The sequence below is a fragment of the Anopheles gambiae genome, chromosome 3 (genome assembly GCF_943734735.2).
Source record: "Anopheles gambiae chromosome 3, idAnoGambNW_F1_1, whole genome shotgun sequence".
Taxonomy (NCBI): domain Eukaryota; kingdom Metazoa; phylum Arthropoda; class Insecta; order Diptera; family Culicidae; genus Anopheles; species Anopheles gambiae.
In genome coordinates, this window is record NC_064602.1 from 87158141 (window position 1) to 87230229 (window position 72089).

The window sequence follows — 72089 nt, forward strand, 5'->3', positions numbered from 1 at the left end:
CGGAACGAGCTGACGGTACAGTTCAAAGCGGTGGCACGAAGGAAACATAAATAGCGAGAAAAAAAAAAAATAGATACATATAATGAAGTGCAAACGCTGGGGAGGAAGCTATAGAATGAACACTAATTAAAAGTGTTGCAAAATCTATGCCGCTATGATTCTTGTCGGCGAAATGAGGAATCTACGAACGTATCCGTTCGGGTGATATTAGCATACTAACACTATTTTACAACATACGCAATACAATGTGACGCACAAAATTATTCTGAAGTTGTTTTCCATCTGTTGTTAGTTGTCTTTCAAAAACATTTATGAATTCAATAATTTTTATTTACATTATAATCAAAATAAACTTTCACAAGCAATTTATGTTGACTATAGGAATAATTAATCTAATCGGATTAAACAGAATTTCCAAATCGTTTTTAAACGAATCACATATCATGATATCTTGTTTATATTGCTTTATGTGAAAAATAGCTCTAGGGAGCTCTAGCGAGTTATACCCAACACTTGTCTTTGCGATTTGCACTACATTTCCTTTCACGAAGCAATGTTGCATCCTACCCCAGCACTCGTTCCGTGCTTTGATGTGCATCCTATTCGAGCGGAAGCACTTCGGCAACATTGCCATGAAAGAAAAGGAAAGAAGGAAGAAAAAAGAAACCAAAATTTACCACTTCAAACACAAAATACGAAAAGAAAAATCGCTAGCGCAAAGCAAGCAACCAATTGATTCAAAAATATCTCACCAACGTGCATTATAAAAAAAAACAAACACACAAAAAGCTGCTCTGCACTAAGAACATTTCATTGATGCTTATGAGAAAAGCAGAATAAGACTGCAGTGGAATGGCGGAAGCATTACAACTATTGGTTGGAGCGTTTAAAAAATATCTACTTCCACCAAAGAGCTCTTACAAAATTTCTGCCAAATACTCCTTACCTGATTGTGCATGTTAATGGGGTTTTGAGCAGTTCCCTCCACCACGAAATCTCCTTTGATGCAGTTTACGCGAGTTTTGATGGTGTGTATGTGTGTGTTTTGCAAAAAGCTCGCCTATTTCATCAGTCACTTTAGATTGGATTCCTATAGAGGAGTTTTTATCACTCTTTATGCTAATAGGCGATAGGCTGGGCACGTTTTATGGGAAATTTGTTCGCCTCTTCTGTGGTCGCTCAGCAAGATACATTTTCATTTCGCACAACAAAAAAAGACTTCATAAACGACATGCTTTTGATCTTTAGAAAACCAAAGTTTCTAAAAATAAATCCAATAAACGTGCAAGGAAACATTTAACGTCTTTTTTTTTTGCTCTCTAGTCAACCCATCGCTTATGCTGAGAACACATTCTCAAAACTCAAACCCTCACAGCCTCCCTGTGGACCTCCGCCGCGGCTGGTACGCGCTCGGCCAAAAAGTGTGAAACGACGGTGACGATGTTGATGTTGAAACTGTCACCCGAGTCATAATTTAATGTGACACGACTTTTTGATTAACATCTAGAGCGAACGATTAGCCTCCGGCAGCTGCTCCGGCGCGCGTAGGTGTGCGATCCGATCCCGGCCCTCGTGGGTGGGGTAACAGGACAAGTCGGTTAACGGGAAGGATGGAGATGGGGCCGAGTGTGTGTGTGTGTTGTTGATTTAGTGAAATAACCTCTCATGGTGCCGCTTCTAAGCAAAAAGCAACATCGCACACGCATCGTGTGAAGTGAATTAGAGACCAGCGGCTGCATCTCGTGCGTCCCGGGTGTGTGTGTGTGTTACGGATATCACACTTGTGCCGCTACTCGCAATCTAATAACTCTCACACCGCGTGCTCCACATCAGCGAGAGGGCAGGATATTTATTAATAAGAAGTGTCTCCACACCCCGCCCCAACTCAGCGAGTTTAACCTGCCGAGGGACGTGCCACGAAAAGTGCCCCATTAAAAGGGGTACTCATGATGGAGCCGTCCACCCCATGGTGTGGGTTTGGGGAGAAAATTAACGTGATGGAGTGGTACTGCTGCTGCTGTTTGGAGTTTGGAACAGGTTGAGCAAATGTATTAGCCTCCTCGTGTGACACAGTTTGTTCTGGCGCGGGTATGGGAAATATGAGAATCCCCAGAACGTGATGTAAAGAAGCAACGGATGCGTCGGAAGGGTTGGAGGGTTTTTACACCACAGATTACGCAAAAGTTTCGTTTAAAGATTGTGAATTTATCTGGAATCCGTGGCCGGGAGGAATGGAGTTTCCATGTTCCGGGGAGGGCGCTGCAGGAGCGAAAAGTGTGTCAAATACAACGGGTGAGTTGTAAGTCAACGATGTTTGAATTTTTTAGCAATTAGTTTGACAGCTACGTTCACGTTAAGGTATAATAAAACATTCGGACAAGAGTCCATGCAAGTCACGATAGTTAGGAAAAGTATTTTTTTGAGAAATAAAACAAAAAAGAGTACTAAGGAACAACAAAACCTCCGAGCACCTAAAACAAAAATAAATATTACAAAATTAGGAAGATAACGTGAGTGACTTTTTCTTACAAGACAAAAAAAAGGTGAAAGATACAATGACTACATTGACAAGGCAGCTATAAACTATATGAAAATAAAAAAAAAAAAGAAAAAATTACATTTAAATATTTCTGCTTTTATATTCCTTGAAATCCAAAAAAGTTATATGTATGTTATGCCTAATTTAAAGCGATATTATGACAAGATTGGATAGTTTTTTGGCATGTCATTAGCTACAATCTATTGTAACAACTTATCAAAAATACTTTATAGAGGGCATCAAGAAAGTTCGTTGCGTTCTTCAATAAATGCCTCTGATCTAGGTTCAACTTGTAAAGCTTTTGAATTGACCTTAATATCCTTCTGCAGCTGTCTGTTCTGAAAATATTGAAATTAAGTTAAGTAGTGAATAATTTCAAACAAAGAATGGATCAATATTATGCTAATTTTTGAAGTTTTGGTAGCACTAACCGTTCGATTTTGTTTGATTTCCGTAAGATAATGCGTTTGTGATCATCGGTGAGCTTCGATTGACGGCCTCTTCCGGGAGTAGCGACTATGGATTTGGCCTTATGGAAGGTCGCAATCATTTTTTTCATCGGAAATTTTAAGAAAGTTTTTGCCTTTATTTGTGAGATCAATAATCAGTTTTTGAATTTCAACTAGGATTTTTGGGAGTGAATTGTCCATTTTTGTGAACAAGAACACTTAAAACACTGAAAAATAAGCTTTATAAGACAGGACATCGTTTCGTTGCCTTTGTTGATATTTAAAAAAACTATTGCTTAGTATCTTGAGATGATCTTCTTGTGTCACTTTTAGACTATTTTACAAGTGATCCAACTAATAAAGGATCATATACCCATTGAATATCTGAAACAACTTTTTTTTGCTTTTGGCTAAGTTTGATAAATTATTTAAAACTAGTAACACTTGGTTTAGTCAAAATATTAGATAAATTTTATGCCATTACAAGCGAATACTTAAATAAAGACCAGTTACAGTATTTAATGCACGAGATGAGGGCAAGTATCTTTTTAGTTTTAAGCTGATAAGAAGCTATTTTAAGAAAGCATGAAAAAAATCCTATATTTTTACCTTTTTTTTGGTATGATAAATAAATAAATTAATGAATACAATGATACTAATTCGCACATAACAACATTTATTGGAAGACTCAACACTATATAATTCCAGTTAAATTTGGATCAGAAATGTTTAACCATGAAATTACTTTTCTTTTTATATTGATAATGTTAGTACGTTGAACCATGAAAAAAACGATTAAAGCTAAAAATAAAACACCATTAAGAGTAAAATCCTTCAAATGAGTTTTTTTGTTTTTTTACTTGCTCGTCTTTTCTGCTCTGCTGCCCACCTACGACTTTTACTTTTACCGACCGCTTTCGTTTTCATCAAAGATGCGCCCTGCTCGAACGTTGCCTACACGCTATCTGCGTATCGAACGCTAATCCATATTTGCTTTATCTAGATCGCTTCCGTTTGCTGCGCACCAACGCACCAAATTATATGCGCACCCGCGCGATACGCATGGACGATCCAGCTGGTGAAAAACGCAAGCCGAAGGAAAAGCCCCACAAGATTAACACCTTTCTCCACATGAAATGTGGCTTGTGATTTGCTACGCGATGCGCTACAAAAAAAACCACAGAGGCAACAAAAAAAACCACACACAGCTACTAATTTACCTCCCCAATCCGAGGAGGAGGAGGGAGTGAAAGCGTTAAATTAGCAGCCGAACAAATTAATAACCAAACGAGATTAATTGGTTTAATTTTCACCGCAATGCGATAGCGGCAGAATCATCACCGTTGCTCGTGCAGCCTAATGCCAACCGAAGGAAGGAAGCATCTCCAAAAAGGAGAGAGAGAGAGAGAGAGAGAGAGAGAGAGAGAGAGAGAGAGAGAGAGAAAAAACGAGGCCAAGTGCTTATGGGAGACCCCATCCGACGCCACATATTCCTCCAATCGGAAGTGATGCCCTCTATTCGAAACGAGAAACGGACAGCTACGAAAAACTATTAGCCACCCAACGATACGCCCCAAAACCATCTTCACCGTTCGTGGATGTTACCCGCTTCGCTTCGGGAAAATAAGCACCCTTAAACCGCGGAAGTTACCGATTCGGTGCCATATTTGAGAATGACTGAAAATTGATAATTTGCCATTTCACCGTACGACCGTAAGCGCAAACAAACCCACCAAAGTCCGAGCAGAGCAGCGCTTATACGGGTTTCTCTCCCAAGAGTTCAAACATTCATCAAACGCTCCAAACAACGCTTCCCAATTTATTTTTACACGTTTGCTTAGCTTCGGAATCGATTTTTGGGGCGAACAGTGTCTCAAGAAATCTAGCGCGCATCATCGTGTGTTGTTTTATTGGAAAATTGGCACTGCCGTGTGTTTGAAGTCAGGTGCATCATCGCCACCAATCATGATTCGACGAATCGTCCCGAAAGAGGATCGTCCCTAGGGAAGGTGGACCGTTTGCGTGCCCGGTCGGTGGTTCGCTAGGATTTCCTAGATTCGCCTTCCGCCACGCTGCCTTCGAAAGGACCGCTACCGAAAACGTGACTGAACCGCATAATTTTGGAAGCAAATATTTGAGCACGTTCCTGCCTCTTCGAAGCGGTTCGATCTCCCACTGGGAGTGGGGTGTGTTCGGTGCTTCGGAAGTAAAGGCAGTAAAGCAGGGCAGTACGAGAAGGGTACGACGATGTGACGATTTCGGAAGCGGAAGAAACACTTCGAAGCACATCAAAGTTTACGGGGTTTTTGGTGGAAAAGTGAATGCAAAAGTGGGTTAGTTAAATTTTACACCAACTCTATTAGATGTGCAGCGGAATGTGCGATGCCTTATTATTGGGTGTACCCATCCGTACGTATTCGATCGATCCCTTTCGTTTGAAGTTGAAGCCACACTGGACGGGGGAATGGGCGACTCCTCACCGACGGGATTCCGTTAAGTGCCGCACAATGGGAAGAGCGCTGGATGAGTCCGCTGTTCGTGACTGGGGGATGAAATCTTGCGCCCCTGAGGGCAGCATATGTGAGCATGAAGCCATCCACTCGGCACCTAACTAACGGGTACCGCCCGTGCCCATTCGTACGTGTGTGTGTGTGTGTGTGTGCGTCGAAATTATCCGAAAAGAAGAGCCCTCGGTAACGGCGCTTCTTGGCACGCTGCGATCGGAATCGTCGAAATGGCAGTTAAATAAAATTGTGCACAGTGCAACACGCAGCAGGATGGTGTGATGTGATGAATGCAACTGAGGGAAAGGGGAGGGTAGGGTGGATACTTTCCCTTCCACTCATGGTGGTGGTGCATTGAGCGAGTGTGGTGCCCATCGCGATGCTGTTCCATTCAATGCCGATAAACCGTTACGCAGCAGGGTATTCGGGTAACAGGCGTTGTTGTCGGATGGCATGAAAGGTGGCCCTCGTTGCTTTATTATTATTTTTATTGCACCGACGAGTGATTTACAAATTATGCGTTCCGGTGTGGGGAGACACACATTGAGGGTTAGAAATTAGAAATTATAGAGAGGTTTAGAATTATGTGTTCAAGTATGATTCATGTACCATTAGCTTCTTGATTATTGAGAAGATCCTTTTTCATGCCAAAAAGTGGATAAATTAATCTTTAGAGCGAAACTAAGGAACTCAGAGGATTAAATTGGAGTTGAATCCCTCGAAACAATATAAGAGTATGACAAAAATCTTTCAAATAAGAAACATGTTGGCAAAGGGACCATATTGACAGGTAATGGAAAAATTATAAGATAAATACAAAGGACAGTATCAAAGCTAGGTGAAACACAACTATATGACCCATCAAAACTGCAAACGTTTATATGACTAATTCGAAAATATTACCGACAATCAATAGCAAATAACAAATCACCCTAAATAATAAAAAAGAGATAATGAAACAAACAAGTAAAATTTGTTAAACTTTAGAATGAAGAAAGAAAAAAACATAAAAGAAACAAAGAATAAAGAGACAACGTTAAATTACGATTAAAAATTAAACAAAAAATACAGATAAGCTCGAAATGAATAAGAAATGGAAACTAGAGTATGACCACTCAAAGCACACAAAAATAGCATTGTGATGCATCACAATATTTCTCTTGTTTAATTTATTAAGAATAAATCATCAATAAGATTGAAGAATTTTCCCCAATATACTTTTATCTATATGAACTCATATAAAATATAAAAATATTCAACAAAAAAATCAATATGAAAAACGGAAAAAAAAACTTTACAAGAATCTTTCTGGTATAAGCGAAATGTTACTAGAAAACAGAAAACTCATCGAATGTGACATCGCTTTATGTTTCCTTGTTGGCATGTCTGTACTTGTCGCGTCAATTTATCATCCATGAGCGAAAACAATCTACAACACCCAAAAAAAAATCTCGTTTCTTATTTTACACCTTTCAAAAACACAAAGCATCAAGAGAAAACGGCAGCAATTGCATTGAAAGCTAAATAAGAAACTAGAGCCAATGTCTTCCGACAGTCGTACGCTGGTAAAAGGTGTGCATAATTCATCGCACTGAAAACAAGCACACAACACCAGAAGCAAGAATGCACACACCAAATAAAAAAAAAACAACGCTGTCACATGATTGACTGCACCAAGTTGCACCCAGCGCACTTCCTGCCATACATTTGGCAGCGTTCGCGCTGTGCAAGGAACAAAGAAAGGTGGGCTTCCTTTCTAACACCTTTTGCCAGGGACCCAGCACGAGCGTACCCGAGCATCGACACATAAATTATGCATGCAATGATGATGATATTGTGCACGGTTACACCACCAACCTGCCAAAGGAAGGAGCTTACGGAACTTTCGGTACTTCCACTGTGTGCCGTACTGTAACTCTGTTAGCGGCACGGTTATGATGTGCCTTGCGAAACTTCAAACGTTTATCTCGCGCTCGGGGCTTGAGAGTGAAGAAATCTTTAAGGGCTTGAACTTTATTTTCCACCAAGAAGTTCCTGCGTACTTCCCGCAGAAGCTTTGCTCAATCCTTTCCCGCTACAAATCTTCGCGCAAAATGGTGTTTGAAGAGCGTTTGTGTGTGTGTGTGGTGAGTATGTGCCGGTAATGCCCGCAGAAAGGAAGAAAATTCATTAGGAAGTTGAAAATTGCCGCACCGAAAGGCGGGAACTGCTCTTTGCCAAAGCTTAATGTCTAATGTTGTTGCTAAAATTATGACTCTCAGCCCAAATCCACACTCTGCGCGAACGCACGCAAGATGAATGCTCCGATGCCCATCCGGTTCCTGCGGACCTACGAAAGTGGGACGAGTTGATGACCCTGTGCAGGCCACAGTACTGCTACGGGACGCCGGTAAAAGGCTGGCTGTCCGTGAGGCAGGTCGTCAACACACGATGCCCTTTTTTCCCATCGTCCAATATGCTTCAACATGGGCTTACAAAGGGTCTGCGCGAGTCGCTCCGGACGAGGGCGGAAATCGGGCAAGCATCGGACGGGGAAATTCATTCGCACATTGTGTTCGGCCCGAAATGGGCACACGGAACGAACTTCGAGAGAGAGAGGAAAAGGCTATGGCTATCGATGGTTAGGCATCATCGGGTGCGGTGTCTAACGTTCCGCATTGCCCCCTAGTCCGCTTACGAGGTCGGCGTCCTAACGAAATATGGTCAACCGGGCGAAGATAGGGGTACATATGTTCAATCATAAACCTTCACCATACGGTGGGAGCCTCACGGATGACCCGCACCGAGCCGCCCGAAGATGGTGTGCGCACAATTTTCCGCCCCATCGAGAAGCGGCCAGGCGTTCCCCCGATGGCACCAGCAAGGGAAGAAATAATTGAAAATGAAATAAAATACAATAACGAAAGTTATCGCCGTAACTACGAACCCGAGATGATGCGTCCAATAAGTCGAAGTCTTGGGAGTTTGGGGGACAGGCAGAGCGACACAGATTTAGATATGCCAAATGGTTTAGGTGGTCGGAGGGTGGTGGTGGTGAGCATTATGCTGTATGTTGGCCATTTCTTTCTCCAGCACGCTGCGTGCAACCGAGGCCAAGGGCTGAAGCGTATGGTTTATGGTCGATTCTTTCCGCATGCTGACCTCCTTTTCTTCGGCGTTGGAAGCATTTGCAAGATGCGAGTGATGAGAGTGAACACGCGGAAAAGGCTTTCACAAAGGCGAAGCCACCTTCACTTCCCATAAGGCGCGTAGCGTCGTCGTTGTCGTTGCCATCGTGCGGGTAACGTTTGGGTCACGTCGGTGATAATGTTTGTCTGTTTCGGGGGCAGGCGGTAGAGGAACGAGCACTAGTGTAGGGGTGGTGTAAGGGCTAGATTGCATCCACACACATGTGCGTGGTGGGGTACTGTAGCCGTTTTGCCCGGTGACCTCCATTAGCAGCGGAGAAGAATCCATACAAAAGAACGGTGGCTCTGACCTCGGTGCACAGTGGGGAATGAAGTAACTAGTATTCTTGAGCAAAGATCCGAAATTGAAAATAAAACAACTATATGTTAGCTGATGCATGACATAAAAAAGAAAGAAACAGTTACTAGCCTTTCTAATGGATTCTTTGGTTCTATCTTCGGTTTTTCAACCCGTAGATGGTAAACAAAAAATCAAGCTAAACATTTTTACACCATATGTTGTTCAAGTTGAATATATGATTCAAACCGTTTCTTCAATAAGGCTTTTTAACATGAGCATCTTATATCTATTTGCTGTACAGTTAGATTGGAATTTTCAATCGAAATATTGAGAGCTAACTGAAAAACTGGTTATCATTTAAAAAATGATCCAAAATACATTAAAACACTGTGAACAACACAAGTAGAGCCTCAATTCTTCAGATACTAGCTAGCTTTTTCTCCAATACTAGATAGCTAGCTAGATATTCCATATGAGTGGAGTTTTCATGCACGCTTGTCGACTGAAATCATATCACAAATCAACTCCATACAAAACTACACACCAAACTCAGATCTTCCAATGTACCAAATGCTTCAACCTCTATATTACATGCACCTTGCAGTCATGGACTTCGATCTTGTGACTTTCTTGCGGCTCCCAGTCATTTGTAAAAAGCATACGAATGGAATGGTTTTTCTTGTTATTTGTTTGAGGATTGACTTATTGATTTGCCTAAATTAAATTTTCTGTGAATCATTATTTAAATCAAAACTCAATTCACTTATTTGTCCACATCGAACCCATAGTGCCCATAGCACTGGGACACGTGCAAAAGGCTACAATTTCTCCCGTATTACCCTATCGCACCCGTTTCCGCACAATACCACCCGTAAAGTCCCCGATCCGTTAAAGGGGTAAAAACAAACGTAAAGTTTCAGGTAAATTGGACAATTTCACACCGACAGTTCCTAGTCGAGGAAGCGGGGGGAAGGTGACTTCGAAAAATCCTCCCTGAACCCTGAAACCACTTACTGCTAACGAACGTTGGTTTTGAAGCCTTCCGAGTCCTGCCAGCCGGCACCCTTTGCTTTGGGGGGAAACGCTAGCTACCATGCGATGAAGCCATTAGGCTTAATTAGTAGTTCCCGGGTCTGCCTGTTTGGGGTGGGTAGGTGGTTGTTGGTGGTGACGTGTTTCAGAACCTTCTTCTTCAGCTAACCTGACCTCATTTTGCACACATAGACACGTACACACACACACACACATGCTCCAAGACTCAGTGAAGGAATCAGTGAGGCACGTCAGATTTTTATCGGTGACTAATTTTTGAACAATATTGATGATATGTGCACAGGCATGTGAGTAATGTTCGTTGCATGTTCGGTGCATATTTCTGACGGCATTCCAAGCTATTCATGTCGCCCTGTTCACCGCCCACCAGCGGCCTGTAGTTTCCATTGTGGCAAAGGTGATTTGTTCTGCCATTTGCGATGCCTAAAAGTCGATGAAATTGAACCGGAATGATGCACTGACACGAAGAAATGTGTTTTGTGGTGCAAGGACATAGTTCGAACCGATGTAATAAAGTCATATGCGAGGGGCAGGTAAGCAGGAGCATTATTGTGCAACGAATGTAGTCCATAGTATCAAAAGAGGGTTGGAATGTTAATCTTGATTTTCCAGCTTCTACCCGTAGCACAGGCACATTGACATCGGCACGTTCGGTTTCGCAACATTTTAGTCCTGACACACAAAGAAGCCTCATTTCGACGTACTTTGCACAATTCTGTACCCAAATTTCGAACCAAAGTTCAAGTTCAAAGCCGTTGTACGTTATGGCGCAATGAATGCCTCAATAATTCACCAAGTACGTGCGTTCGTTACAGAGAATATTTTGCTTCTTCGCCTAATGTCGTTCTTCCCATGGCAAGTTCTTCCAATCTCAAGTCTGCCCCATGCGCATGGCTCACACTGCTGGCACTGGTTGAAGACCTCTAAAAACAGACTTTGAAGTGCTCGTAAATCTTTCACTGGACGCATATTTCCATCATCGACAAGTTTGTGGGAAAATTGGAATCAATTTTACGGCCATATTAGTACGGCTAATGTATTTTGTAGCAGCCAGACGTCGACAAATTTGTTGAAACAACACACACACGCGTACACACGATCGCTTCAAACGCATCTCGCGTGGAAAAACTCACGCCCAATATTTATCATCACAAGCACCCGGCAGTAGATGTCGCGGTCGCTGCGATTCGGTCGCAAACATCTTCACCCGCTAGTGGAGTTTTATTTTTAATTCAATCCAATGCTCGAACACCACTGGAAGCTGGTCCGCGGAGTAGTGTGTGCTGGCTGGTTTTGTGGTCTACATATCCCACCACACCACACACGAAGCACGCCTGTTGCACTCACGCACACACATAGTGATCGCACGTTTGCGTTTCTTCAACGCCGGGGCCTCGGTTCGGCGGCTTGACCCGCGAACGCCCGTCCACAGGCGGCGGGGCGGACAAATGAGCTCGCGAGATAAAATTAATGAACATAATCCGTTTAACATAACTGTTTTCCATCGGGGGCAGTTTGTGCGGTTTTGCCAGGGGAGTTGCGAGCGATTACCGAATCGGCTCGGTGGACCAGCTCGTCGCAAATGGGCGGCAGATGAATTGGATTTTTATGCTGCATCCTTTTCTAGCTGCCAAGTTTCGAGTGGGTCTGGATTGAAGCTCAAGCCAGCCGCTTGGGATGCGTGGTGGAGTAGTTCCAGATCGCACTGTGACCAGTGGAGCATCTCAATTGGGTGAGTGCAAAAGTTTTGTAGATGAAAAGGTATTACCTTGTAGTTCGAAGCAGGAGAAATGGGAATTATGTGTTATGTTTCAAAGCAAAAATAGCTATTCGCAACCATGTCTGAAGTTATATCAAATTTGAATTACTGCGAAAGAGGGAACTCTTCAGAATGTAGGCTTTACGTTTTATTTAAAATTACTTAGATTTTTGGTTTAAGAAGGATTTTACATGCCTCTGATATTAAATTAAGCACTTATAACGTTCCGTAAGTTTGATGGTTTCATTCTTCTAATTTATTTTCCTTTAGATCTTCACTATAAAGCTATGTTGGGATTCATTTGAAATCCTTTAAATGTTTTTCATAATTATTTGCAACTATTTCTCTCTGTCATGGCTTTTTTCATCTATTTCCTATTAAATGTTTGTAGGAATGTAAAATCTAAACAATGAGCAACAGGTAAAACGGGCTTTGTATAGCATATATTTAATGAAGAAATTGTGGTTTTAGTTGTAGGGTTGGCTTTATCTTGCATAAACTGTGAATTTGATTCTGTTTTACTGGGTTTACAGTGTATGTGTTAAGTTTGTTGGAGTTATTTCTCTGATATTCAAACATCTATCTTCTTTTCTCAGAAAATTTCCAACAGGTAAACAGAAAACCACAAAAAACGCTTCGATAGTTTCACAAAATTGTGTTCAATTCTTCAACTCCATGATTTCAAATATTGTCTATATGAACAGTTTGAGGCATTACTGATCCTTTTGCTTGGTCAAAAGTGATGCTATATGTAGCATTATCAACTGCTCTCCAACAAAACAACTTTTCTTCGCACCTTATCCATGCACATCTCTCCAACGCGCAGTGCGGGACGCGCAACGCGCCGAGGTAATATGCGTTCATAAATAATAATAATAGCGATAAAGTAGCCCCCATCATAATCATAATCATCATCAAGCGGATCGAGTGCCCGCTCGCACACAGTTAAGGAGGTTTGTGCGGTTGTTCGGATTGTTGCGCTAACCTTCGTCAAAAACCGCCCGGGAATAGTACGCAGCGGGTAACGTTTGTCTACGATCCGTAGCGATCGTGGGCCAACGCCGTCGAAGATTATAGACGCACTAAATTGAAGAGAAGTAAGGTGTGTGTGAGTGTGGTGAGTAGAAAAGGCAATTTGTACGAAAAAAAAAACAAATCGAGCCCAAAAAACACGTGCGCCGTCTCGTTACGGGAAGTAAAGAAGCTGAAGTGTCAAATTAGGGTAGGTAAACCTAGCGCGGAAAAAAACTATGATTAGCCGCCACTTAAGCGGAGCTTTCACTTAACGCAAACTGATGCGCTGCTCACTTCAATTTCAATTTCTTATTCATCTCAGTTCACTGCTCTCTGGCTTGTAGTTTCGCTTGTTCATCAATTTTGAGTTAATTTCACAGCACCAATTGCCAAAGGACGATGCCAATTGCCAAAGGTCTTTCAATTTTTATTGGAATAGTTCGGCAAAGCCCTTCCACATGAAACTGTCAACTCATTTGCTGACACGCTGTTTGTTTCCTGTTCGCTCAAGACACCACAATCCCCCGCGCACGCTGTGTCCCCAAGGCAAACAGTGAGAAGCTTCTTCTACTGCGGAAATGTTTATCTGATCAAGTGTCTTCCTCTCGAAAAGGAACGGCCACCAGGAGCCAGCCACGAACACACGAACGGTCCTTACGAAATGGATCACTTCCGACTCTGCTTGCTGTGTAACCGCGCCGTAAGTGCAGGTGATAAGAAGCGCCCGGACCGATGTGCCGGAAGTGCAACTGTCCTTGCTCGGGCTAAATCCTCGCCGTGCGCCCTCCAGCAACTTCTTGGAAGGCGAAGGCGAAAATAAATAATCACACCAGAAAGATGCCAGAAACGAACTGTCGAGTCACTCTGTCCGGCCTGTCGAAAAATGGAAAACTGTACCAGTGATAAACGCTCCCACCTCCCACAACCCAAAGTGACAGTGGAAGCTCGTGGTGGTGGGGTTTTGATGGACATAAATTCGGTTGATAATTTTGCCCTTCCCTGGGAGCGGCCAGAGCTGGGTTCCGTTTTCCGACGTCGTAAAGATAAAGAAAGCGCCTCCAAGAAGAGTCGTCAGCAGTGTGCAAAAGCGCCAAGACAGCAAGAAAATGAAAAAAAGAAAAATTGAAAGCAAAAATAAGACATTTTAATTTATTTATTCATTACACTCTCTCGCTGGTATAAGTGTCTTTGCACGCTGGCTTGTATTTACGACGGTAGGGATGGGGCTGAAGAGTGCACAGGGGATGAAAAGCTGATAAGCGACCTAGCTTACAGCGACAGAACACTCCAAGCTTCGAGCTGAACCTTAAAAGTAGGTCTTGAAGCGAACAAGATGAATTACATCGTCCCTGCCAGGGCTGTTGGGCTGGTAATTTGGCATTAAAACTCACAGCTACTAGCGGATGTAACGTGTTTCTTTTTTCGGTACGTCCTTCGAACACGAAAAGTCACTTTGGGTCACGACACGAATGGACGCAAAATCAACTAAGGGCGATCAGCTAATTGAAGAAAGTAAATCTCATCAACTATGCAACGACTCAGAAATGAGGAAGAGAACAACTTTAAAGTCCTTCTTCAGATATCGGAGCGTGTGTGTGTGTATTGTGTGCTTTATTGGGCAAATCCCACATCTCACACAACCCTGTACAAGATTGTATCGAGGCGTCCTAAACAAACATGCTTGGCTCTGATCGATCGGGAAGGATTAGGCGTTTGCGTGAGCTTTTTCCTGTCCTCTGCCGTGCGTTAAGGGTGGGCTTGTTTGCACTGTCCCGAAGGCTCAACTGTGTTAATGGAATTGATTTGTTGTGCGACAAACGCACACAATGTCCTTTCTTTAAACCGACGGACCTAGAACGGCATCGTCCCGAATGCCTCTTCTGGCGGGAGTAGTTTTTCCTATCCATTAGCGATTACATTTCCATCCCCTTCCGGTGTGTGTGTGTGTATGTGGGCCTTAAAACTTGTTGAGTAGATGCTCTGATACAAAAAAAGGAACTCCACCCAGGGCCCAACGGTGAAAGTTTGTTCTGCTTGCTTTGAGGCAGCCAGTTTTTTGCATCACAGAACCGGACGCATACTAAAAAGTTGTTAACAAACGGTTGATAGGAGGAAGGATGAAATTGAATAAATTTCAATTATAGTGGATTAATTTGCCGTGATTCGCTGCTTCGCAGCTAGACTGGCTAGCGGAGCAAAAACTATTCCCTTTTCGTCGCTCCGCATCCAGCAACGAACCCCTGGCTGGCGCCGTTGGAGTAGATGGAAATTAAACGTTACCATCAACCGGACGATCGACGCTTTCCCGGACGCCGGGCACGATAATGTTAAAGTTTATGTGACTATACATTAAACAACACGCTCTTCTTACCATGCCGCTGCCCGGTTTTCCCACCGGGCTCTATCGGTATCGGTCCAATCTTTGGAATGCACTCGATGACTCTAACTCCCTCCGATCAAGCGAACGCGAGAAACTCTTATCCTCCCGCCGAGAATACAATGTCCCCTGGATTGCAACTCGCCGCATCCGCATCATAGCTTGCGGCACGGGCACCTACCAAGGTACAGAAAGACGGAAAAGTTTGCCGAAAGGATATAAAAATAAATTAAAAAGAGATTTTCCCGTTTTACCAGTGTGTTCCGAAAAACTTCCAACCCTGGATGGATCCCAGCCAGTTCAGCACACCGAATGATTGGAGCGGGTCGCTAGAGACGTACTCTGTCACCGTGTTCTTCTGGGTGGGTTGAGTAGAATGCGGCGGGGATTGAAGTTTCGGACTCTGTTCAATTTAATTTTATCGCTTAACTAAACCAACCTTTCCCTATTCTGGGGCCATCCCAACGTACATCCTTTGTTGCGACGGGCTTTTAATGGTTCCCGGTGATGGTGTATTGAGTAGCTTTCTATAGTCCAACGGGGGGAAAAAGTCAAGATAATTCTTTCCAACGTTTTTTTTTAATGGTTTTAATGTACATATCACACCCAAAACCGGGATTTTGTTGCTCTTCCGTTTTAGAAGTGAAGAAGAAGGACCACAAAAAAAAAAAGTTTAAAAATGAAGTCCTCCGAAAAAAAGACAATGGAAACCATTTTCCCCAAACGCTAAGTGAAAGTGTCATTTTCGCGAGCTAATGAAAATGGAACCATTGCCGGATATGTATCCCGGATCTGATAAGCAATATCCGAGTTTCGCGCTAATGGATCGGAGAAGGTTTCGCGGGGCGAGAAAATTAATCCATTTGGAGAAGAAGAAGATGAGAAAAAAAAACGTTCCAATCCAACCAACAGTTGTCAGCGCGCTTTCGATTTCGCTGTCCGCTGTTTTAAATGGTATGCAATGGTCTTTTTGTCTCGCGTAGCTGCCACTTGCGACTCTGATTGATGGTCACCGGGATATGGAAGATACGGAGTAAAACGGACCGATTTTGGCTATAAATCAGTGCACCGTTCTTTTAGTGCACAGGATCGTCCGCTAGATGGTGGAAAGGTTTATTAGCTTCAAAAAAGCTTTATAATTCTACCCTCGATAGCCTCTTGGCGCGATTACACCGCTGTAATTGAGCTTCTATTCTTCGGTTTCTTCTCCACCCATCGAGGGAATGAATTATTGAGCAGCCTGCGTGTGGTAATGAGTACCGCTTTATCGGATGATTTCTGCTCGATTTGCAACTTACGGGCCCGTGCGGAGGTTCTAATCGATATGCGTTTAATTTTGTGTATAACAGGCAAACAGAAAACCCATTTCGGGGAAGAGAATGTCATCAGAGTGATCTGAAGAATGCAAGTCAGGAAGATTAGTTTATCTTTTCAGCAGCAGCCGTTGGGGGACGGCGGCAAATTTATCATCCCAACTAACTCTGGACAAGATTTGACTTATAGCACGCAAACCCCACCGGAGTAAGTTTTGCTGTTTACCGAACGCAAACATTTGTCTATGCTGCAAAGCCACTGTGCAGCAATCGGACGATCTTCGGGCGAAGAATGCATCTCACAAAACGGGGCGCACCATTTCGAAGCGGATGTGCAAAACAGCCCGCCCCTGTTTGCGACGCCTACGCCTACATCGGCCGGATGTACCACTGTGTTCCGTTTAACCAAGATACCGGGCAAGCGTCCCGGATGAGAAAAGATGCACTGGTGCATAGTACGCCTACACTCGTACCCTCGAATCAAGGCTGGACCTTGAGCCATGCACCAGGATTCCGGTTGTATCCGGTGAAAGGGTGATACCAACAGCAACCAGAGTCCCGGGCTGCCGAAGTTTGTTACGGAAATAATTTGAATGTTTGATGTAAGTTTAACCTCCCCCCCCCCCTCCTGCCTTGGTTGGTTGTCTTTACTCTCACCAGTCGCACGGACAGGAAACTGCTCTGCCTGGTTGCATCGTAGACACACAAAGCGAGACTAAAACCAAAGCCACGATAGGGACGGCTCCTTCCGGACGAGCAACAAGGGGAAACATTTTATCGATGCACCAAACTTTCCTGCAGTCAATTCGCCACCCATCCTCTCCAGACATTGTATGTGTGTGTAATCTTTTACGGATTAGTTTCGGGATGTTTGTAAAGACCGCTTTTAAACTTACTTGGTGCTGGGCGATTTGGAAAGGATGCGGTCAACGGCTGGTTCTTTCAATTGGTTACAACAGATAATGGATACAACGTATTCTTGTTTTAAGTTTTTAACTGAATTTCACTTTTTGAATAGTTTATTTTCAATTTATTACAATAAGTCCTATTTATTATGTACATATTTACCGTACTAAACGCTTCTCTCTTGCTCTCCTGCTCTCTTTCTCTTGGTACAGATGCACTAGCTGCAATACATATAGGAGAAGAATCGAGTTCCATTCCGTTCTCGCAAAACGGACTGTCACTCTATTCTTCCCACAAAACTGGCTCACTTCTTGGTTTTCCTTCCTTTCATTTTTTTTTTTATTCTTCCGTAGTGTTTGACAATTTACATATCCCTGAATTAAATACGTACTACTCAACGTTTCCCCGTAACGCTTCCACCTCCCGTGCGCGCTCCGGCACACAACCCCGTTTGGGCCCCGATTTGTGGGCACCTAAAATGACTAGTGAACTTGTGTGTTTAACCCCCTTGTTTTGGTCCTTCGAGCCGGATCGTTCTCTCCGAAAACGCAATCCGTTGGCATCGCAGCGACACTCAAAGCGGGCGGGTTGTGCGTGAGCCCGGAGCAGCGACACGGTAAGAAGAAAAGAGCACCTACCTACACAGCTACTATCAGACTAAAACACTCTGCACCTTACCGTACTATATATACACTGCTTCTTTTAAAATTCCCCCTTTTCCCCCTTCCCTGCAGCACAAAACTGCTAGTCAAAAACCCAGTCTTAGTATCACGTGCGCCATACGCCCGGTGTGGCAGCTGCTGCTCGCTGGATTCGCCTGTTATCACTGTTGTTCGTACCTACCGTGCCCAAACGCACCGTCCCGCTACACAGCAGCCTCACAGTAACCTGACCGTGTTGAGAAAGATCACAAACAGCACGAGCCGCGACACGGCAACGGCGAGCGTCACCCCGCTCGCCAGACTGGCGGACGGGGCCGAGCTGCGGATGGATTTGCTCCGGGCCGCACCCTCGATCACGTTCCACCGGTCATCGTCGTCCTCCGGCGGCCGGTCCAGGCTGATGTCACGCTCGGTCACGAACCGATTGACGCTGTAGCTGCTGCCACCGGCCATCGTGCCGTGGGCCGACGATGCACCACCGCTAAAGCTGCACGTTGCCATCGGGCGCCAGATTTTCGTTAGGTTCGGTGCGTACGCATCCACGTTATCGGTGCCCTGTTAAGAGAGAGAGAGGGAGAGAGAGAGGAAAACCGCACGTTAGTAAAAGGATGTTCCATAACTCAGGTTGGCCTGTAATCCCCTAGCACGCTCACAAAGTTTTAAGTACAGAAACGAATCGAGAAACGGGGACAATGGAAGTGAAAACCTCAATATTTGCATAAAATTGATTTATAAAGTACGATGTAGCGGCTCTTCACGGGGATATTCAGATCGAGTGAGAAAGTGTGACCGAAGGGGTAGTAAATTGAATGTTGGGAAAGTTTTACAACCGATTGATCCAAACCCGGTTCGAAAGACGGACCAAAAAGGGCCCAATTTGGGATATTCATTAGTTTCGGAAACTAACGTCGTAACATGCAGGTCAATCCGATCTGCTTGACCAATATCGCCGCTTCGAGCTGCTGAGCTACCTACAAGGGTTCTAATTTATTCATCCATCACATTGAAACTTACCGGTATGGGCGTGTTGCGGGCGCTCCAGCACAGCGGCTTGAACGCACCCTTCCGCACGACGTACTGGAAGTCGTTGAAGTTCACGCGCCAATCGTACGTGAGCAGCCGTTCCTCCAGCGTCATGCCCGCAATCTCCGCCGGCGACGCGATCCGGATCGGGTTCGTACCGGCCGCCAGCTCGTTGATGCCGACCGCCCGCAGCACCGTCGGCAGGCTCGGTATCGAGTGGCAGGACGTCAGCTCTTTCTGGCGCGGGTAGTACAGGCTTAGCACCAGGCAGGTTTCGTCACGCGACGAATAGCCGCCGAGCGCGATCTGCTTCCTGCCCGTACTGTCGTACGTACATTCCGCGATCAACCGATCGCCCGGCAGCGCCTTTACCGGCGTGTGTAGCCGGCGGTACTCCTGGTAGTTGGCGTCCACGTTTCCGTCGTGCGCGATCGGTGTCAGCTCTTCCCGCGAGCGCACCTGGCGGAACCGGATCTGCCGGCCCATGCCGTTCGTTTGCATCATCACCGCGAAGATGTTGATGCCGGGCCGGGGAAACGCACGCTGCGTGCACTCCTCGATGCAGTGGCCCTCGGACAGGACCCGATCCTGGCCGGGCGGGATGATGTGCCGCCAGTTTGGCTGCATGCCGACGGACAGTACGCCGGCGTCGTGCTTGCGCAGCGTGGTCGTGTAGTAGAGCCGCAGGCCCGAGTTGTCGACGCGTGGCGTCAGGTCGACCGAGTTGCTCTGGAACCCGGTGTAGTGCGTTTCCATCATGTAGAAGCGGGCCTGGTACGAGTCGAGCGGGTAACCGGCCTCGAGCGGATAGGTGAAACCCTGCGAACAGTGGACGGGAGAAGAGCGGAGAAGAGACGAGCCCAATCAGTTACAATGTACGCTGGGGGGAAATTGGTTGGTGCCACACCTCGGCGAGTTGCTTAACGCGTCACACTACGGGACGCCTGCAGGCAACATCATGCTCGAGAGTGGTGCTTTCTAGGTATCTGTCCTTCAATCAGACGCAAGAAGACATGAAAGCTGTCTCTTGCTTGCGTAACCAAAAAACCCCTCGGGCGCTTCGGAAATCAATCGCTCGCGCGCTCAGCTCCAAAGCGGAGCAATTATTAACTGCTTAAGAGGTTTGATTGATTTTGTTGTATGTTTTTTGCTTCATTGTGTGTGTTACTTCATTGCCCAGAAGGGGTTTTAAATTGTTTACGCTTTATCTGCTGCTCAAATGATGATGAAATGTTTTCTTTGGAGGATAGCAGAGAGTGAGTGAGTGATTCACAATTCCCTCAGTAGCACCTGGGTTTTGCTCGTTCACCACCACCGACATCAAAATGAGCAGTTTACACAAAAAATAACATTGAATTCTCTGTTTAACATCTCGCGTCGACTGTCAAACACCGTTCCATAAATTCAATCGTTTAGCCTGACACTTACCTCCGAACCGCGGGACCACGCAGCGACGATCGAGTTGCACGTCAGCAGCTCCTTCTCCGCCTCCATGCACGAGCGGCCAAACTCGCGCGACATAATCTCCAGCTCCGGCGTCGAGCCCTGACACTCGTACAGTACGATGTGTCTCAGATGGGGAATGTTTGACCGTGACTCAATTACAGGTTCATACTGTGGAGTAAAAAGAAGCGAAACCGCACATTAACTACCGAACGAGTTAATCCAACCAGAAAGAAGTGACTTCAACAAACACTTACCCGAATAACGTGATGCTTTCGCACGAACTGATCCAGCTTGAACATCGTACACCAGCGCAGATTATCGTCCGTCTGCGGTATCGGGACGTCCTTGTTCTTCAGCTCGATCGTGCGCGTCCGCGAGTCCAGCTCGATCGGCACCTGATTGACGCGCTGCGTCAGAAAGATCGGCACGGAGTCCTTGAACGCTTCGGTCGGGTCGGGCAGTGTGCCCATCGCCTGCGAACCATTCCTTGGCTCACTGTTGTGGTACATGTAGATGATACGAATGGTGTCATTCTGTTTGGATTGAAAAAGAGAGAGAGAGAGAGAAATAAAACCAGAGTCATTAATATTTCAGCTCAATTCAAAGTGCACCGGCAAGGTTACACGTTACAGAGTGGCGCCATCTGGTGACAAGAGTTCATCAAACCTTTTGCAACCCAAAAGGCGCACCCGGCACAGCACACATTCGCAGCTCAATTATCGGCTTTATTCAGATGTAAATTTATTTAAATCCTCTACCTATACCATGGAAAGAAATCGTTTCCAGAGCACCCGGATTGCCTTCTAAGTGGGAAGGGTACCGGTACACCCCGTGCTCCAATGAACCGAAACCCCAAAACCTCCGAAAAAAGGAGTTCTCAGGCATTCTGATGCGGAGGGCTACACTTTTTTTTTGCGCTGTAAAAGCAAACACTGATGAGATTTTTATGATCCCATCCAACATCCCGACCGAGGTGATACCGATGTGGCAACATTTGAAATACTGTCCAACAAAGAAATCAAGCAAGCAAGTAGTAATGGTTGGCGTTGGAGTTGATGCTGAATGATGCATTCGCGCCGTCCAAACCAAACCCTGCGCTCGGGATGGAATGGACACGCGCGGGAGTGGCCCTTAAGCGATTTATAATTTGAATTTGCATTCATAACAGTGCGCACAATTTTTGCCATTTGCATAAATTCATCATCGTCTCGGCTGAGGTTGAGGTTTACCCCGGGAACTTCAGCAAACGAACGAATGGTTGGGATTTGAAACAAAGGAGCAACCTAACAGAACGCACACACAAAAAAAGTGATAAAGTTACACTCGATTTCTTTTCCTGCTTCAGCCTCTGGCGCCTTCGGGCGGAGTGTTTGAAGGAGTTTTGCAAACTTTTTTTTTTCGACGAAGGAGATTTATTCTCTCTGTGCCGTCAACAGAAAAAAGTAACAATCCCAAGCAATAATTCAACGTCATAAAGCGCAGGTGAAACTACATCAGCATAACAATTAGCCAGCTGTTGTGTGGCGGAATGCTCAATGATACACGTCTTGAAGTTTGCGTTTTGCTGTGAAAGAATCTTTCCAACTGTGGAACTCCCCTTTTCGGGTACTCTTCCCAGCCGTCCGATAGATCTCCGAGGCGCGAGGGAAGGCTAGTGACAAATTAATGCAAATTCCTGCCCAATTCCAGGCGACATTCATCGGGTGTAGTAGCATTGGAGCTCATTCCGTGTGGGGAGCATTCAACCCCCGCTTCTTCTATACCAAACTTACCGTAATCGGCACATCTTGGGCCGTATCGCACGTATCGAGCTTCCGGCGGAACCGCAGCACCGTGTGGGTTGCATTCTCGTACCCGAGCAGCAGTACGTAGTCCTGCGACGAGTCTACATGTGGTTCGCCGTTACTGTTCTGCTTAAAGTGTCGATCCTGTAAATAAAGCGGAAAGAGTGAAGAAGAAGGCCGTTAGTGTATAGTGCTTTGCCTTAAGGAATTGCTTAATAAAGTATGGTTGAATAAATTAAACCCCAACCCGGACGACGTTGCTGTTGGTACGCTGGAAGTTTTTTTTTTTTCGGACGTACGGGACGACGTATAAATTATGAAAATCAAGCACCCCAACAAAAAACAACAGTGAGCAAAGCAAGGCTTTGTCAAACAGGTGGTCGTCCACTAACAGGGGTCCTCCAGAACTAGGTCTCGTGTCGCAACAGTGGAAATCGCAACAGTGCCGGGAACCGGTGGTGTTAATTATTTCACACCTTAATGCACAAACACACACACAAAACCTTCGGGCGCGTATGTTTTTCGTCCCTTTTGGCCGGTTTGGAGTGATGGAGCCTCCCTCGAAGAGGAGCTAAGCGTTCCCTCGTGAAGAGGGTCACTTCACACCTTAACGGATGGTTTGCAGCGTGGGAGATAATATATCTATTTCGCAAATAAGGCTTCCCGTTTTTTGAATGTCTTAAGGTGAGAAGCGTTTGTTGCTTCTCAAAATGAGTGTGAGCTGCTCATTAGCAACTTGGGTTGGTCGTGACGTTTACATACAGTGACATCACGATGTGTCTTTTTCTGCTGTCCTCTTTTTACACATGATTTATTGGGCAAATAAAATGAAAAGCCGGCGTGCTTGTTTTAAAGAATCGCCCCACTTACGTCAGCTAATGCACGTCCCGTTTGCCTGTTTACTTCCCTTGCTCGTCCTATAACTCGATCAACTCAAAGATGAGAAGAAAAAAAAAATACATGCACGCAAACGGGAACACCTTCGAATGAAGGCTTATCGTGCCGCCAGCAGGCGACAGCAGCAACATCACACCGGGATTAAAAAGTAATTAACTTGCCCCTAGACGCGACGGGCGTACGATCCTAGGGCAACATTCTTAGCACAGAACCAGAATTTGAAAGGCCTGGCGACATGGCGAACGGCGGCGACTGGCCGAAGCTAACCTGAATTTGAAAATCCTAAACATCTAAGCCACTGCCACAGGTCATGTCGTCAAGATGTCGGGACGGTAGGTGATAGTGAAATATTTTTTCTACGTTCCGTTGCTCTCTATGCTTCACTTTTCTCTCTCTCTCTTTTCTCAATCTCCGGAAGTTTAGTGTGTGTGTGTGTTTCTAGAAACGAAGAAACAAGTTCACCCAAAAACAAATCCCCATACAGCGTCACCATTCAAGTTTTCTAAGCCAAACTACCCGATGACTTGTGGTGGTCATTCCCGCTATCAGCATGGGACAAGATTAATTGGCTTTTCGGCATCCCAAGAAGGGCGTATGGAGGTGGTTTTTGGTGCAAAAATGTTAACACAAAATGTAGGCTAATTTCACTTCCTTCTCCGGTTGATGACGGTTTGCGAAGGAGAAACAAACACTTGGTACAAATTTGAAAAAAAGATATAGTGCCGCATCCCATCGGTAGCGGGACGGCGGTCCGATTTTTTGATTAATTAAAACTCACACACACACGAATGCGGAAGGTGAAAAGATGCTGTTTCACCAAAGTTAACCATTGGCAAGCGATAATTACAGGACCGTTCCCCGATGCCGAAAGAAACGTTACGAACTGACCATGATCTCCCGGTAGGTAACCCTGTCATCAAACGTTGGCGCTAGTGAAAGTTCGCAAAACCTACATGGTGGTGCTGGAGGGACACTTACACACACACATGTGAAGAAGAAGGTGAAGAAAATAATTCAACTTTTGATTACAGACCCGCGCGAAGCTTTAACCAAAGACCCTGAAGACCCACAAAAATAAGCCAGCCCACTGTGTGGTAGGGTCACAGGGCGTCCGCACACGTTTTATGGCGCTCCACAGCGTGCAGAGCGGAGCGGACTGACCCAGAAAAGTAAAATTAATTCCCCCGTCGGTAGATTACTACTACCGACCGGTGCGCTCGTTTCGGCAGGCGGTGGAATCAATTTCTCTGCGATGCTCCCAGAAGATGTGCGATGCTCTTCTCGTTTGCTGCTGCCCATAAGTCTAAACTTCCGTTCCGAACGGGGTCTTCGCCTTTGCTTGGATGTAGCCCCGACGGTCAGAGGCCTTTTTCTAAGACCCATCTGCACCAGCCCGCTCCGACTTCCGGGTTTTATGTGCCTTTTTGATGGGGGCCCGAACAACCCATCCCGCTAGGGTTTTTCGGGGAAGAAGATTGTAGGTTTTGCAGCGGATTGAACCCCGGTAACCACCATCACCGTGGGGAGTTGGGCTTTCGAGCAAGAAGCAAACAATCGCCATTGATTGAAATCAATTTCCGCTCCATTTCTTCGCAAGTTTGCTTGCTGACCCGAAGTCTGCGTCGCTGCGTCGATCGATGACGGAAGATGACGGAGAGTGCTGGGGTGTTCGAATTGGGCAAGTTATCGGAGTGTCAAAGTGCGTTACAGAAAGTGTCAAGTCACTGTGGCTCATGCTTCCGGTTTTGTTGTTTTGCGTCAGCAGAAACAAATCAAAGGGGGCTCCAAGTTGTGTGCAAATGCAATCCTCTGTGGATTTTGGACAGTGACGGGACGGTTTTTCCAGCTCATACTTATGGTGGCGTGGTTCAAATCAATCATGTTGTTTAAAATTAGACGGAACACAGATTTCAGAATGTTGCGCCGTTATCTGTCTAGCCGCTCGATGGCGTCTCGATGGCGAAGCATGGTGTACAACGAAGATATCAGGAAGGAACCGAAAAAGGTTGGAATTTTGTAAAAAGGACACCGACAGACATTTGGAATCGGGAAGAGCAGACAGGAGGAAATCCATTTTTTCCTTCTCTCTCTCCCTAAGCTCTGAGTTATCGTAAACGACAACCGCAGCAGGGTTAATTGAGCGTAAATCTTTTGAAGGAATCCTAAAACCGTCACCCGCGATAAATGCATACCGTCGGGGCCGTGAGTCACCGCGTGCAGTTAGTTGCCGTGCTCGAATCGAAGAACACAAAGTGCACCCGCTCGTTCTCACGTTGCACCGACGAATGGCACTTGGAAAAAAAGTTCGATCTTTCAGCTTCAAAGCAATCGCTTCCTTTCGTGGTTGTGGTTTCTGTTGTTTCCCTATTACCCAGAAAACCTCAAAATCGCTACAAATATTTCCATTTTATGTTCACCCTGACTTTACAGAAATTCAGATTATTCGTGTTACGTTGCTGGACTGGACTGTACAAAAGCGAACGAAGCAACGAACGAGAAGAGCTCAAAGCAAAGGGCCCGATCGTCTACTGCACACCGAAGCCAGCCCAAGAAGTAATGTTAATTAAAAGCAATTATTCTTCTTCTCGTCAACGCCAAACGGGCGGCGCGGCTACGTACATGTGTGTACTGCGGGTGCACTGGGCCTTACGGGGTGCGCATCTTACGCATATCTTCGTTGCCTGCCTTGCGGTACTACCATTATAATGGGGGCGCAGCCCAGCAGCTTGTGAAGATCGCTTGGGGGATTTTAGTTGTAGTTTTTGCTCTCCTTCACTTTTTCCCTTCACACAAACACAACTCAACCAACAGGTATTTGTGTCTCGTGTGTCTTGTGTACCGAGAGCTACAATAGCCCTCTTTTTTATTGTGGTATTGTGACCAAGGCGCAGCGTCGTAGCTCTTCTCGCGAAGATTTGTCTTCGTGGATGGCGAGATGCAAAGTGAATTAAATGTAATGTGAGTAATTTCTAGTAGCAAAAACGAGCACACCGACTCCACAAATTGGCGAAAGTGTGTACAGCAGCGAGTAGGGTAGATGACGCTGCACAAAGTTTGCTGGCGCCAATCGCTTCAAAACCCCTACCTATAAGGTCTAGACGAGCGCGCGCGCCCCAAGCTGAGTTTGCTGGTACTACCAGCAATATGAACTAATTAATAAAAATTACAAAACTACCAAAGTTACTGTGCAACATCGAAGAAACAGCGCGCGCAAAGAAAAAACTCACTTTCTTTATTGCCAAATGTTAGCCCTGTTATTGGTCTTACAAATGAGGGCTCAACCCCTTGCCACACCGGGTGCCAAACCGGTGCCGAACAGATAAACCAAAGTCTCGGTATCATTGCCCACACAGCGTCATCATCATTATGGAGCTGGAAGGGAGCTGAGCTGATATTATACCCCTGCTTTCCACCAACATATGGCGCAGGCAGGATGTCGAACTCCACACGATAGCCCGAGAGACGACGGCGACGACGACGCAGAAGGTTATGATTATTATGACCATACACCCCATGCACCGGGGCTGTGTCGATTGAACCGGGAGCAAACATGTTGGGAAGGCGAAGCAGCACACACACACACAAAACACGGTTCTTATAATGCAGAATATCAAGCAGCTTCTGGTAGGTTATTTTTCTTGCTTAACTACAGCCCCACTCACACACACACAGTCCCTTTCCCATCATAACTGGTAGCATGGCAGCGGTAGCACCAGTAGCAGCATCAGACGTACTCTTCGCGCCAGAAAAACTTTGCCTGTTTCGCTTCATTCCAATGGATCCCGTCCCGTCTTACGCCTTTACTTTTCATGGCCTGGTGCTCCATTCTGTTTCCTTCTGCCATAAACGCTCCCCCCTCCCCTTCTCTCTTTCTCACTAAACCGTATGTACCAAATTATTATGACGCTCCGAAACGTCCCCCACTCTGCTATTGCGCCTTTTTGTTTGTCGCCACCGTGGTGGTTGCTGCCGAAACTTGATCGGGATGTTATGATTACACATTCATTGCAAACAAAGCAAAGAGAAAGCGAAGAATATGGTTGACTGTGTGTGTATGTGTGTGTGTGTGTGTGTGTCCCAGTCAATGTGTAACAAAATGAGAGGAGAAACCAGGAGCATTGTCCAGCATTGGCCGGTTTCGATCCTTTGGAGCAGATTGCAATATTGCGAACTGCGCGCACAATATGCTGTAACTTCATTTCGGTCCGTACTCATGACGGTTTTCGAATTGCAATTGGACTGTTTTTTTTTATTTGCTCTCCGCAAAAATCTATCACTTGTTTGTGAAACTGAATACCCGCCGCCGTTGCTAAGATGATCTATCGCTTGGAAGTTCATCGCAACTCGGAATAACAACCCGTCAGCAGTTTTTACTGCCACCCAGAAGCTCAGAAAAATGAAATCGGACAAATATCGGAGAGATTCTTAAACAGATGTTAGAACAGGAAAGGGAACACTGGAGGTGAGAGGCAAGCAACTGTCATAAAAACCGAGCCAGCCGTCTTCTCATGGATACCAACAGTACCTCGGACACTGGAAGCTTCTGAGCGGATCAAGAGTTCAAACTTTGACGGATCATCGGACATCGGGATTAACCTGACCACGTGATGAGGCCCTCATCAAGAAGTAGACAAAGAGAAAGACAAAACTTGTTGCCCAAGTAATTTCTATTCCAAAATGACTTTACCAATTGAATTCCGGAGTGCCCGCTTAACATCCCTGCGCCACAAAACAAAAGGGGAGAAAATGATAGCGATGATGATGATGGTATCGTGTCATCTAGAAGGGCGACCTCAACTCAATCTAAATGCTAATGCTGTCTTTGCTTCTGTAACGCACTCACTTCACTCAACTTGGGGCAAGTTCGATTGAGCTGTTCCATCGCACCTGGGTGCGATATGTTCGCAGCTTTTCTGGGTCATTGCAGACAAACCCCGTTCCTGGACAGTGCAAAACTTCCTGCCCAGAGGCGAAGATGGCAGGGAATACAGTTCCAGTTTCAGGATTTTCGGGCCACTCTTCACGACAAGCTTTGGCGCCCACCTGATTGAGTTGTTATTGGCGGCTAAGTAGCTCACCGTAATACCTTTTCCGAGCGAACGAGTTCTACGGGCAGAAAGTTTGGGCACGCATTAAAAGGTCCCGCTTGACCTCCACATAATCCCGGTAGCACTCCGCCCCGGAAAGCTGCTCACTTCCACACGAGTGCGTTGCGATGCGGCATCGGGAGGGATATTAATGTGAAACCCAAGAGCCAGAACAGTCGAGGCCCGGAGAGTGATAAATCATTCAAATTAGTGACCGAAGCCATAATTTGCATTATGGACCCCAAAGCAGGCCCGCTCTGAATGTGGTCCGTGCAATAAAAGTCGTCCCAAAAGTCGAGAGTCGTGGGCTAAGGAAATTGGAATTTCCGAACCACTTCAGTATAACTCCGAAATGGAAAGCAAAACACACACAAAAACGAAAACAGCACGCTGTATGTTCAGACGAAAAACTGCCTTAAAATCCGAAAGTTGAAGTTCCTCCTACCAATTAATGTTTTAGAGAGCATCGGCGTCGTCCTTTTTGCCTTTTTTTCCTCCTTTTGGCATATCTTCTGCCTTGTGCGCTTCCCACACCGGGCTCGTTTGCATGTTCCCGGTGGAAACGATGCTTTTGTGTTTGTGTGTATGTGTGTGTCTGTCTATGTCTTATTGCTTTGTTAAGACCAGATATGCGTGTGTTCTGAAGCCTCATCTTCACCACCCTCCAGTGCAAGCGATTCTTTTCTCTTTCTCTTCTTTCATTAGACTGCAGCAAGTTTAAGGCAGCAATCGCAAAACTTTGTGCTCACGAAAAACCACCAAAGTAGACGAGGAAGGGATATTGCGTTTACCCAAAATCTCCCCCGGAAATGGACCAAGCGGGGAGGGGAATGCGAATGAGCGGAAAAGGTAAGCAAATCATAAATCTCTATCATTGGGAAATGAGTATTTCTTTTCTCGGGAAGAATAACGAACCCATCCTTTGCTTTCCAGGGGGCTTTCGGGACCATCCCAAAACATTGTGACGTTTATGCGTGCCCCTTTTGTGCTGTTGCTGCTGTTGCTGCTGCTGCTGGTAAGGAATTTCTAGCTTTAAAAGAGAATGAAATGGGAGGGCATTTCAAACCCATGTTCCACCCATATTTTTGTGCTTGAGAACTGCAACAGGCTGAACCTGGACTGGAGTAGCGGAGCGCGTCGCTGGGTAAGGGGGCTCAAGGGAGAACTAACGTCATCAGCAATGGCCAGACAGAATGGCCATTAGAAAGACGTCCACGTATCCACTGCTCAATATAAAGTGCCTTGCTCTCTGCAAGGCAATAGAGAGCGAGAAAGGTAGAGAAAAGAATTGTGCTGATTTAGCCCCTGGGAACTCTCTTGGATGTGTGAATGTGTGTGTGTGTGTGTGCTGTGTCTCTGCTGGCTTGTTGGTCAAGCGAGCACGTCCCGCCCCGGGGAATTGTCGAATATCTGAGGCGTCAATCACCTTTTTTGCACTCGTCAATTCCCCGGCCCCTCCCAAGGCTGGTGGAGCGGACATTCATATTCCAGGATAATGGCATCATGAAGATGTGAACATTTTAACGCATCGTAGGAGTAACTCTTACCAGGATGGAGTCTCCTGTTGGACACACACAACAAAAAAAAAAAAAAATTGCTTCCATTCCAAAAGCATCCTGCACAAACCACAACTGATGCTGCGAAAGGGAGGGTTCGCATTTGCATATTACATTTATCAGCCAACCCGGTAGCGAGTAGCCGTAAGGTATTGCGCCTTGTACAGCTACACCGGCGTCTGGTTGGCTTGATATAGACCGCTCCTCCCAGGATGCTTCGGATAGTGTCCTGCTTCGTTGTTGCTCAGGACACAGCTGCCCGTGAAGCAACGCAGACCCAAGCGTTCACGAAAAGCACCAGACGCCAGAACTGTCCAGATGATAAAGCGAAATGCCGGAAAGCATGCCCAGCTCTTGTCGGGGTGGTTTTCCTGTGGTTTTGACCGAACGCTCTATGGTAGTAGTGCGCTAGAGCGCTAAAGATTTGTTTATCCTAGCGTTTCTCTCTCCCCGTGAAACGCTCCTCTCGGTTATACGTTCGGAAAGGATATTAAATTGTTTTTAAAACGTGTAAAGCAGGTGTCGTCCTGCAGGGTGAAAAGAACGCGTCGATGCAACTGGAGCCGTTCCCATCGAAACGGGGTCTATGTAATGTGATTGTTATGACCGGTACGAACCAGTTGGCTCTGTCGGTTGCGTGCAGCTTTGATGCGTTTCAATTGCATCAAACCGAAAGGCTTCTTTTAATCTGGCAAAGCTTGGCCCACCTCTCGGCTCGAAACGGTAGAACATGAAGCGCAAAGCTGCTCATATTAATTTCACCTCCTACTGCAGAACAAGCAGAACGCAGCCGTTTTCGTCTGTAGTCGTGTACAGTAGGCAACGCTCGTTCCAAGTGCAGTTGGAACGATATAAATCGTTGCTCATCGGTCTTCTAGTTTCGGGCTCCAGACACTGTGGTCCGGTCGGTTTTGCGCCATGTCTTTTGAAGGATTACCACGCAAACATTGCAACACATAGACCAGCTGGGGCACACTTCATTCGTGTGCAGGAATTTCTGGGGTTACAACAATGGCTATTGGTGCTTCTGCTGGATTGGAGCACATTAATCAAGCCATTTTTTTCGTTGGCAGCGCTGTATGTAGATTGCAGAATATTCGTTCCCATTTTGGAGCTTCTTCAAGGCGATGTGAAATGAAAAGATGCACCCTCAGACACACACACAGAGTCGGCTGCCGTTCTCAAATCAAAACAAATTGATTTTAATCAACTCAACTGATACTCCCTTCAGCTTCAATTACATCGTCATAACTTACGCACGAACCGTGGACTGAAAACTCTTCAACAACAGCAAACAAAAAACCGCTGCTAACCTTCCCGAAAACTAGACCCAACTCATCACGGGAAGTAAAAAAGATGCTGTGTGTCTTCAGCCGTAACGAAGTGAAACGAACCGCAACCGCATCGGAGACGAGTTCGAGTTGCCTTCAAAAAACGGTTCAAAGATAGGAACTTTCGGGGAGCATAGAAACGTAGAAACAACAGGCTACTAATATGATATCATTTTTATGTCCCTAGATCCCGAACCGAAAGGAGGGCAAAAGATGGACAGCATCAAACGCCCCGAGGTTTTCATCAAACGAGTTCTCGCAAGGTTCGTCTCCCAGCCTCTTAACTCTTGCCTCTTCCTATCCCAGATGTTACTCAGAAAGATGGTTCGATTCCCCCAAAAAAAAGATAAAAAATGTATAACAAAAAACTTCTCCAACCGGGGGGCCTCGTGTGCTCCAAAAACCGAATGATTGCCACCAATCAAGACACTTTATCTACTATCTACGGGGCATTTGGCGGGTAGTAGTTCCCTCGCTTGAGCGGGTGCGTGACGACAGCGTGCCTTGGAGATGCGTTTTGGGGGAGAAAGAAGAAAATTGATTCAAATCACCGCGCCGCCTCGCGCCTCACCAAGCACGGAAACACGGAAACAATCAGTAGATGTGTTGGCCTCGACGGCTGACGTCACCGGCTAGCACACACTGTGCTAAGGGCCCGAAACGTTCCCGATCGGTTGTACCAGATAGCAATGCGTGGACCCGTGTGGACATTCAATTCCACCATTTTAAATCATCACTAACGAGCACCAACAAACACACACACTTACTACGCTGTGAAGGAAAAGTTTCACACCACGAACGAGCAGGAGGAGAAGGAACAAGAACATGAGGGCTTCAGGTTTGCGCCACCCAAAAAGCAGGTGAGTGTGTATGTTAGGTAATTTATGCAGCCACAAAACACTGTCTCACTATGTCCGAAATTCTGTCAGATGGGGGGATGGAAATCATACGCACCAGGTTGCTATCTTCCTCTCTTTCGTGTACATCAGCAGGGAAACAGTTTTCCACGCCCAAGTACAAAAAAAACAGCTTGCTTACTTTTCTTTCCCTAGCAAACCAAAAGCACCAGGGAAGCCATTTTGAGTTGTGTATTCACGCTGTTTTCCTGCTTTGGCAGCCGGTCGGATGCGATAAGTAAGGGAATTTGCATAACCAACGTTCCAAGTTAAAACAACATTTTCACCACATTTTTGGAGCATGTGTAATGGAAGTGCGTTAAGCTTACAATTCGATTGTGTAAGCTGTTGAGGTTTTTGTTTTGTTTTAGCTGGGAGGATTAAATGCCCGCAGAAAGCGCAATGGCGTCCAGTATTCGCTTCATTCTGGAACGTTTGTTCCACGCTAGTTCAATTAGCAGTGGCAGATGGAATGAAAAGAAAAGAAATAACGCCAATGGCTGGAAAAAGAGGGCATTTTCTAAATAGAAGCATATAAACTTTTGGGTGATCATACACTTCTTCGAGCGAAATAAATCATGAAAACATAAATTCACTATCGAGGAACGACAAGGCAAGAAGATACGTCATGATCCTTGTTCAAGATATATTTAATAAAAACTAGAATAATATATACTTCACAAACGATAGCTAGTGAAAAAAAAACTTTATCACACACCCAATAAACAACTTGTTTTGTCCGTATGTCATCAACAGCAATGCCTTCGTCTGATGCTCTCATTAGCTCTCCGCCATATCGAGCGGCATAGCGACAACAACGAAAAAAAAAAACACACAATCGCGTCGACAAACGCTTTCGATCAAGCGGATCTTATCTGATGCACTTTTTCGCCGTCACTGTTTGTGCTGTCCCGTATAGTTTTATTTTTTTCTGTGGTTGCCTCACGTCCCTCTAGCACAGCCACCCACTAATTATGAATCCTCGGTGGAGAGACATACCGATGGTTATCGCAAAAAAAAATAAGCCGAGCGATGCTGCGCTGACGAGGGGAAAGAAACTTGTTCCCCGATGCTATTTTTTCGTCTGTCTTGGCTAAGTTTCCTTCCTGCTTCATATTTTAATTCTTGCTCCCCTGCCCCCGGCTGGTGGGTCCCGCCGTGCCAGCTTGTCGGAATGGAGTGTGTATTTGCTTATCAGTGACCCAAGATCAGTGTGCACTGAATTTCTTTCCCCGACAACGGGAAGAGACACACAGCACGGAGAACAAGATCACAAGGAAAGGAATTATCCTCGAGCTGGTGGAGCAGCAGCAGCAGCAGAAAGCCGCCAGTCCTCTCAACGCAGTGGAAAAAGTGGGAAAATTTATCGTCACTCATTAATAACATTAATTAAATTATAAGCAGGACGCAGCAGCAGCAGCAAAAAAACAACTCCAAAACGCAGGGACCAGTAGTACCAGCAAAACCTGAGCGCCCCTTTCTTCCGGGCGCGGGCAGAGAAGTATAATAGAATCATAAGATTTTATGAATGCATTCATTCTGCGGTTCCAGGTCAATCTGAGTGTGTGGAATTGTGTTTCAACATTACAAAAAGGAAGACACTGCTGCTCTTATTAACGTTTCGCGTCCGTAGACGTCCATCTTGCTTTGATCGTGCTCGAAGATAAGATGGCTAAAAACAATCTCCCGCGAAGAGCCACAAAAAACCAAACAAACCAACTCGCTTTGTTTATTCTTGTAGCAGACACGCATTCAAATAAAGTCTCTGTCTCTCTTGCCGTCTGTCCGTGGCTTCAGCCAACTCGCAGCCAACTCCCACACCCTACTTAATGCTTAATCCGTTCCGAGCCGCCAATCCGCTTCATTTGTATGATTTATGGGATTGCCTCAGTCCGGGGCATCGGCAGACAATCTGATCACTCGACCGCCATTACCGTTGGTGATGATGATCGTTGGTGCGCATACAAAAACGGCTGTGAGTCAATCCGTCACCGGAGATGTTCATCGATCGCGACGACAACGCTTTAACACGCATTATTAAACATCGCGATCATGGGGTGATCACTCCTCGAAATATCTGCTACGAATAATATTCCCCCCTCAGATACTGCCGCGTAGGCGAAACAATCGAATCGTCTCTCGCGCTCTGTCTTACCTGGAAGTGAACCTGCCCATTCTCGACCCAGCCGATGATAATGTCCGCACCGTAGATGGTACCGTCGGTGGAGAACCCGAGCCCGACGTACCCGGACGTGCGGGCCTGCACCTCGAACGTGATGTCCTGCTGGCTGAGGCTCCACAGTAGCCGATAGTTCTCGTCCAGGTCGACCGCATGGTCCCAGTGGGCGGCGGCGGCGACCGCCGACAGGAAGCCCACGACCACGAGCAGCACTTTGGTTGGGTAGCAGCACATCGTTGTGCTATCACACACTGTTTACTGAAGAACACTTTGGGGGTTTTGGGTATTATTAAACCGTTTGCTCCTTGCGAGCAGTTTGAGATGATAAATTTTCGTTGTTAGACACTTTCTCTCTTTGGAGGGCTTTTCGCTCACTGAACACTGAGGGAGTTAAGTTTCCACACATTGAAGACACTTGATGGCAATTCTGTAAAGTGGAGAAATTGAAGAGAAAGTAATACGTTAGAAATTCGTTCCATAAAAATATCGAAGAAAATAAATAAATGAATTTAAATCGTTAATACGACTGCGTTCGCCAACCAAGGAAGTGAAAGAGAGAAAAACGGGCTATTAAGTAAAGCAATTTCCCCATCTCAATCCCGAACTAGATTAAATCAATAAATAAAACCCAATCCCTTTCCCAGCCAGGTGTACGGATATTATACAGGTCCACCCGGTCCAATCTCATCCTTTCGCCCCTGCTGATAATGCCCAAACGCATCCATTACGCACACGCTCACACCCGTCAGCAGATCGATTATCATGATCGTGCGTGAGTGTGTGAAAAGAAGACCCCTCCGCAAAGGAAATAAACGTTCGATTCCACAATATCCTGAAAGCAGGTGAGTTTGCGCGAAAATACAATTTTCCCGAAACGAAACGCGTAACGGATTTCCTCGAGCTTCCGCGGCAGCATTTGAATTGCTAATATGATGGCGGTTTGGGGGAAGAGTTTGCCGCGTTTCTGCCGAATTCAATATTCAGTGTGCAGGGTTTTTGCGGTTTTTTTTCTTTTTTTCTTGTAAGAAATATGCATTCCAGGCCATTACGGAAAATTTAATACAAACCACAGCCTCTTCTTCCATTACATCATCTCGTAAAGTATCTTCCCTTGAAGGGAAGGAGCAGAAGGGAAATACCACCAAGCAAGATGGCACGTATGTGCGAATATTTCAGCACAAACCGTAACGTGTGGCATGTTACCTGGAAGGCATTTCCCACCTAGGAGCGATTAATGCAGCGATTGCGATAACGACTCTAATGATCAGGCACCAGGCACTAGAGAGTGTGTCAGCAAAAAAGAGCTTAAGGTGCGGGATGGCAGGCAGTCTGTCAAGCGCAAAACCGAAAGGCCCCGAATTGAATTCCACAAGAATTGGAAATTGAATCTTGAAAACGATCCCCCGGATATCGCAAGGAAAGGAAATTAGAAACACTCTCTGGGCCCGTTTCGCTACGGTTTGCTGATTTTTATTTGAACCTTGTCGATGATCGTCTCATTTAGATATGAACGAATGCGATGGAGAGCGTCCTCGCTGAATTATGTTATTTCGTATGGGAGGTTTAAATTAAAAAAAAAACTTCCAATAGAAAATCCCAATGAGTTTGAGTTTTTTTAACTCCATTTCATTTAACCTTCCAACAAAGAAAGAAAGCTGCATCTTTTCCTGGAAGAATCTATAGACCAAACAATACCTTATCCACAACAAACATCATCATCATCATCAGCGGCAGGGCAGATCGTGTTTCTTGATTATGATCCACACACACACACACACAAAACACACGACCCATGGAACCTTCTCTCGCCGATTGACCACCGATTGCGAGAGAACGACCCTCAGAAACCCTCCCAAAAAAACTGGATTTTTGACCTGAAAAGGTGTGCGTGCCTTGAAGATCTACCGTTTAGGAAATATGAAACGCTCTGGGTCTGCCTGAAAGGCCCCGAAACTTTGAAAACCGGACTGAAGGGAGAGTCCTGCTAGAGGTAGACGTGGTTTTGTCTTACTACCTGGAATTGCTTACAATATGTAAGTTTGATGGTGCAGCCCAAAACTGCATCCGCAATTACAGACATAGAGCATTTGCTTTTACCAAAAACAACAACATCATCCTTTTTGCTTTCACGGAAATACATGAACTCCCAGCAGATGAGGTAAAGATTGTCTGCTTTTGCGTGTTTTTCGCCAAACAGTCCCTCCCTCTTTTAGAAGTGGAAACAAGCAGGAATGCCCAAAGCCCAAGACTCAACAATTCATAAACTAGCAAACATTAATAAAAATCCCTTCCTTCGTGTTCATGTTCTTCCATTCGCTGTGTCTAATAAAGCCCGAGGATGTTGTAGAGTCGCCAGGTTTTTGCCTCTCTTCCTGTTTGTTATGACAATCGAGAAGGTAACATAACAACGCTGATGGAATGCAGCCATGTCTTTGCAATAAAATGCAAACATGTTTGAATGAAGTTTTACCTCTACCCTCCCCGTTCTGTGCACGGCAAAAGGTGAACCGTATGTTGGTATTAGCAACACACAAACGGTGTAATGCATCCCATCCATCAATGCAGCCCAAACGGCCGTTCTGACCGATGGAATGTCACACCTTCGGCTAGCACTGGCAGATATTGGAAATTGCATCTGCGAAAAAAAAAAATGAGGAGGGATGTGACATTTTCCTGCCTGTGACGAAGGCAACCTTTTTTGCCTTGTCAAAATATGTTTTTGTGGAAAGTTATTACAAACACATGACGCGAAGGGTACTTCGGAGCGCAAATCGTTTGGGAGGAGACAACACCGTATGGGGATTATTGTGAATGGTTGTTGTTTTTTTTCCTTCTTTGGGTCGTCTGGCTTTTCGATGCCGAAGGTAAATGGGAATGGGCCTAATCCTTTGCTGGAATAACAAACTGTGCTTTTATGAAAACAATGGAGATATTGGTTATGTTTTGGTGTTCGTGCTAAACACATTCCTCTAGAGGATAATGTTAGAGCAAAAGGTACTTCTAGTAAATTAAATTCCATTTCAAGGAATTTATCTAGCATCAAACTAGTTGGCGTAAAACATACAAGTTCGAAACATTCCTTCACAGTCTCGATTCCCAACTAGGGTTAATAAATTATCCATCCACAAGAGAGAGAGAGAGGAGCTGGGAGCGTAGGTTTACGTATATTATGGTACGTATTAATGAATCGAATCAGCTTCTCGCACCATTCGATCGTAAACAATCAAGCAGAAGGTTCAAATTTCAGTGTCGGAACCTGGGGGCTTCGTTTTAAGGAAGGAGAAAAAATGTTTTCATTTGTACCTCTCGTACGAGGGTTTCGAGATGATTTATCGCGACTGTGGAAGGAGGATCACAGTAACAGGAGCAGCCCTTTTTTTTGAAAATGAATTGTTTAATTACGATTAAAAGAAAACCTTGACAGCGACTAAAGCTTACACAGGGAGTGTGTCTAGAGCACCGAGAGGGACTCGTTGCAGCCGGGTTAGAGCATCATCTTCCATCCCGGCGGGTAATTATTTATCGTCCCATTTAATAACTGCATTTATACATCTCATCCCAGCCTTAAAGCGTGAAACCATTTCTCTTTGCGTTCTTAACCCCGAAGAAGAAGGATTTGAGAAATAGTCGAACCGATTACGAAATTATCGTATTAAAGATGGACTCTGGAATGGCTTTGCCACAACAGCAACAGCAACAACAACAACAATAAAAATCCGATCAAGCCACTCTTCTTTCCTACGCCGGAATGTGTCATCACAGAATGGACGTGGGCTTGGGTTTGTTACGACCATATTCTATCAATAATTATCACCCTTATCCCCGGCGCGTCTTCGTCCACGCATGTCAGAGAATAAACATAAAACCCCGGCTAATAGAGACGCATTTCGATCGACGGTTTCTGATCGGCTCGATGTGAGTCATGTGGGCCGTGGTACGGTAATGGCGGTGAGATATTGGTGTACCTTCCAAGTCAATGGCTGGCGAGTCCAAGAGAGCCCAAGCAAAGTAGAGAAAAACGCTTTGAAACAACACACACACACGCGCGTCTGGGTTGGATTTGTTGCGTCCATCTCAGGGTTGGCTTAGAATATTTGGAAATAGGAATAGAGGCATTCGAGATTCTGAAGAATCGGTTTGCTCGCCAACTCAACGGCAACCTGAACATACAGATTGCGTGGGAAGGCGCGGGACGGATGCGATGTGCTTTTTCCTCTTTTCTTCGTCATTTCCTTTTGGGACGGCTTCGCTTGGAAGATCTTTTTTTTTTCATTCTTCTTGGTTAATGTTCTTTAGGCACACATTTGGAAGGCCCAAAAACGTAACCACACGGTTACGGATGCGACCGGCGGCCAGCTTCCAGATGAGAAGCTGAAACAGTACGTGCACACAATCACACACGCACACACTGGCACGTACAGGAAGCACAAGAAAAAACGTGGTGAAACTCAATCCACTCCAAGCTCCCTTTCTGTGCGTTCGTCTCGATACGTGTTTCTTCGTGTTGCTCTAAGCTCGCTAGAACACATGAGCGGTTTATAAACCGCAGGCAGCGCCTGCAAGTGGCACCAGACCCAACCGGGCCGAGCTCTCGGTCTCTCGCTCCTCTCCACATATAAGCCGCTTCACGTCCGAATGCCGCGACGCATAAAATGTGGTATTAAATGACGCCAGGTTCGGTCGGGGCGAAGGCGAGCGAAGGCGAGGAATTCGTAAATCCGTGGCCCGGCGCACAGACTCCACGGACTCTAATTTGTGCTCCAGAAAAGAAGCCCTGAGTCCAGACAGGCAGGCAGGATAATGTTTCACGTCGCCGATAGCAACAAAAAAAAAGATCGGCGGCACAGAAAGAAAATAATATTCTCCACCGCGTGCTGCCAAATATGGAAAATGCGAGTTGAAATGTTGTAGGTAAATATTTGGAGCGTTGGTTGCGTGCAGAGACAGAGAGAGAGAGAGACCGGCGATTGTATGGCTGTCCGGTCCCGGAAGCTGCACATCCAAACAGCGCCCGCAGAATCTGGCGAAAAAGATCGAGCACGATCGTAGATGGCCATCTTTTTCGAAGCTCGCCGCCATTTACCATCGCGCACCGGGCTTCCGTTTCGGAGGTCGTTCAGGAAAAAAAAGAGCGAGAAAAAGAGAGGTTTGGTGTTAGGTTACGATCGCGCCTCGAACAGGTCGGCGCGGTTGTTTTTGCGCGTCTTTATTCAATTAAATCATTTTGCACGCAACTTGACAGCTGCACGCTTGGAATGGTGTGAAATCGAACACCGTTTTAAGGCACACATCGCATCCACAAGGATCACAAACTCATCCAAGCGAGGTACGCAACACGGCTACCGGGAGCGATGGGTCGTAACTTTTCGGCACGATCTCTTGCATTGCACCATCTGATGTACGATCGAACACACCGAAAGCTTGGGTGAGATTGATTTATATTGCCAGCTGGAGCAGCATTTTTTTTTTCGCTTGTGCTTGTTTGTCCATCTTCTACTGTGTACGCCAATTGATGCTTCTGCCCGTCTGCCCGAGCGGCTCAAAGATCCAATCTGCCGAAACTACGAAAAACAAACACTGGGTGGGCAAACACACCGAAAACAGATCAGAGGACCCTTGTGTGTGTATGTTTTTTCGAACAATTTTTCGGACCACGGCACGATTAGGTTTATATTGGAAGGGATTGCTGGGTTTTACAATCGGGTCCGTGTGTGCGGTAGGGCCCAATTCCTGGAAGGACCTCATCAGAGGCCTTTTGAGGTGAAACAGGCTTTAAAGGTAAGACTTTTATGTTGATCTTACTGTTTGCAAAATATCAAAAGATCACGCAGGCATCACGAGTTCACACATTGCGATTGGATGCGGATGATCGATACCCGCACGGTCGAAGACGCACAGGAAACGATGCCATGAGTACAAAAAAGGACATGTTCGTAGAAGGAAGCGCACTAGATCATCCGTGGAAGCTCAAGAAAACACAACAGCGAACAACGCTAGAACACAGCAATTTGTGTAATGGTTTCAGCTTACACAAAAAGCCACTAATAGGGCAGCCAGTTGCAGTTGCCACTTGACATCGACCAGCCGTGGCTTCAGGTTATTCGACACCGCCTTCTCCAGCAGCGGAAGTGCGTGATTTAGAGCACTTTCGTGGGATATCACCGTGCGTGGCAGGGAGGGAGCATTTTTTTCACTGGAAAACAGAAGCACTAAACACCACACCACCATATGGTGCATCGTGTGCCGAATGCAGCCGGGAAGATGCACCCAGATGCAGGCAAAACACGGCCCTACGCAGCACTGAAACACTCAGGAAGATCGAAGATCGTGTAAATATTTACCACAGCCAGCCAGCTCGATTTGAGTGATCACAGCACGATCGTAAAAACGCACTTCTTATGGCGTATGGTACTGTCAGGCTGGCAGACCGCGCACACCAGCCTCCAGGCTCCTGGTCAGGCCACATCCACAAGAATTGAGGAACCGGCATTTGTTCTTTTGCCGCCCGCGTGTATGAGTGATGGACCAATTTGAACGTCCGAATCGAACCGTGTGTCGATCTCATGCTGCGTCACCGTTGTCGTACCCGGGCCTAGAATTAATTAGCCCTCTATTCTACCCGCGCTATCACCCTCGGCTCGGCAGGATGTGTCGGCGTGTTGCGCAAGTGTTGCGAGCGGAAAACGGTTGTCTCGCGTCCAAAATCTGTCAACCTTCAACCAAACACCGTCAGCGACAACGGTGACGACAACGGCCATTCGGGAATGGTCGGAATGGACAAACACGGAGCATCACGCGAAAGGTCTATTTTTAATAATCCAAACGTCTGACGGGTTTTGACTAGCTCCAATAGTTTGCGGAGAAGGTAGAGCGGTGGAAGAATTTATGTGCCGACAGCTGACCGGCTCATGGTCAGAAGAAGAAGAAAAAAAAACTGATCACAAAATAGCGTTTGTGCGTGCGTTCACGGTGGACGATCGGTTTTGTAATAAATATTATTAACCCCGCGGTCACCACAGCTCACAGTTGGGAATGTTCTCGCAGTGGTGGTGGTGGTGGTAATGATGGGCTGGAATTTATGGTGACATTAAACTCCCTGGTGCGGGCACCAAGAGCAACGCAACAGCTCCGGAAGATGGTTTGGGGCATTGGGCAAGGGTGAGCTTCAATCACGATTTCCATAAATTTCACATCCACATACGGCTGCCAGCCAAAAGGGAATGGGCCAACTGTTGCGTGGCCCAAGACGCAGCCGAAAGAATAAAGCACCTTCACACACACACACACACACACTCGCAGACACTAGCACGAAAGAAAAAGAAGTGCGTGATGAGTCTAATTTTCTCCATGAATCATACATTCACAATGCTCGCTCCCATGCATTTCTGGCACGTAGATCGACTCGCCACTTCACTCAGAACTAAAAAAAAAGCGATGGGGTATAGTGGTCTTGCCGCTGTATGGTTCTTTGAGCTGCTTTCAAATATTCAAAAATGCGCACTTATACTCGGATGTGCCTTCCAGCTCACGAATAGAAGAATGAAAAACAAAAAAAACGAACAACAACCATCAATTGAGACTTCCTCCCTCTCTCCATCTCTCTGCCCACACCGGTCTAGCATTCCACGGATGTGGCACATTCTACACATGCTCATGCGTACGAGACGCATAACACAACGAACAGTTGCACACCCGAGGCTCTGGGAAACACTTCAGCAAACGCCCGGTGAAAAGCCCTACGTTCCGGGGATCATCATAAACTGCGGGGTCTTTATCTCGTTGGGTACTCTCCCACTCTCCCCTTTCGAATGGGTTTCCGGGTTGGGTACGAGTTTGGGAGTAAACGAACCAAATAAAATGCCCGCTTTTTTACCAAACAGCTCTGGGTCAACTCGCTATCGTGCTGAGCGGGAGCGGAACATTCCCGGTGACTATTGTCCCATTTTATAGCACCACCACCACAAAGTTGATTGTTTTGGCGTTTTTTTATTATTCACTCCCCACCAACCACAAAATTACTTCCATGTCCCAGTTTAGCTGCCTGGATGTTCTAGTTTTGTCGTGGTTGCCATCCTCCCCAAATCACCCCGTGTACAGGTGACTCACGCGCCACAAGTGTGATTAATCGTTCCGGACAAACGCGCTCTAACACGACGCCAAATGAAGCAACACGGTCATTCCCTTCACATTGCCACACGTTATCAGTTTGCTGTGGTGAGCACACAGCACACCAGAGGATCTAAGACGGAACCCACCAGGCGACGACCCGCTGTCAACACTTCGCGATCGATCATCGCGCGCACGTACCGCTGTCGACCGACACTTACTTCGCAATTATTCGCAGCCTCGCATCGCATGCGGACCCGTTGATCACACACACCCGTTGGTGGACGACGCCATCTTCCTGCCGGACGTCATCGCATCCGGGGGCAATATGGTGGTGGGATGGTGGGGGTTTGTTGCTGCACTCGATTCTTCGCACGGCTACTTGGCTCGTTAGTTAAGCTAGCACCGTTGCTCGCATCAATCACTGACAAGCATTGACATTTGAACGTTGAACTGCCTTTAAACTCACACACACATACACTTAAGCACACTGCACGTACGCACTCATTTGGGTGGGGGGGTTAAAGATTTTTGAAAAGCAAATTTCCTGGTCACGGCACCAGCGGTTTTGGAAGGCACTTGAGAGGGTTGTTTCTTTTAGCACCACCACTACCACTTCTTCTGGTTATTTTTTCCACCCTTTCGCTCCGTTGCGGTTTTACGGGTTTCCGGACGTAATAAATACGACTCACCGACAACGGCTCGGCTTTTTTTCTCTTTCCTCGACCTCTTTACCACTTGTGCACACAGACACGCTCACGCTTTACCACATCACAGGGCACACACAGCCAGGGAAAGGAAAGCTTCCACAACCCCGGTGAAATAATGCACTTACGTAAAGGAACAAAAAAAAAATAGCGAGCAACCTCCACACACGGTACGGTAATATGCACATGCACAACCCGGAGAGAGGGTTAAAAGCCGTTAAACCGTAGAATGCGCTTCGATTTTTGCGCGCTCTGCAGACACTCGCTCTAGCACACTCTATCTCACACAAGCACACAGACACACAAGTTTTCACTGTTGTTGATGTGTGTCGTTTTGAATGGAATAAAAAAAAAATAAACACACTTTTTACTGCTGGAACGTTTTGTTTTTCTCCAAGCTAACCCTTATTGTACACTGAACATCCCCAAAAACTTTCGAAGCAACCCGGGGATAGTTATTTGCCGAACGCGACGAAACACAAGCGCGGGCACGACACACGACGCACACACTGGCAAAGCGGACTGTTCTGTACGCTATGCGTTTTGGATGGGGTGGGTTCCGATCACGGCACGGCGAACTACGGACGACGCACACCCTTCTCGTTTGACGCTTCGATGCGGAATGAACCCTCTGCGGCGGGTGTGACGGTAACCGTGCGCGATGGTCGAACAACGTGCATGAACGGTTGCCTGCATAGGGGTGGGGATGGCTGCGAATGAATGAACAGCAGAAAGAGAGAATGAGAAAATGAGGGAGAGAGGTAGCGATCGTGACATTGGAAGATAATGAATAGGTATGATGAATAAGTGAAGAAATTCCAAGCATTTTGCGCATTGTTCTAGGTTGCTGTTAGGGACTTTTGCATTTTAGAGGCAATTAATGCAATCAACGAGCTAAAACTTTAATTTTTAATAAGTTTATTCAAGAATCAATTGAGCAAGCTTGTATTTGGAACAAAAAGTACTATAATAAATGAAATAATTCAAATAAAAACGAACACATTTCTAATGCCTACAACATGTAAACATTGTTTTCATTGGCGTCTAACCCCTCCTAATTGTAATTTCTTCTTGTAAGCGTCACAAAATTACTCGTAGTGACGATTCTCGAAGCTAAAATGAATTCATGTCAAATGAATCTCCCTCGTGAACCGAACCAACGAAAAACAAAAATGGGAAAGGGACCCTCGTTCTTGTTGCATCGCATCACAGTAAGCAGAGAAAAAAAATTGGTGGGAGATTGATTGCGTTCATTCCCACTGGCTTAGCGCAAGTCTGTTGCGTACCCCCTCCACCAATTCTTTTCCGTCGCCGAGTGAACGATTCATCCAAACTGGCTTAAGCTATGCGTGACGTTTATGCCCTCTCTACCGGATTTTTTCTTTGCAAAGCTACGAAGAAGCCATGCAACATATGTCGGGCGCCGTTTGTTTCGATGAACTCTCCTCTCGCTAGAGCGCGAATGTTAGAAAGAGAGTTGCAGTTGGAAGAGTGAGAGAAGGCGACGAAAGCCCGTAAGGAATGAAGCGCCAAGCGTTCACGCATGGCTGACGACCGGTGCGCTGCGGTGCGTGAAGCGAGACCTTAGTTCAGCGACCAATTCTCGTTGCGCGTTCCTCTGCTGGTTGGTTCGCAGTAGGAGTAGCAGCAAAAAAGAAAAAAAACTTCCAAACTCCATTCCCCGAGTGCGATTTTGGCAGTTTCTCTAGCTCTTTAACAACTACCTGGAGGCGCACTTTTTTTTCTTCTTTTTTCGAATGCTTAAACTCATGCGATTTTAACGATTCAAGCGTACACGCGCGTGTGTACCCGCAGCCGGCGGTTCTATTGTCGAAATGATTTCGCATCAACGCACCGCCACCAGTTGTCCAGCGGTAGTTAAAAAGGCACCATAAAAACGAGCTGTCTCGGAACTAAGCCCAAACGAATGTGACTCGTCGACAGTACCGCGAAAAAAAAACGATCAAGATCAGATGATCCACCCAAATGGGGGGGGAAATACTTCCCTTGCGACCAAACATGGAGGAGCTCCAATTAGAAACAAAAGGTGCCCTCCGTTGGCTGTCATTTTGTGTGTGTGTTTGTCAGTGTGTAGATGGGAAGGTGTTTGCTTAACGGCGCTCTTACCGCGGGGGTGGTCAATTTGTTAAACCAATCCGGACGCTTCTGGTTTTGCTGTCCGCCCGGCTGCTTTGAGCGGGGGTGTGAAAAGGTGTCAAATTCGCGTGGGTGCTAAGGTTTACGAATCGCAATACATCCGCAGTTTCGCATATAAATGTCAAATTTGACGTGCCATTGTTGGTGGCAGGGTGAGAGAAATGATTTTATTTGCGGTTTAAAAAAAGAAATTGAATATTATTAACGCAAAATGTTAAAAATATGCAATATCTACAAGGAAACAATCGTTGTAACAAAAAGTTCCAATTTTTGAGTTTCATAACAAACAAAATTAGCACATTGAAACAACAAAGTTAGACACAGGAAGGGTTTGCTAGCCAAAACACAACATTCAAGCAAGAAATATGCTGACCTCATGGCCCTAGGCGCGTTTGAAGGCTGAATGGTAAAGCGCGCGTTTCATGCGTTTCCTACATTTCCCATCAACAGCGTACGGCAAGTTCAGTCAACCTTTCGAAGGTTCGATCAATTCGCAGCCCTCTCCCACACTTCGGCGCGCGGTCATCTCCAGATCTAATCATGGATGGGGAATAAATTTAAAGCAATAAATTTCATTACAAACAAATCAAAATTAACGAACCGCCTCGTACCGGACGGGGCCGATTTTCGGATTTTTGGTTTGGAATTAGTTTCTTCCCCGTTTGTGTCCGATACGTTCACTGGATATTATGAGCGTGTTTTCCCAGCATGAAGAAGCGACCAGAGCGTGTAGGAGTCGTCCTCGTTGCACTTGACCCCGGGAAGAAAACCATCGGTACGCACGGTATTCTTTAACACCCAACGACATCGAATCGACATTCGAAGGGAATAAATCATCGTTACACCGTTAGGAAAATGAAATTACAATCGTCTGTACTGGTGTACACAGACACAGCCATAGCACAAAAGAATTACTTTACCCCAGTGGTCGGCAATGTATGAATGGCTAGTGCCATACGGTTGTTAAGTGTTTTGGATTGTGATTCTTGTACAACTTATTGGAAGTATTGAGTAAAATTAAATTTTTCGCTGCAATAGTCCTTAAAACTATTTTAGGAAGACAAATGATTGTATGTGTCTACACATTACAAGTTCAAACAATTATATGTTTTAAGATTGTTAATTATATTTTTTATTCAAAATTCTATAACCTATAATGATAATTTATTATCATCTGAAATTCTGAACTTTCGTTTAACTATGATACATTTTTGTTATCATTTGAGTGTCAAAAACGGCATAATAAGTTTTTTTCTGATAAGAGTAACAAGGTATCAGACCAAACCATGTTATGTGTAACTTTCCCACACTCGACTGCACACTATTAAGGACAATAAATTTGAGTAAATAATTCTACAAAAGCCTTAATTATTAATTAAGTGGTTTTTCACGTGTAAGTGATGATCTCTAATGAAAGTTTTCAATCGAAATTGTTCTAGAAATATGATTAATCAGAATTGTATAAGGCAAGATGTACCTTCTAGTAACACTTCTTCAAAAGACCTTAGCCCCATTTTGTACTATTACTCGTTCATTGTATCAGAACTGCCTCTTTTCTCTTGCCAGCTTGTCGATCCCTGTGCTCTAGCCCACTACTCCGTGTAGCGATTCTACGAAAAATCTATGACCCTCCCTGACGCACTCCCAAACGGGGGAAAACGGGTACCCGCAGGCTATAGCGTACAGCAAGTTCGCCCTCTCTGCACACGCCACGGCACGGCAAAAAGTGTCCGTGAGGTGTATGTGCCGGCCGGGAAGTCAGTTTATTTAAATTATACGACCACCGTTGGCACTTTGACCGGCAAGCTAGAGAGAGAGAGAGAGCGAGTGGAAAGAGAGTGGAGTGAAGGAACCGGTGAACTGACCAGTTGCCGACCAGCAAGAACCCCTAATGTGCGTGTGAGTGCAATTGGTTTCGAAGTGCGCGCTATCGGGTTTAGACGTCGCAGCACGAAAAACCCGGTTATCCGAGCGTCATGTGTGGCTTCCACACTTTTTTTTCTTCCACTCAGGTCCTAAGCTGTTGGAAGTACAAAAAGAAAGACATACATACACTCACTGTGCAGGCACAACCGGAATATTCGCTCTCCGAATAAACGTCCAGCGGGGGAATGAATTATGGACCCAATGGTGGTGAACACGTACGACACACACACACACCTCACCGCGGCGAAGGTGACGATGGCTTCCCGCCGTTGGTCCAGGTGACGGCGAAACGTACGACTGCCCTACCCGGCCGAGCGCACTTGGAAAGAATTAAGATATGCACGCCACGAATCTGCGTGCTGCAGAGATACCGATTAGACGGACAGCCAGCGACACTACCGTCGTGCTACCTTTAACCCGTCCGGTTATTATGGATGTATGCGTCGTACTGCTTTTCCAGGAAACCCGGCCGGACACCATTCTGGATCTCTAATCTCCTCTACCATAGCAGCTGCAGTTCTTTGCTCTCAATATCAGCTGGAGAAACTCCAACTCCAACTCCAGCTCTAAAATCCGAAAATCCGACAAACCACATGTAATTGCAACTGAGCGTTATCTTCCCCACACTATCTAATTCACACTGTTTGAGCCGCCGGAGTGGCAGCGTCTTTGTCTAGTTTCTTCTCCTTTGCATTAAAAGCTTACCACAAAACCCGCTGAGAAATGGCTGAACTGTGTGTGAGTGTCTGTCATAAAAAAAGACGTGAATAAAACCCCTTTCCCAGCCACCAGAAGGGTAACCTGGAGTGCTTTTATTGGGCAAAAGTTTTAAAGACAAAGCCACCAGAGGTTCCCATTCCCCGCGTCTCGGGCTCCCGTACCACAAACAACATAATTCCAAGGTTGAGAGGTCGAGGTGAGCTTCAAAGTAGGATGAGTTAGTTACCCATTTCGGGAGGATGGACTTGTCAACCAGACACAGAATCCGACCGGTCGGATGGACCGAACCTTAAAGCCTTAATTTACTGTCTGTCCCGCGGGCTACCGGGTTTCGTGTGTCTGTGTGTGTGTTTGTATTGCGGAATTAGACTTTTCGGTCTCCCGGAGGTCACCTTTCGGGGGCTTTTTTTACGATCTGCACTTAACGACGAAGGCGTGCAACCGGCGCGGCAACTCCCGGGCACACACTCTCTCACTATTGCTCGTATATCATCGTCACCAAACAAGGAAAGAAAGTGAGGACCGAAAAATAATGATGATCAACTGCTGCTGGTCGCAGCTAAAACTACAGTGTGTATGTGCGTGTGTGTGTTGTGTATGACTTTCTGTACCGAAGGTTAAATTCCTATTGCAAAGTGTGCGAAAACGGCGCCATCTACATACGGACGGCGTGCGTCAGCGCGTGAGTGCAGAAATAGCACCCGATGTAAGAGTTAACAAAGTATCGCAATAAAACGTGAACAGAGAGAGATAGTGTGTGTGTGCCTAACCAATTTTCCCTATAATGCACACACACACACTCACGTATACGCAACGACTAACGTAAACGCCGAAGTTAATTTAATCAAGTAAAACCCTTCGTTAATCAACTCCGGTGCCCCGGCCCGGTTCCGTTTTTGGCCGCATGCCATCTCATCGTGACGTTGGCAGTCAGCGCGCACATTCGGGATCACATTTGGGGTCTCGGTCTCGGCCTACACCTCGAAGTCACCGATGCGGGGCTGGGCGGACTTTCACGACGTCATGTGCCGGTGGCGCACCAATGCCAAGCTCCGCACCGACCAACCAGCCGACCCATTATCGATGAGCTTTCCGTTTTTCCCAACACCGACACACAAGCAGCACTGCGAACGTGCAGGCACATGTGAATGAGGTCAATCGAGGTACGGAGTAAAAAGAAGGTACTGACCATCTTATGCCACAGCGCAGAATTTCGCATCATGGAGGTGGCCTCGCAGGTACGCAGAGAGGATTACGCCACGCGTACGTGGCGGGTCTTCGGTCTTGCAAATCGTTGACACGTTGTGGCGGACTACACTACACGGGACGGGAGGTAATAAAATTCCCCAGTTCCCCGGCACAGGAAACAAACAGCACATGCACACACGCACACTCAGGTGGTTCCCTCACTTGCTGGCTTTTGTGAAAAGGGTTTTTTTGCACTGTGTGTGTGTTTGCAAAACTGCAATATGAGGTGGCTAACAACGCGCTCACTCTCGGTCCGGCAGCGTAATATGTGAACGCCAATAAATCCGTCCCGGTAGCAGCGGCTTTCCCCGTCCACCAACGGGGCCCAGCTTGACCCGGAAGGGTGGCGGGTTTCCCATTGACAGGTTGCATTGTAAAGCTGGCCATTTCCGGTTACAAATTGTTTACCGTTATCGTGTTGTGAGTTAGTTTTGCAAAGGTCGGTAAAATAGGCGCTAGCGAGGCGGGCGCGCTCGCGTGTTAGAGATGTGGTTTGGTGGTTTTGTTTGAACGGTTAGTTTAGGGTTCGACGCTTATTAGTGCAATAATTTGCATTGGTTGCAATGCGATGGGAAAAAGGTGTGTTTTGTGAAGGAGCACAAAGGGGTTATTTGTGGGACTGGTTCATTTAATTTTCTCGTTTACTTTTCTGACAAAATTCTCTTCATAAAAATGATAATCTTGAGATTTTGTTCATGTTATTTACGCTTTTTTATTGTAAAATTGTTTATTCATGTAATGATTTTTGGTAGATATGGTTGTGTTGCGCTTTATTAATAAAAAATGTGTAACAAAACTATAAAATAATGTCTACAAAGCAAAAGTCTTCGGAACACAAAACATGAAACAAAGTTAAGAAAAAAATTAGCATTAAAATAAGAAACAAATAGAACCAAAATTGAAAATAAGAAAAATGTTGTTGTACGTTCATACATGTTGGTTAGATTATTAAAATCGAACAAATATAATAAAAAAGCCATAAATACAACGGTAATATTGAAAAATTAAATAAACCTTAACAAATGGTAGGAACATATTTTCTCCCTACGCCACAAATGAAACAAATATACTCCGGAAAGACATTTAATCAAAATCATCATTCAATAAAACATATAACATATAAGTAAATAAATGAATAAGTAAATATACTCAATTAAGCAAAAATATCATTCAACTAGATATAAAAAACAAACATACTTTTTTAAAGTCGAAAACGTGCTATGTAGAATTGATTCCTAACAAAAGACATATCACAAAAGATCATGAGCACATGGATAGGCGTGAGTACTAAAGAGCTTTTCATACGCAATAAAGTCAAAGCTTCTCAGTCATTTAAACCATAAATCTTTTTGTTTACATGTCTATATCCTATTAACAAACCTAATATAACTCTCACTTATACTAATCACAAACTAACTTCCTTATCTTTGTACTAACACGCAACAAATGCACAATTCCACCAAGTCAACCAACACACAAAAACAGCATTCAGTAACACACAATTAAACTTTATCATGTCACACCACGATATCACAACAAACTATACACAAAAGAAGCAGTCGGGTTTTGTAGACTCCTTCAGTCTAAAGATGGAAAGACAAAAACCGGCTTAAATCATCAGCTATCAATAAATAGCAACGCACACTTCCTTGCCAATAACACACAAAAACACGCATCGTCAACATCGTACCGATTCCTAAAACCATGCTAAAACTAATGTCATTTAAGCACGAAACTTGCTTCCCATTCCTTGATACCAAACATGCTCATCTTACAGAAGAAGAGTACGAACGTTAAAAAAAAACAATCTCCTGAAGAAATTAAAAGTTGCTCCATCAACTAGACGCAAAAGATAGCTCGAAAGTTTGGCTTCCGCTTGGCGAAAACTGCTGTTTCGGAGCTTAAGCTCGAGCCGCCGCACTGCTCGCATCCCTCAACCTTAACGATTCCAATGCCATCGATCTTTACGACTCTTTTTGGGAACAGAAGAACAAGAAGAAGAAGAATTTCTGCATCGCAGCTTCGCTGTGCACAGTGCAGAAGTTGCTGGGGGGAAAGTTTGTTTCACACTGCAAACTAGAAGCAGCTTTTTACTGCTGCTGGAAGTTAACGTTACAATGTTTTACCTTCCCGATCGTTTCGCTTTTTTGTCTTGCTACAGAAATGGAAGGGATATATTTACGTCTTATCATTTTGACTGAAGCTCTTTCCGTTTCACACACACACAGCCACACACCTCCTCCTCAAATCCCAGCTTTATCTTCAAATTTGGGAAGCAACCTCCCAACGCAATGGCTTCCTTTGTACTTAGCTTAGGTAGAACGGAGGAAGATTTATCCCACGCGTCTGTTACTATAAATCGTCGTAGAATCCAGGCACTGCAAAACTGGGAAAACTTTTGCCCTGTCTGCAAGAACTTTTCTCCGTCGCACGCCCGCAAACGCTCGGAGCGGATGCGTTTACCTCGTCGGTTTTTGCCTATTTTTATCGTCAAGTTTCGTTTCGTTTTGTTTGTTTTTTTTTTCGTTCATTTTCTCTGCGTTTTTGTGTGATTTTCGTATAGCAATGGTCCTACGGGAGAGTTTCTTTTCGCTCTGTTTTCGCTACTCTGCCTCACACAAAATGTTCGAAGATTTATAGCCGAAATCAATTTTCGTTTTACCTTTTTGTTGTTGTTGTTGTTGCTCAGTTTCGTTTTACACTTTCTTTCTCGCCGTCGCTTGCTTGCCTGGTCCTTCGAGCCGGACGTCCGGAACTGTCCCAGGCCTTTCGTCCCCGCTGTGAAAGGTAGATGATAGTGCAACCGTATGCAGTTTACACTGTAAAATGGCTTCCCTTATCAGGCAACAACAACAGCAGCAATAACAAAACCTATGATAAAAAGTGGCGCTTCGGTCCTCCCTCTGCTTGACCGTTTGATTTAGAATAACTTTTTTTTCGGGCAAGAAATACAACGAGGATGCAAAACTGGGAAGGCAAATTCGACACGCAACGAAAGTTTCCATCCGCCTTCTGGTGCAAGCAAAAGCACTTAAGGATCTCGTGCGGCCTCTCGACCGCCCGCTGACGCTGTTGTCAAAACCGCGTCGCACTGTTTGGACAGCGGCCGAAAGCAACCGGAACGGCTTAAAAGTAAGCAGACAGCAGACCGGATCAATGCGGCGTGCATACATTAAGGGGCAAATTGAGGCAACATATTGAAATAATCGTTTGAATTGGAGGAAATGTATAATTGAAACAAAACTGACGAATAAATTAAGCCATTTAACCAAGCTATATCCCCTTATCGATACAGCAAAACATCAAACGGTTTATATCTTGAGAAGCATCGTGAAAAATATGAAAAGGGGACATTGCTTATTAGTCGTCGCATCCTTTTGGAAAGGATTTAGAGAAAGCAAACGAGAGCAAAAAGAAACAATCCGATCCGAGAAGAAGCAAAGGATACAGACACAAACACCAGGTTGCGTATTTTCCACGTCATATCGTGTGTTGTTGTTATTCTGTTGCTGTCAATTCCTGTGCGGAATCGGTAATCCTCTCGAACTCCTCGGAAAGACATCATAAATAAACTTGCCTAATGAAAAACCCTCCACATTCGGTGTAGAAAATGCAACCCCTTTCCCGAAAGCAGCTCTTCAGGAGAGAAAAAATGGGAAAAAGGGCTGTGGTCGATTTTTGTTTTGCCCCGTTTGAACATCAAAAGGAATCATCTTCCCCGAGCAAAAAAAAAAACAGAGGGCTTAGGACATCCCGTTAAGGATGCAAGCACCGAAAAACCTCTTCCAATTGAGGGGAGGTCGTAACTGGGCAAAGTAGAAGAAAAAACCATAAAACCTAAACCATCGGCCGGAAAGCTTTACATCTGCAGGCGCGAGAATGGAAACGAGTGCTATCTGTCGAGTTTTATCTCTTAATTTCTTGTTGAAAACGAGGAACGGCAGCACATAAGTTAGAGAGATGAAGCGAGACAAAACAGAGCTCACAGCCTAAGAAATTGCCGATTGGACACGATCACTCTCGTGTGAGAACTATCGAATTCGTTGCGGGATTCTGGGCCGCCGGTTTCTTATTGCTTCTTCTCTCTGCCCTTGCCCGGGCGTTTTGACTTACGGAACCTTTGGGTTTCGATGATTGCTTGCTATTATATTCCGGCTGAGAAGGGGGTGCCCGTTCCGTTTTGGTTCGACAATCGATCGAGCTCGGGAAGGGAGCAGAGGGAGCCGTAACGAAGCAAGGGTGCCCAAGACGCACCAAACATTAACCTTTTCCCGATCGCCATAAATAACGATTTGGCCACGGGTACGTGACGCACACCGTTTTTTTATTTTTTTTTATTTTTTTGGTTTGAAAAGTCACTTTTTGGAAGAAGATTCCAAACGCAACACAGACAACAAAAAATCTCCACCTCACGAAGATACGCCCAGAAACTAGTGAAGTCTTAACATATTCAAACGACCTACCCAGAAGCCCTGTGTGTGAGTAAAGGTTTCCTCCCTTTGGACCACATCGCAACAAGGTGTAGTTTTTCTTGTCGTAGATTCCGATTTTGTTTCGTTAAAACTTCGATTTTATTTTATTCCCGTTTGCCGGAAGAAGGGTGTACTTGGGGGTGCTTCTCGCTTTTTTTGTGTACGGAGGCACCACATCGGAACCACATCGAATTTGAAGTGGAGCAAGAACTCGCTGACGCGGTGCTGCAATGGGCACGATGAGAAGTGATCGGAACCGGAGAGGAAGAAGAGAAACCTACATATCGTTACCGATTAGTTTTAACGATATGTTTCGACTGCTTCGCTTTCACGCTCGATTCGAGCCGGGAGGAATAAATATTTATGTTTCACGTCGATTACGCGCCCGGCACCGGCACCGGTATGGCTCAGGGTAAGGATGGTTGTTCAGTGGCGGTGTATTTCGGACATTTCGATTTTCGGGCAGCGGCGGGACGATCCCGGTTTCTCGATGCGCGCGAGGTGGACGAAATCAACAACTGTAGCGGAAGAAATTTGTTTAATTTGGAAAATTAATCGCTAATCAAGCGAAAAGGAATCGAAGGGCGGAGCTGGATTAGACGTAAGAAGTAAACCTGTGGCGACGAGTTTTAGCACAGGCGGAGGTTCTTTTAGCGACGAGCATTCAAATAACAATAAATTCAATTCAGTAAAAGTTACTTTTAAACTAAGATGAAGAAAATTAAATAACTTCAAACATTTTTGTAATACTTCCTTTTTTAGTCCTTTTGTAAATTCTTTCGCTTTTTGAATTTGCGTTATTATAATTTCAATCAAACGTTCACCAAGGAGTAAATTGGTAGAATTTAATTTGATTTTTCATGTAATGGATAACAACAAGTAAGACTTACTGCCGTTTAGAACACTGTGAATTCTGCAAAATATTCTGAAGTCCTAAATCTGTGCCAAAAATTAATTAATAGTGCTCGTAATTACCGTTTTACATCCTGAATACCTTAATATTATTATTTTAAACAATTAATATTGCATTTTTTAATGATGATAAAGCAAAGATGTTTCGTAGGCATTCGTAGACAGTATTAACCAATTTCCTCTGAAGAGTTTGTTTAAAAATCACTTCCTGAACCTTTAATGTCATTAGTCCTCAAAATCTTTAGAAATGTCCAACAATGAGTCTTTTGACCGACCAAATATTCCAATTATTCTTCTGTAACTGTCACCCAGGAAATGCAATCACACACAAACCACGACCGAGCATCAGCACCGTAGCAAATTATGCGGGCAGCGAGCGATTATTAAAGACAGTTCAAAATTCATTACTGTACTTTTTAAGTTCCCATCTGACCCGCCTCGCGCAGACCAGCGCGATGCAATTGCAGCACAATTTCACCTCAGCGCACCGCGTAGTTTGACGTATTGGTGGCGATGGTGCGCTCGCAAGCCCGACATTCCATTCCCAAAGTACTTTGTCCGAAGAATCCTTCAGCATCAAAGTTTGCCGACGGTAGCGCGGGCTCACGGATTTATCGGTCGGTTACGAAATTACAGCGGCAAAACTTCACGGGCTCGCGGACCATTGAACTCGCGAGAAGCACAAAGCAAGAGGCAAGAGCGAGCGCTTATCGCAAGACGCGCACCGCGAACCCAAACCCGCAGAAGCCGCAATTCGCGAAGGACAGTTTTCATGTGATGCGACCTGGCGATAGAGGTACCGGTGCCCGTTGATAGAGCAGCAAAAATGTACGCACTGAATCGGATATCTCCCGTGCGGGCAGGCACGCAGATCTTGCCGCAGAGCGCACGGCACACCGCAGATTCCGTGCGGATAAGCGTGCGCACGGTCGCGTCCGCGTACGTTGACAAACGAAATGTGCAATGAGAAGATAATTGGTCACATGACCTCATCGCAGTCTGCACATCCGAACCACGCATTCGGGTCGGTACACTGGCGGGTGACAGATTGCCCGTGGCCAGATTGGTAAGCTGACGGACCTTTACTCGTACACTACGGAGGCACGGGACGGGCACACCAAGCTCGTTAGAAGGACGGATAATTACACCCAACCGCGGCTTCTTATTGGACTGGTACGTTTGCGGCGTGTATTCTTACGAAAGGATAGGCTGTGTAGATGCAAAGGAGCACCACGACAGAAGGCTCGCTGCCTGTCGTAGCACGGGATGAGCACGTTGGGTTTGAGGAGAAAATGTGACATAAATCCTTTATGGTGCTGCCTCCGTGCGCGGTACGCTTCATAAAAAGCCACGTCTGCTTCACGAAGCATAATCATAAAGTTGTTTACGGGTTAAACTTTTCCCTTTGAAACAATGTTTTCGTGTGTCGAACTTTGGTGGTGTAAAACTTCCCTTCTTTCTTGCCTCTGCCTCTATGAGCGGCATTATGCATGATGCGAAGCTTCCGAAAAGTGTTGTTTTATCCTTGGCAAATGGTAATGTTGCAATGGTTGTCGTCGTTGGGTGTTAGAACAGTAATTTTTAACAGCCTCTTCTGCATGTGTGTGAGAGAAGGTGGTCACATCAACCGAATCTCCCAAAAAACCTCCTCTCTGTTGATCGTGCATCGTAGAGCGGTCCTAAGCATCGCCCAGCATCGTCAATCAAGCGTCATAAATTCGACACTCGAAGTACTACAGCTTTATAGCGTCGGTAAGTCGGGCTGTCTTAATTTATGTCGCCCTTGTTTGTTGGCTTGTAAAACTTGATAACATGCAACACTGCTTCCGCCGGGTGCACAGTGAGTTTGTTACGTGGCAAACATTGAACACACTAGAAGAACACGCTTTTTTAAGCAAATTTAAGGTTAATTTATGGTTAATAACAAAAAAAACCTATTTTAGTGGATTATTTTACAAAGTTCAATGAAATCAAATCAAGTTCAAAATCTGTAATCAGTTTAAATAATTGGCGTTCCTATATTTAGATGATAAAATCAATGATTAAAGCTTCATAGTTGAGAAAATACTTAAAAATTAAAATATCTAAAATTAAACTTTTGAACTGTTACATCAATTATCAACATTTTGATAACTTCTTTGAAACTAAACAAATGTAAAAAAAAAACATTAAAATTGACAAAAAGGTACAATTATAATACAATTATTCAGCAATGCCCTGTGTAATGTCGAAAATGATTGTTAACAATTATTTAAACAATATAAAGTTCAATATTTTCATCCTTTTTTTTAAATAAAACATTTGTAAATTTAATCTCAAAAGTTATGTCGTATTGTAGGAAAAGTTTAATAAAACAAATTTTTGGTGGCCAAACCTGACAATAAACAATGCCTGCACAATACTTGTAAACCAGAATAACGAGTCGTTTGATAAAAAACAGAAGATGTTTCAATTTTAATAAGAACAATGCCAATTCATCCAACAATGCATCAGCAATGCCAATTGAAAAGAATTCATATAGTCTTAAAAGAGAATTTCTTTTGTTAAATTAATAATTAACTCAAATTTACCTCTTATTTTGCTTATCCACTGTGCAATAGAGTTGTTTGCAAGGAGAGAAAATTATGTATACCGCTTTCTGCCGAAGCTCTCCAACAAACAGCTCCAATAAAAGCGTACCCCGTGTGTGCTTCTTCAAACCATTTGGTTCTGACTTACGTTTCGAAAGCTCCCACGGGATCTCCACAATCAAAAAAGACCCACCACAGACCAGCGCGCACACACGGTAAGCTGGCGACTACCCTGCCAAGTGATATAATAATTGCCCAATAATCCGTCCCATTTATGTTCGCAGTTATCGCTAACTACTCGAGAGAAGTCTCACCCCTCGCCGGATACCGTTTCGGCACCGGCGTTTGCAGCAATACAGCGCAAGAAATATCTACCGAAAACAAAAATATAATCGGCAGCCAGTAGTAGTTTGTTTTTTTTTTGCCCCGTTTCAAGCACACACACACACATAAACACATTCTGAAAAAGATCTCCCAAGATCCTCGGCTGGAGAACCTTTGCGACAGTCGCGCAAGCAGAAGGGAAATTCAATTACTCCGTTAAATTTATTGCTTTATTTTGCAATTTCCGATCCTCGGGTTTGAGGAGGACTTACTCTCTCGTTTTCTCTCTCTTCCCCGTCCTAGCCCAAAGTGAGGTGTGTTTATTCAAATGCCTTTAAAATTCAATATAAATTTAAATTTCTTACTTACTTTCAACCCAGCGCGAGTGAGCGAGTATCTGCATCGAAATTCCAACCCGCGTTGCAAGTTGCGCTTCACTGAAGGTGGCTCGGGTTTTGTGGTTTCGGATCCCCTAGCGCACACCGCACGCAGCCGCACACACACCTGTCAAGATGTGCATCTCAGGCGCGTTTTGCACTCGCGGGGCGGCCGCGAAAAGCAAGTTGACGACAAAGTGCATACCTTCCGTATGCAGATCTGCTGCCGCAGCACGGCGAGTGTAAGCGCCTTTTGCCGCTTCTTTCGTACGCTTCTCGCATTTTTTTTTGTTCGGCTGTTGTTGGCTGATGTAAGCGGCGGCACGAGCTGGTAAAAACGGTGAATGTGGAAATATGCAGATGCAGGGGGAGCAGTTGCAAGATGCTGGAAAAGCGGCGGTGCCGAGAGTGAATCGTTGATAAAGCTTCCAAACCAGTTTGTCGATGCCGAGCGGCGCTTCTTCATACATGCACAGACTCGGTGTGGCATCGTCTCTTTTTTTCCGATCGTATTACTTCCGTGATTTCCGTCCTCGGTCCCGCACCACCTAGACCACCTACTCTGGGTTTCTGTAAGAGCTTTACCACATGCGGCAGCTTTTCGAGTTCAAGAATTGCATTCCACCTCGGCTCAAGGAGGACCTTTTTTTCCTCTTCGCCTCCCATGTAGTTCCCCCCCCCCCCCAACCCAACCCGTCGGCAAGGCGGCCTTTTGCTGCAGGTAGCTTCATCACCAGGCCGTTTTTAGCTATTAGGTGTACATAAATGAGCGGAATGATTGCATCCATTATCGTGCAGCGCGCATCGCAGCCAAATCTCTTCCCGGCAAGGCCCGGCATCGTCTCGGTTCGATGCAATATAACCCCACCGGCCGCCCCGGGGTAGGACAATCTAGACGGAGGGAAATAAATTATAGCACCCGCATGGATGTGCCAAAGGGGGAGACAGGATGTGCTGGGTTGAGTTTCAATCGCGATAAATGTTGTGTGCGAATCGAAGCATAGGTGATTGTTTTATAAGCAAGCGCTGATGGTGGTATTTTTGCTTCCTTTCTCCGCAGATTATTGTAATGTTTTGTCTTGGTGAACGGGCTTTTCTCAAAGGGGGACCAGATTTAATTGTAATGAGTTATTGTGTTGCTAATAGCGAAAGAGTTTAAACGTTACTAGACAGGTTTATTTACCTCCTATGTGATTTGGTTTCTTGAGATTTCATCAAAAGAAAACAAAAATATTGTTGAATAATAATGGCAATAATAATCTATGTTTCGTCTGCTTTACACTGAGTTTTTTTAGTTTTTGCTCGCACTTCTTTCTTATTTTGTGTTATTCTGAAGGAAAAGAATGCTCAACAGTGGATGTACTTTGGAGAAATTTTGGAGCGTCAATGAAACCTGTGTAAGATGGAAGATATTTCATCTATAGTCCCTCACTCAGTTAGAAAGCTCAATAAGATATCTAGTGTTGCAATTCCTATAAGAGACATTGGTCAGATTATTGTTTGTTTTGAGCCTTTTTGAAATTCCAATACAGAATCTATCATTTCATATTCTAATGCCTAAAGATGAATAAAGTCAAAGCTTTGTCGCCTTATTATTTTCGTGAATAATGGGGTTTATCTTACTTACTAGCAGCACGACGGGCTAGCAGTTTGAGTCCTATCGGTTAATTTATGTGAATTTTTTAATTATCATTTCCGTTATTTAAAAGCGAATCCGATTCATTTGAATTATTGCCCGACTCCTAACAGCACAATTATGCACGAGAACAGCTTAATATTTTCATATTTCAACGCAAAACAAACAAAGAACTCCAACAAATATATCCACCATTAATGCCCGTTGAACAACTTCACCCCCACAAACCCCAAAGCCTGGCGTTACAGCCCCCGCCAGCACCATCGTGCATTTCTTTCGCTCCAGACCCGTTATCGTAAATTAAACGCTAACAAGATCCAACCACAAAAAACATTGCCAAACAAATGATTATTGGAGCCGCTCGCGCTCCAGATACCTGTCGCGCTTTGAAATGTCTCAAGATCATCTTGGGAGAAATCGCCAGGCCGAAAAAAAAAACATAACCGTGGGGATGGAATACAAATTAATTGCTTGCGTTATCATTGATTATGCAACCGGCAAGGTGGAGTGTTTTGGTGGTGCTGCTGTTTCTTCTCCATGGCTGGCGTGTTTAGTTCGTACAGTGAATGGTTGCGCTGTGGGGACTAAAAACGAAGGAAACATTATGCACAGAGGGTGGTGGCGTGAGTACGCACTTGAGTCGGGAAGTATGGGAAGGTTCGCTGAGCAGAGCAGCCAAAAAAAAAACCCAACAAGTATAAATAAATTCAAAACCGTCCATTCCGGCGTTGCTGGATGCAAATTAATGAAGCACAAAATGTGTTCTTTCGCGTTCTTTGCGCAACTTGTTTGCTTTATTTTTGAATTGACCAGCGTACGCTCTCGGCCCGTCAAAAGGGGGATGCAAGAGAAGGTGAAAAGGCTGGCCAGACCACATCTCTCAAACAAACCCTGTCCACGAAGCTGTTGTGTTCTAATTTATCTTTCACCTCATGCCGGGCGCTGAACAGCTCCGATGCGTCCGATGCGCGAAAAGCAGCGGTGCCGAAATCTTTTGCGCTTTCTGGTCTCCAGCTGGTGGAAATTAAGAGCGGCTGCTGCCCAAGGGGTATCTTTTGTGAGGTGCGTTGCGAATGGCCCACAACCGAGCTGCATTTGGGAAGAAGAAGAGCTATAGACAGTGGTCTGGAAGAATGGTACGGTCAGCACGGTTCGGTGCTCTGAAAAAGAATAGAGTAAAAGTATACACCATGCATCATTTAGTGTACTATATATCAGCCATTTCAAGATTTTTAGGATTAATATTTTTTAAACGTTTGATATCTGAAATATTCTATTTATATTCTAAATTTTTCTATTTTCTATTTATATGTTCTTTGTTTTTGTCATTACACAGTTGATCATACGGTTTGTAAAAGATTGTTTTTTCTTTAATCTAAACTGACCTTCATAGTGGAAAATCTTGTATTTTCATTATTGAATTCTTTTAGGCTTTTAAGCTGTAAGCTCAGTCCCTCGTTCTCATGCATCTTCTTTCTTCATCGGCGTCAAATGTATCAACTGCTTCTAATAAGACATGTCTGTACTCACGCGTGTCCAGGATGCAACAAACTCTTGAAGACAAGAGGAACATGAACAAATTATTACTCCACGAGCTTGTCTCCATAAATTGTACCGCCTAATAGACCGTCTGCCTCGCCGGGAATCATTCTCACCAAGAACCGTTGCAGGAACAACCCAAAAACCACACGACCCGACTGTCCATCGCGCGTCGATCTGAAATATTTTTCCACTCCGTAATTGCTTACCTCTCCATTTGCTTTTTTTTTGGCAACGCGGGGAAAGAATTAATTTAATTGGTCCCCCAAAAAGACACAGTGCGTGAAAACTGCAGCTTTGCAGTGCGGAAGAGCCTCGGATGCAAAGGAATGTATCGGAGTTAAGGCAACTTCAAAGCTGTGGGACAGTGTAACAAAAGGTAACATAAAAACACGTATCCTCACGGGAGCGGAAAAAAGGATTCGGGCCTTTCGGAGGTTTGTTTTTCTTTCTTAGGGACTAATTTATGTCATGACCCGTGAGCGTGTGCGTCTAAAAACGGATGCGTTCAAATGCGCTCTTACCGTTCTTTATTGGCCATTCCGATGATACGCTTCTTTAAAGGTTGACAAACACTAGAAAGTAGGGTAAAAGTTATATCAGTCAGGCCTTGCCGAGAACTTTGTCGCGGGGTGAAAACACGGAAATGTCTGCAAGAATCGAACGAGATCGGGAGAGATAGTTTTTTTCTTTCTTCTTTCTTTTCATTCGTGGTTTCGGATGGTAACTACAATCATAAATTTTCTTCCCGCAGGGGCATCGACGCTGCAAAGGTTGGAAAAAAAGGAAACACAACCAAAAACGGAAGACCTCTGCTGTCCTGCTTACGTTCGCTCCCGACGCATGCCACTGCCTTTATGCCCCTAATCCAGTTTTCCCAGTGCCCGCATCGGAGCCAACAAACAAGCCCCTAAACATGTGTCTCCCATTTCAGCTTTCGGGCTAATTATTTCCATGTTTTGGTTGTTTTTCGTGTGATAATTTAAATGAAGACATTTCTATGGACCGTGTGGTGTTTGTTTCGGTTTGATTTCTTTCCCTGCTGCTGCTCGATCGTCCCCGGACTACGTACGGGCTGCCATGAGCAACCGTTGCCGTTCACCTTGCTCGCGGTGGTACGCGGGACCATTCTTTGTGCCACACTAATAAACCGTATGATAATGGTTGGTTGGCCCCGGGCTGGTGCTCGATTGTCCTCCGCATGCTACCAAGCGAAGGGTGAGAGAAGGAGAGCGAAGAAACGAGAGGCCAATTGTTCTAGGCCTTGATCGTTGTTTATTTTTGTATGATGCATCTCCAATGTAAAGAAACCACCGGGAAGAGGGAGCCGATGCAAAGAAGACCGTGGTGCAAGGCCGGATCCTGCATCTTTTCGCTTGCGCCTGTTTGTGTGCTCGCAGTTCCTCGCAGCTCCGCGACAATGCACCGCGAGATCCTGTACGAAACGACGACGACGACGACGACGACGACGTGACAACACTGTGAGCGTGGTTTCAGCGCAATCATAAATTGTGCTTCAGCGGACCTTTCGGTTTCGTGGTCGGTTGATTTACGACATCGCCGATTAATTGGATGGGAAAGGGCGATTGCAGTTGGGCCCCGAAAAAGACCTCCCCGTTCAGCGCTCTCAATGGATGCAATCGCTATTCAAATAATTGGATGTGACATAATCGGACGGTTCGGGCAGTGGGAGCGGACGGAACTCCACTAACTTTCCTGGGACCCCATATCTATCAAAATTATCTCCGTGCGGGTAAAATATTACCCCAGCGCAACTCCGTCAGCGGGCAATGTGCAGGTCGGGAATTAATAGCCTGCGCACAGCACACAGCAGCTAATGAAAACGGTCATTCTTTCAATGCGCTCCTTGACAGGACGATTTAGAAGCAGGACTGGATAAAGCGGCCTGCTTGCGTGTGTCTTTTAAGATGATCAATGTACGGGGTCAATTATCTTCCTTTTTTTTGGTGCGTTTGGGAAGAACGAGAGCGCCGGGAAATAAAGTCATTAGAAGCATTATCATGGATTAGATTAATTGGGATTCGTGTACGTTATCGGCGTTGTTTGGTGGTTGATCACAGCAAACAAGATCTGTTAAGAAAGATTGTCGTTTTGTCGTCTGCTGACAAATCACTCACTTCGCTGGAGGGACTTTTGTGTGTGTGCTTATCTCTCTCTCGCTCTCACACACAACTCCTGAAGTACCTCCGGATATTTGCTTTAACACGCAGTATTATGCTTTGAAGGAGGCAAAGACCGGGCCCAGCTGGCGCCCCATAGTCCGTAACGCAAGATTACCCTTTTATCGACCGGTTCATAAACATAACCTCAACTGGGAAAGCTGTGTGTTCTTGCCATGCCGCCCGCGGGATCATTATGTGTGTAGTATCCTCCCCGTGATCATGTCGGCGCAGATGCCGAGGGAAAAAAGGGAAAACCCCTAGCCGGCTCGGTCCGTTGCTACCGCAATATTTATGACGGTTTTTGCATCGCACAAACCACCCGGCCTCCACCGGCCTCGGCAGTTCTCTCGGCTGGGGCAGGCAATTTAATGGGCCACTTCGACGCGCAAATCTTCTTGCCGAGTATCGAGCAACGAGCACCGAGTACGGGCAACGCTGTCTCGCTGGTTTGGCCCAAAACTTGTCGTTCGCGGGCGCACGGAACGAAGTCTGCCTCGGAAGTCTGGAAATAACCTGCACGGTTCTGCTTTAAATTTTCTCTGTCACCGAACGGCAGGCCCCCTGTTCTTGGGTAGCGAAGCGCGGTAATAAAACTGTTTCCTCCTATAAATCATCCCACAAATCTTTGAAATCGGCAAATGTGCGTTCTCGGGCGGGGCTTGTTTTGCTCTCTGTTGCAAAGTACCGAAGTAATGAACGAACCAGCGTTGCTTACTTAGCGATGGCTTAGAGGTGGCAGCGGCGTAGGTTGAAGGAAGAACGGTGTGCGTAATTTTCGGAGTTCACCAACCGACCCGCTAATTGGATGGAGTTGGTGGATGGTGCTGGTGGGCCCTCCTGGAAACATGCAATATTTTGATCAGATTAATCAAGCACATCCAACGCAGGCTTTTTATTTTAATTTCCAGAAGGCGGGAAGTTGTAAGACATCCATCAGAGCAGCTGCTGTCATGAGGCGCGGGTGACTTTATGCGGAACTTTGGTGTAAGAACATCATCCAAGCACGTGATGACATCTTGATGACGGCTTGGTAAATATATTTGCTTTCAGAGCCAGGGCTACACCGAAACATGCTCGCCAGCAGGCCAATTAACACGATCAATGGAACTCGGAACGCGGAGGCTGAATGATGCTGTACACCGACAACGGGTAGACTTCCCAGTACATTACAGTAGTCACGCATTCGCACCCACCGTTGGATATATTCATCGAAACATCGAATTAATAATAATAACGTAATTATTCAATTATCTACCCCCGAAACCAAGCTTGAATGGAGGAATTGGAGGGAAGCAAAAGGGAGATGTTTCGCCTTCTCGGAGAGCCGATGGAGATCCATTAAGACCATCTCCTACAGCCTAGTTAGGGTGCATGACGCTGCAACATCACCTCGCACGATGGTCATTCCACTGTTGGAATGTGAAGTCTTCTTGGAATGCTTACGCTTCTTGCTGGCGAAGGCGAAGGTGTTGCTGGGATTTATTTATTTATATTTATTTGCTATTTTCTGTGCGCCCAACTACTGATTACTTCTCACCCATTTCGATGGCTGACTCATGCCCGACGTTAGGCACCAGAAGTGAGGCGTACTTCGTCACAATCCATCCATTGCGACACTTGGGCACGTTAGATAAAGCTCCCAGGGAGGGGGTGAATTCCAAAGGCCCAACTAGTTCCTTTTTCATACGAAATGTTTTGTTTTGCTGTTTTTGCTAGTACATTGTGATTCCAAACAAACGACTTAAAGGCAACCGTGATGAGAAGAAGCTCCTATAAACATTCTCACCAGTTCCAAAAACAAGCGAACCACAACCAAACAAGCTAATCCTCTGAAGACCTCGAAAGGTAGCAAAAGTAGGATCTTAATAATTCCCCCTTAACCTACTCTTGCGTAGAATAAGATTTAAAAAAGCTGTTCCACAGCCTGTAAAGAATCAATTAAACGCCGATAAATATTCGTCATTACCTAACAACCAACCAACCCAAGCGAATGAAGATCCTCCCGGGGATGAAACGAACCGACCGAAGGGTGGTTTTTTGTTGGGTGTAATCTATGTGGTAGCAATTGGTAGCAAAACGATAATCCGGGTTAACGTTGCGTTTCAGCTGGGTTGCGTTGGTCTAGCAAGACCGCTCAGTTCCTGCAAGAACCTTTACATCCGTACACACATTCCACACGGGGGAAAAGAAGCGATCTACAGCGGACCCTGTCGGTCTAACCGCTAACCACCCCGAACAGTACCATTGAAGATCACATTATTGTCGGCAAAGTTCACGCTTCGCTAGGAGCTCGAGCTGCGGGTTGGGCTTAATTTTTTTCAGTTTTTCAGCACAATTGAACCCTCGCGAAGGTGCGCGCAAGCACACACGTACGCTCGAGCCGGAGTTGAATACTCTTCTTTACTTCATACTGCTGCGTGTGTGGTGGCAGGCAGTCGGAATAGTTCAACGTACCCTTCCGCAGGGCGCAGAGAATCTGTGTTCCAAAAATTCCCGCTGGCAGGCCCGATCTCACCTGCCAGAAGAAGATGAGACGCGCAGCAGTACAGGGCCCCCCCCAGACGCCCAATGTTTATGATCGCTTGAGCTGCAATAAATTAAGCGGCTTACCTCGTTTGATTACAATGTGTTTCAATGCGGTAGTGAGCGCAAAGCCTTGCTGCTGCTGCTGCTGGTTCGCGTGGAGTCCATTTACCATTAAATTTGTACTTCCAGCAGCTTGGCGTGGTGTGGTTTAAGGTGGGATACGGTTTTTTTTTTCTCTTCTTCACTTCTCGCTCGCTTTGTGCAACTGTTCCATCTTCTCGTGCATGAATTTCTTCGGCAGGGTTCTTTACTCGTGACCGCTTGGTGCGTACTTAAATTCGCTTGCCGCTGTGTGGCTTCTGCCGCCGCCGCCGTTGCTGCTGCTGCTGCTTTGTGGTGAGTCTAATCCTATCCCGGCGCAATCGCTTTCAATTAGGCAGTGTCTAAACTTTCCCTCCACAATGCCAGCACCTTTCAACTGCTCCAAACACACGACCTGAAGGGCGAGGCACTGCCGAAATGTTAATCCTTCTTTTCGAAGCCATAAAGCAGTTTTATTATCGCCCACCAGCACCACACAGCACGAACGGACGGACGGACCAGACATTTCTAGGCGGGCACCACCAAAGCCGGACAGACCAATTTCATAATTCTTTTATTTCGGTGGGCTGGCGGCATCAACTTTTCGTGCGTTCGTTTGCCAAATGCTATTTTTAAATCGCTTTTTATTAATTTGCAGCCGCTCAAGGTCAGTAGGATGAGGGTAGAGCCGCATCGCGAATGATTCATCCCGCTGACTTTGAAATGGAATCTGCAGCATGTGTGCACCGCCGCCAGCACGATCCTTCGCACACAATGCGAACGCGGAACGTGCATTCACAGACGCATTGGCACACAGCGCTGCAAAAGGGCCCGGTAATATGCAATCGATCGCTAAATGCCTTTCGAATTAATTTACTCCAGTACATTCCACGGTTTTGCCGTGTTTTGCTTTCGATTTGTTTTCCAATCGATAGGCGATTGTGTGTGTGTTTTTTTACTCTTTATTTCTCCTCTTTATTTTTCCTTATTTTCTCTTTCCCTCTCGCGTGCAGCACATCACATTGAGTGCACATTTTCTATCATTTCTGCCACTTTTTCCTCGTGCTGCGAGAGTGGACCAGAAGTGGGAGGGTGGGCAAAGGCAAACCCGGGGAATGTGTGGCCCTTTTCTCCCGGGTTGGTGCTTCCTGGCAGGCGGTGGTGGTGTTGTTGGTGCATCCGTTTGCACCGACCAATCGATTCGAGTGGGTTGGTGAGAGGATGCGCGTGTTAGAGATAGGGAAGAGGATAAACGAGCACATGTTTGGCTGATTGCCTACCGCTAAGCGGGAACGGTGGGAAAGAGTCATGATTTTGGATGGATAAAAAGGGGCCAGCTGCATTCGAAGACTTAAGGCGATGTTACTATTTAGTTTGAATTGAGGCACGTTGTAAATTTGGAATTTTCTAAACAAACTCAGTCGCTTGATTGGCTTTGAAGTGTTTAATTTTAATTTTAATAATTTGAGTTGAATGATAGAGCTTTAGAACAAACTGTAATCTGAAAATAAGCTCTTCAATTCTTCAGCCTACATTTGATTTTGATCTCCCCACAAAAGATGATTAAATCCCTTGAACCAGTAATAAACATCTGAAGTTATGAAAATTGTATAACATATTAAACTTTTTATGTTCCCTAAAGATTGGAAAATATTGAAAATATCTAATAAACTGTCATATGTTGATTCAGTGTTTAATTCCGACATAAAAGATGATAAAAAGATGAATGTTTTAACGCTTAACGGACACATAATTGTGTTTCAAGGAGCAGTACTTTACCATGTTTGTTACTTCCAATATTCATTTGGTGTAAGAGGATGGTTTGTCCTTTTTATTTACCTAAGTTGACACATCTAACACATAAAGCATAAGGACCAAAAGTGAAGAAAAACTATTCCATTAGATACTGTAATTCAATCACTCAAACTCAATCAATTGATTGAATTATGTTAGTGAACCATTTAGCATTCAAATTACGATTGATGTTTTAAAATATATTCCAAATTGAATTTCTGGCCAATTTTGTTCCCACTGTGGAGCTCACGCGCACCGCGCCAAAGCAAATCGCAAAATCGTACCCCGCACATTTGCCGTGCCAAGTTTGAAAGTGGCTTCCAAAGCCTCTGCTCTCGCTCACCCGTACGTTTCAGCAGATCCAAACCCCAACAAACTGGAGCTCGTTATCGGGCCGCGCGCGAGGTTTCGCGATGATGATAGCAAATTGATTTAAATTTCATGTCCATACATACGTTTATTATCTTCGAGTGGATTAAACGAATGCGTTTAATCAATTAATACCCCGTTTGGGAGAAAGGTCTGGGGTTGGTGGGATGTACTGTTCCCCTGCCGGCCGATAGCCAATCGACTGCCATAATCTGGACTCCCTGTGTTTTGCCACTAAAACCCGGCCTGCGTGTGGTTATCGTTTGATGCGTGCGTTGTTAGTGTGTGGTTATGCTAGTGCGTGTGTGTGTGTGTGGTCTGCATGATACCATTTTTCCACTTATCCTTTCCTACCGATCGAGCCTATCTTGTTATGTGTTGCTGTTGTTCTGCTGGTAAGTAAGTGCAATTTAGCGATTTGTATGTTGTTTTTTATCTTGAACTGTGCGTATTACTCTACCGAAAACGCTGGAGCTGTCGGATGCACAAATTAGTTCACGTGTTTTTACCCTGCTTCTTCTTTTTACCCTCCTTCATCATCGAATAAATCAGAGGGGAAATGAAGAAGCACTCTTATTGGTGCATCCTTCTGGAGGTCATGTTTCGTGCGGAAAAGGGCAGCCATGTTATTCCTTCCGAAAGGATTTTACAACCAGCCTGAACATCCTGCGATAAGCTCCATTCGATTGCATTCGATCAGCCCCTTGCTCAGCCTATGTGAAGGAAGAAACCCCCTGTTACCTCACACAAAACAAAAGCCATATGTCCTCACGGTTGACTGCCCTTTCTTCCCACCCTACAAGTCCTACGCAGGCGGGCGTCATGCATGAAAGGGGCAGGCAAATAGAATCTTGCAATAACTGCAGAAGCCGCCCGGGTAGAGATAACCCACCGTTGAGTCGTTCAAAGGTGGCTTAACCCGCTCTGCAGTCTATCCAGGGCCTATCCAGGTGCAACTTCACCGTCCCGTTGTCGTCATTTTTATCCTTAAAACCACTCGCAATCATCGCACCGCCTTTTTGACCGTTCCGTTATAATTGGACCGAAATGTTTGTCCCTTGTGACGAGCTTTTCCCGCTCTGAAAATGAGAGGCGCTTGAGAAGCGAGCGAGGGGGAAGGATGGAAAAAAAACTAACAAACTGCCATTCCCTGGGAACAACTACCGACAAGGCCCCGCGAGAGTATTTACGCGCTTTTGCGAAAACGAAAACGCGTTCGGCACCGGACAGTTAAGGTCCATGGTCTTTTGCCTTTTGTATCTTTTTTGTTTTCTTTCTTTGCTTCTCACTACACTTTTGCACTAAATGCCAACGCTCGAACGATTTCGAATATTTCCGTACCAGGAGTGTTGGGCCGGGGCCGTTATTGCGCCCAATGTCCGTCCGGCTAACCATACATAATTGACCCTCAGCGCGTTTCGCTCCCGCTCCATGCACCGGTGCAGTGCCGCGTGTGTAATTTATCAGCTCTATCTCCGGTTTCGCGTGTGGTTTTTTTTAAAGCGGAGACGGTCGCGCGATTACGAGATGGTGAAAATTGCGTCAAAATTGCCAAGCGTGAGCAGGGACAGAGGAGTTTTTTTTTCTTTTTCTGCTTTAAATGATGCACTTTTGGTGTTTAGTGTTTGTGGATTTTTTTAGTGTTGGTTTTGGATGGGTGGAAAGAGTGACATCCTTGGTGTAGCAGGTGATTGGAAGTTTTTCAAGTTCGTTGCTTTCAACAAGGCGTTGTTTTATGAGGTTAAATAATATACCCGTCGGTGTAAGCATTTGTGTTCGTTTATTACTTCCTCTGTTATTACTTTTTTGTTACTCTATTTCTTCACATCGTATTTTGGGCTTTAATTTAATGGTTTTGTTTTATGAATTTTACATGTTCTGCAATAATTTGTTTTACTACTTCACAGCTTCAAATACTAAACCAAGCAGGCTGCTTATCTTTTATAACTATAATTATCGATTTGCTATGTTTATTTCAAAGGTGTTGAGCTTTTGACATGAAAATAATGTATTTCCGAATACTAATTATTTCAACAGCTCGTTATTCTTTGCCTTGCAATTAGTTTCGAACAAAAGTGGTTTTGCGTCGAATTTAATTTAAAAAATATTAGAGTTTTTTCATTCTTCATGACAAGTTTTGATTGTGAATTCCTTGTTTTTATTCAGGAGGAACAGCTGAAATTGCGAATTCTTGTGGTTATTAAAAACAGTCAAGCTTTACTGTTTTCCATGTTCATGTTTTGCTTTACAGCTTTATAGTTAAAATTTAGAAAAAAAATGAACCAGTTTTTCATAAATTAAATGTAGACAGGCAATAATTTTCCACAAGATCAATTACAGCCGTTGACGCCTAGTTTTTTCTCTAAAGCAGCAATATTTTACAGTGTATATCAGTTTATGCCTTAAAGGCATCATTGTTTGATTCTAACGCACCTATTTTGATCTGTAAGCATAACTTCTTATTTTATTCCTATAGGAACTACGATTCATTAGCAATGCCATTGAGTAGATTTATGACACATGTAATTTTACATCTTAAAAACAATTTTTACATAACGTTGCATTTCATTGTACTTTGTGATAAAACTGATGAAAAAAAAATCACGACACTGTGTACGCCTGAAAATACATTGAAACCCTGCATCCGTTCTAGTGACTCAATCGTAATACTTTTTTCATATAATTTGAATCAAATCTGAATTATTTGGTTCCCTGGCCGAAAATTTGCTGTCGGCGAAAACATTCCAGGACCGAAAGTGCTCATATTGCAACTGGAAAACTAAAAAATGTCTTCATAATACTAGCGATTTTCAGAACACGCGTTTATATGCCACACACTTGTGCAAAATTAGATGAAACTTCTCCTCATTTGATGTAAAAATATTAGAAAAATGTAATTTTTATGTAACAAACACTACAAGTGACTGCTTGAAAATGTTAAATATTCAACAGTTCCTTTGCATCAAACATGAAATGAAATAAATCAAAATTAAACAACAACAAAAAAGGGTAGAAAGACAGAAAAAAATACATAATGTAGAAAACAAATTACTACTAAACTAAACGAAAAATGATAAATAAAAAGTGAAATAATTATGTAACATACATAACAATGTTTTTAAACATAAAACAAACAATGCGAAAGAAGCTCTGCAATCAACGCTTCAATTAAGCAGACATACGAGCTCTTTAGTGAAGCCATGAACACCACACTCCTTGTAAAGCTTTAACAACTCTCTGCGCTTAAGTTAACCGTTTTTTGCCTCTACTCTTTTGCAACTGCAGCACTGCGCTCCCCATAATCCAACTTACATTTTGTCACCCCTTTCGACCATGCGCAAGCTTTTCCCACTGCCCATTGCGCCAGCAAAGAAATGTTATCCCACCACCGGGCACACTCATCAGTGCGGGTGAGTTATTTCTGGGCGATTAAAATTGATTGCACATTCGAAGCACCAGCCAACTCACTGGCACACACACACACATGTTAGCTTACAAAGAGTTAGTGGAAGAGAGACAGACGGAGAGAAAAAGTTCCAGCCAAAGGGAATGGAACGCGCCGTTGCAAAAATCTTCGTCCATTGCTTCGTCCGGTCGAATGCCGATGCGTTTAAAATTCGAAAACTTTTCCACCTATCTTACCGTGCTAATCGCGGGATCGGGCCCCGGCCAGCGTAGCCCTGTGAGGGTAGGGTGGGGCATGGAGCAGATGGAGACAGCAAAATAGCAACACACAATCGGTCAACATCAAACGATTTTTCTCTTTTTATTGCACACATCTTCTTCTTCGCGTATGTGCGGGTTTCAGGTGAGCGGAGGGATTTTTTACTTCGCTGCAACCTGCACCACGCTAGATGACAGTTTTTCTTTTTCCCCCCTTGAGGAGCTTGGTTTGCTTCTTCAAAGTGCAATTGCACCCAACACACACGTACACAAAGGGACCGAGCAATTGGAATGGCATTCCCGGTGGTACGCGAAATGATCGGCACGGGCATGATTTCATACCTTAATCGATCCGCCACGTTCGATTGGTGCGATTGGGGATGGAGTTGGTGCTGCAACCGAGCGCGAGTGCCTTTCTCACTTTTTTATTGCAACCCGCTTCCTCCTTAATCTGCAACCATCTCGCTGCTGCACAGTGGTGAACTAATTTTACAGCCATTTTCTGAGGCGAGCGCGGGACGGCGTCGGTGGTGGTT

At 45.1% G+C, this 72089-nt stretch overlaps 1 protein-coding gene across 1 annotated transcript; it reads right to left on the bottom strand.

Annotated features, from left to right (window-relative positions):
* Positions 1-17458: 17458 nt before the first annotated feature.
* LOC1281020 (MOXD1 homolog 2) lies at positions 17459-43697 on the bottom strand. Its single transcript, XM_061656239.1, has 7 exons — positions 42571-43697; positions 34220-34670; positions 22286-22441; positions 20768-21046; positions 20496-20681; positions 19059-19886; positions 17459-18599 (listed from the first exon to the last, which is right to left on the bottom strand). Exons 2-7 carry the CDS (start codon positions 34475-34477, stop codon positions 18261-18263), a joined length of 2046 nt encoding a protein of 681 aa, XP_061512223.1. The 5' UTR covers positions 34478-34670; positions 42571-43697; the 3' UTR covers positions 17459-18260.
* Positions 43698-72089: the final 28392 nt, after the last annotated feature.

What these genes read in the sequence shown, in the direction of transcription:
- LOC1281020 (XM_061656239.1), bottom strand. Translation starts at nt 34,477, where the DNA reads ATGTGCTGCTACCCAACCAAAGTGCTGCTCGTGGTCGTGGGCTTCCTG. An exon ending in ATGGGCAGGTTCACTTCCAG is followed by an intron (nt 22,442 to 34,219) that starts GTAAGACAGAGC and finishes CTTTATTTACAG; the next exon opens with GATCGACACTTTAAGCAGAA. An exon ending in GAAAGCATCACGTTATTCGG is followed by an intron (nt 20,682 to 20,767) that starts GTAAGTGTTTGT and finishes TTTACTCCACAG; the next exon opens with TATGAACCTGTAATTGAGTC.